This window comes from Myzus persicae, unplaced genomic scaffold, assembly GCF_001856785.1.
Source record: "Myzus persicae strain clone G006 unplaced genomic scaffold, MPER_G0061.0, whole genome shotgun sequence".
NCBI lineage: Eukaryota > Metazoa > Arthropoda > Insecta > Hemiptera > Aphididae > Myzus > Myzus persicae.
Window position 1 is genome coordinate 580,638 of NW_019100680.1, and position 72,089 is coordinate 652,726.

Here is a 72,089-nt window from a genome sequence, read left to right on the forward strand (position 1 = left end):
TTTTTCTTCAATTGTAAATTGCTTTCGTTTACTCATATTGCAAAGATTGAACACTCAAACACAATTTACGGTTTATCGCACGACAAATACGATCAAGTACACAAATATTGGAACACTGACGATAAATTTACAAAACAACGATAAATTAGCTTTATCGGTTGTTATAAGACTTTCGATAAAATAAATAAAGTCATTATAGATAAAACCTTTTTCCAATAAAATCAAAAATAACCGTCATAACATCCGTATAGTCATTATACAGACGTCATTATAACCGATACAAATTAGTACATACAATATAGGAGTTTTGCCGGGACCTTCAATCTAAGGTCATTACACCCGGTATGTCACTACAACTGGTGTCATTATAAACGGTTTCTACTGTTCTATAGATAGATACGATATTGAGAAATTAGAGGAAGTTAATATACAGAAAGATTTTAGCAGAAGAATCTGTGAAACTCTTAAATTACAACATATAACAAATACAAACGATGTGAATGATGTGTGGATCAAAATTAGAAATGCTGTGCAGCAAACTGCAAAAATAACAATAGGAATAAAGAAAAAGAGGAAGAAACCCTGGTTTAACAAAATATGTGAAGACGCAGTACAGAGGAGAAAGATAGCCCGAGAGGAATGGCTGAAAGACACTTACAATGAAGAGAGGACTGCAGATTTCAGTAGACGAAGGAAAGAAGCTCACAACATAATAAGATGCGAAAAAAGGAAATATATCCAAAATATTATGAAAGATGCAGAACAGGACTTTAGACTAAATAGAACCCGGGATATGTTTAAGAGGGTAAAGGACATAAAAGAAGATTTTAAAAAGAAAGAACTTTTTCTCAAGGATGATGATGGAATGCTGATAACGGCAGAAAAAGAAATAGCTGAAAAATGGAGAGAGTATTTCTACAAACTATTAAATTGTGAAGAACCAACCGAGAAGTTCCCCTTTAATATTGAGAACATAAATACACAAGAATGTACATATCCTACATTGCAGGAAATAAAAGGACAAGTGCATAGATTAAAAAACCACAAATCCCCAGGGGAGGATTGTGTTCAAGCGGAACTCTTAAAAAAGGGAGGTGAAGATGTTATACAGTGGATTTGGCAAGTGATTACTATTGTTTGGACAGCAGAGAAACTCCCAGAGGATTGGAAGGTGGCGGTAGTATGCCCAATTCACAAAAAAGGAGACAATCTAGATTGCAACAACTACCGCGGAGTATCCTTGCTCAATGTAGCGTATAAAATATTCTCGAATTGTGTTTTAGACAGAATAAAAGAAAAAGCAGATCAAATAATAGGACACTATCAAGGAGGGTTTAGAGCTGACAGGTCCACGACGGACCAGATGTTCATAATTAGACAATTATAACAAAAATCTTGGGAGTTTAATAAAGAGGTTCATACACTTTTCGTGGACTTCAAGAAAGCGTATGATAGTATTCATAGAGAGAGTTTACTGAATATTATGAAAGAATTTCATTTTCCACAAAAGCTAGTCAATTTAGTATCAATAAGTGTTATGGAGACCTTGATAAGGGCTCAGGTAGGAAATTCAATAACTGAACCGGCTGCAGTGAACTCGGGGCTAAGACAGGGCTATTCACTATCGCCGATTCTGTTCAATGTAGTATTGGAAAAGGTAATTAGAGAAATGAAAATTGGGCCTAACGAGGGTATTAGACTACAAGACACGTCGATAGGCATACTTGCTTATGCTGATGATATAGTATTGATGGAAGAGTTTTAGGATAAGTTGAAGAGTTTATTCAGTAGGTTGCATAATGCAGCGTCAAAAGTAGGACTATGTGTAAATGAAGGAAAAACGGAATATATGTTTTTGAGTAGAAGGGAACTACCTTTCTGTCAATTCATAAGAGTGGATAACTACGAATTTAAAAGGGTAGAATAGTTCAAATATCTAGGTTCTATTTTGACCGAAAAAAATAATGTAGCAAACGAGGTAGCAGCAAGAATTCAAGCTGGGAATAGATGCTATTATGAACTGACTAAGGTACTAAGCTCACGAACAGTATCGCGAAGAATGAAGAAACGATTATATACGTCCTTAATACGACCGGTTGTATTGTATGGATCGGAAACATGGCCAATTAGAAAAATGGACGGGCATAGGCTCATGGTCTTTGAAAGAAAAGTTTTGCGGAAAATATATGGCCCGGTCAAAGACGAAATAACTGGGGAGTGGAGACGAAGAAAGAACATAGAGCTGGAAATACTGTATGGTAGCGCGGACATATTAGAGGTCATCAGAAGCAGAAGACTACGGTGGGCTGGCCACGCTTGGAGGAGCCAAAATCCACTTTTACATTCAGTGATTGAACAAAACCCTGTAGGTAAAAGGCCTCTGGGAAGACCAAGAATGCGATGGGAAGATGTTGTAAAGAAGGACGTTGAGCAGTTGGGAGGTTGTTCCAATTGGAGAAATCTAGCATTGGATAGAGAAGGATGGAAGCTTGGTTGTGAGACGGGATGGTTTTAAAGGCCCAATAAACCCCCCCAAAAAAAACTCTAGTTACTAGATAACTTATTTGGCAGCAAAGAAAATACTAATGGTATATAGTGACCGTTTTTTAAGCCATGTATCGTGAATAGCTGATAAAAATATTTGGAACAAAATTCTAAAGTTCCTGTTCACGCTCACAAGCTGTTAGCTATGATCAGCTGTAGATATCATTATTATTCGGCTGTTATTATGTAAATTTATTTAAGTATTTTTGGTAACTATATTTATTATCTATGGAGCAGTCATTGTATCAATGCCACCAAATTTACAATGATTTCTTGTTCTTATATAATTGTGTGCACGGCACTGAATATCGTTTCTAAGTTCATATTATCATTTTGTATTCGGTATGGTCTGTTGTACCATTTTTCTCCTCTTTCTTTTTCTTTCGGTGCTCTCGAAGCAACAAGTTGTGTTCTTCTTATTGGTCAGGCTAGTGATGTTATTCGGTCAATTCACACCACAGGTGAAAATTACTTACAAGCATACAATACATTAATGAACCGGTATGACAATAAAAGTGTAATCATTCAATCTCACAGCAGATCACTACTCGACACACCTAAAGTCCTCATAGCATCGGCAACAAATCTAGAAAGGTTACAACATCACGTCATGTCCAATGTTAATGCGCTCAGAGCATTAGGACAACCCATAGGGTCTTGGGACGCATGGTTGGTCACACTTATTTGCAGTCGCTTAGATAGTGCCACAGTGGGGGAGTGGCAACTCCAATATAATAAAAAAGAACTACCATCATTTTGTGAAGTTGAGGCATTTTTACTTAATCGCATTGCAGCATATCAGGCAAGAGAGATGAATGTTGCATCTACCATAGAAAAGAAAACTGTTGTAAAAGCGCATTATCATAATTTGCAGGAAAAAAGGTCTTCCTCGTAGGACCAGCTCAAAAATCAAGTTTTACGATTAAATGGGCTTTGTGCAATGAAAGCCAAAGATTGTACCTGTGTAAACAATTTGATAAGTTATCGGTTTATGAACGCCGTGATGTTGTTATGAAAAATCATTTATGTTTCAAATGTCTAAATGGAAACCATAAAGCAAGGTTTTGTAAATTTTCAAATTGTTCAAAGTGCGGAAAAAGACACAACATTAAATTGCATTTAGAAGAGAGTGATGGATCCACCACGTCTGACCAAGACAATGTAGCCGGTACAACTGAGCAGCCACTGTGTGATGGTGAAGGGTTAGCTCAAGCAATGCACGAGTTTGGTGATTCAGTGATGTTGGCCACTGCTATTGTACTCATTAATGATGTATCAGGTACACCCAAGCGTTGCAGAGCATTACTGGATTCCGGGTCACAGATCAATTTCATCACCGACGCTTGTGCTCAATCTCTTAAACTGCCCAGAACTAACTGTCATCTACCAATTGTTGGAATTAATTTAAAGCGTTCAATGGCTCATAAATTGAAACCGGTTGTGATGTCTTCGCGGTTTGAAAATTTTAGCACTCAAATAGATTTACATGTACTTCCGTCTATTTCAAATACATTACCGGCACGGCCCTTGAAACTTGATCATTTTAAAATACCAGGAGATATACAGCTATTACTTGGTGCAGAGGTGTTTTATACTCTTTTGAGCGGTGAAAAAATTGAAATTGATAATAATTTAATGTTTCATAACACTGTGCTCGGGTGGGTTCTGACTGGCAAGGTGTCTAATAGTCAATTTCATCATATCAAAACATGTATGCATGCCTGCTTCAGTGAAAGAAGAGTTGAACCAGCATTATCTTTATTTATCACTAAATCAAATAGCCGACGGGCTGATGACCAGAAGGTGGAAAAACATTTCACTGACACTCATTACAGGGATGATTCTGGCAGATTTGTTGTGCGGCTTCCAATAAATGGTGATATTGGCATATTTGGTGATTCGAGTTATATGGCTCAACGTCGGTTTCTCAACCTCTAGAGGCGACTGTCCAGAGACAAAGGGCTTGGTATTGCATACCATAAATTCATGTCTGAATATCTAATTATGAATCATATGGAATTAGTAACGGCTCCAAATCCTAATAAATGTGCCTATTATTTTCCACATCATGCGGTAATGAAAGAATCTAGTATCACAACCAAATTAAGAGTTGTTTTTGACGGATCCGCTCCATCCAGTTCTGGATTATCTCTTAATGATATTTTATTTCGAGGTCCCAAGGTTCAGCCAGATTTGCTAGACATTCTATTGGGGTTCAGAATGCATTCTATAGTCATAACAGCTGACATAGCTAAGATGTATAGGCAAGTTCTTATACACCCTGATGATCGAGCGCTGCAAAGAATATGGTACAGAGAAACACCGGAACAGTCGTTAAAAGAATTTTAATTACGCACAGTCACTTACGGTACAAAGGCCGCATCTTTTCTTTCTACACGGTGTCTATTGCAACTGGCTAATGAAGTTGAAGATCCAAGTCTCAAACGTGTCATATCTAGCGATTTTTACGTTGATGATTTACTAACCGGTTGTAGCTCTGAAGATGCATGTTACTCACTTTATAAGAATGTCAATAAAGTCCTAGAAGCAGCTGGATTTCCGCTGCGGAAGTGGTGTTCCAACTCTAGCTCATTAATGTCTCGCATTCCCAAGGATACGGATAATGCAACATATCGGTTGTCCTTAACACATCAAGACACGGCCAATACACTCGGATTATCTTGGCAGCCCAGCACAGATACTTTTCATTTTTCCCTTGGTACTTGGAACCCGCCAGCACACATGACAAAACGCTCTCTTTTGTCCGATATCAATCGTATCTTTGATCCCATTGGACTCATTACTCCTATATTAATTAAAGGAAAGATCTTCTTGCAGCAATTATGGTTACTAAAATTGAGCTGGGATTCAATACTACCAGCAGACCTACAAGCACGTTGGATCAATTTTTATTCTAGTCTTGAGTCATTGGATAAGTTGTCAATTTCTCGGAAGGTCACAATCGATGGCGAATCTACTATTACCTAACATGGCTTTTGTGATGCTTCACAAGCAGCGTATGGCGCTTGTGTCTATATTCGAAACCAATCCCCTGATGGTTCTACCACTGTAAATTTATTGATGTCGAAATCCAGGGTGGCTCCCATGCGCACAACTACCATTCCACGACTTTAGCTGTGTGGTGCCCTTCTTTTATCAGAGCTCATCGTTGAAGTTCAAGAAGAACTGTCAACCATAAATGTTAAGTTTGGTTCGTCGGACATAGTATTGTGGACTGATTCCTCAGTGGTACTTGGATGGATTCAATCAGTGGTCCAACTGAAGTCGTTTGTAGCCAACCGGATAACACAAATTTTGGAGAATACCGAAGCTAAAATGTGGCGCCATGTTCCTACTTCTAGTAATCCAGCGGATTTGATAACTAGAGGAACCAACGCAGACACATTAGCTCTTCCCAATCACATCTGGTGGTATGGGCCAAGTTGGATAGCTAATACAGAGGCTTCATGGCCGGCTGAAATACATCCTAAAGAAGACCTTCCAGAGGTACGTCCCATTAAGTTAGCTCTTTTGACCACACATGGTGATGCAAATTGGATCATTGACCGTTGTTCCAACTGGCGGAAGTTAATGCACGTAACTGGATATGTGTTACGATTTGTATATAACTGTAAAATACCTAAGCTTAAAAAAGATGATCGTCGGTTTGGCTCTTTAAGTGTTGCTGAACTTGATGCAAGCCAGTTGTTTTGGTTACTTCGGTCTCAGATAGAAGATTTTAACTCTGAAATGAGCTCACTGATACGTGGAAATGATGTTGATCGTCGAAGTTGTTTAAAATCTCTGAATCCGTTTCTTGATGTTGATAAGGTAATACGAGTGGGAGGCAAATTGGCTTATGCTCCAATACCTGAAAATCAAAAGTGTCCAATTGTTCTGTCTTCAAAGAATCCAATTGTCAAAATGTTATTTCAATATGGACATATTCGATTGCTTCACATCGGTCCTCAAGGACTCTTGGCTCACATCCATAGGACATATTGGCCTATCAGAGGCAGAAGCTTAGCTCGTCAAACTGTCCATAAATGCACAATCTGTTTTCGATCCAAACCACTAATGCTCCAACCTGTCATGGCTCCCTTGCCTTCAGTTCGTGTTACTAGATGTCGGGCATTCGAAAAGGCTGGTGTTGATCTGTGCGGTCCTATCAATATTCGTAGCGGTTTGAGAAAGGTCACGCCATTGAAGCATTACATTGCAGTTTTTGTATGTATGGTTACGCGTGCAATTCATTTGGAGCTTGTTCGAGATTTATCTTCGGATGCGTTTATTTCTGTATTATTCCTGTTTATTGCCCGCCGAGGTTAATGCGTAAAATTATATAGTGACAATGGCACTAACTTCATAGGCGCTAAAAAGATACTCTCATCGTGGGCATCTGATATGTCTAAAGAAAGTAAATTCAATGATCAACTGTCATAATTGGGCATTGAATGGCAATTTATTCCTCCGTCAGCCCCGCATTTTGGCGGACTATGGGAGTCTGCGGTAAAATCGGCAAAGCAGCATCTTGTTAAATCTAGTAACGGTGCTCTTTTAACTTATGAGGAAACTAGTACATTGTTGTGTAGAATTGAAGCGGTCCTCAATTCTAGGCCTCTCACTGCAATCTCATCTGATCCATCTGACTTTAACGTTTTGACACCAGGGCATTTCCTGATTGGAGGTCCATTGACTTAACCACCTGAACCCAATGTGTTGGATATTCCTGAAAATCGGCTACGTAAATTTCAATTAATACAAGCTCGGTTACAACATTTTTGGAAAAGAAGGTCTTCAGAATATCTAAACACAGTTACAACGCTGAGATCGTTGGATTTCCAATAAGTCTGCAAATATATCAGTCGGTGATTTAGCAATATTGCCGCTACACTCTTAGCACACCCTCATCTGGGCGCACGTCTTGGACTTTTTACCGACGCATCTAGTCAATCTATCGGTGTATGTCTGCAGCAACTAGTCAATGACAACGGCAACCAATAGCTTTTTTTCGAAGAAGATGTCGGTAAAACAAGGTTCGTGGCCCGTTTATTACCGTGAATTGCTCGCCATCTATGAATCGGTGAAGTATTTCAGGCATATAGTCGAAGCAAACCATGTACCATTTACACCGATCATAAGCCACTCATATATGCTTTCACTCAACGTAAAGAAAAGATCCCTCCTACGCAACTCCACCAATTGACATTCATCTCCAAATTCACTGACATTCAACACGTAAAAGGTGAACAAAACATCGTCGCTGATACATGTCACGCATTGAAGCTATGTCTCTCCCGCTAGACTACCAAGCTCTTGCTGTATCTCAGGACACGGATGATGAACTGAAACACTTTATTGACAAAAGTTCATCTCTTCATTTAGAAAAGGTACTAGTGCCCGGATCTTCGGATTAAATTTATTGCGACACGTCAACGGGACGCCCACGACCACTTTTGCCTCAACGATTCTGGCGTCACGCATTTGATCAGTTACTCAACCTTAGTCACCCCGGTGCACGCGCAACAGCTCGCTTAGTTTCAGAACGATTCGTGTGGCCAGCAATGAAAAGGGATTGCTGCTCTGGGGCACGTGCCTGCGTCCCCTGCCAGCGATCGAAAATAAGCCAACACGTCTCAGCGCCACTGGGAAACTTTGAAACACCTTCACGCCGATTCAAACATGTTCATGTCGATATCATAGGACCACTACCGCCATTTCAGTCCTTTAGGTACCGCCTGACGGTAATCGACAGTTGGTTGGAGGTGTACCCACTCGAACAGATAACGGCAGATGATGTCACGAAGGGTTTCCTATATTACTGGATTTCACACTTCGGGGTACCTTAGTACGTTACAACTGAAAGTGGTACTCAGTTTGTTTCAGCCACTTTGAAAAATTTAGCAAAACGTTTTGGTTTTACACTCCACCCCACTACCAATTGGCATCCTGCTGCGAACGGATTCATCGAACGAATGCATAGGCAACTAAAGGCAGCCATCATGACCCATGCAAAGGATTCGTGGACAGAGTCACTGCCCATCGAGCTTCTCGGAATGCGTTCTTCACTTAAGAAAGACTTAAAGGCCACGTCTGCAGAACTAGTTTATGGTGAGCCCCTTAATCATCCTGGCGATTACTTTGCAGATAATCAAGAAAATAGCAGTATGAACGACCCTACTAGCTTACTCGACTGTCTTCGTATTTTAATGAATAAAATTGGTCCAGTACCTGCATCTCGCCACTCAAATTCACGATCATTTGTTTTTGTGGACTTAAAGGACTGAGCACACGTATTTCTCAGAGAGGGTGTCTGAGCAGCACTTCAACCACCATATCAAGGCCCCTCCAAAGTACTTGCTCGTAATGACAAGACTTTCACAGTTACATTAAACTATACATGGAAATTCACCTAAATTTTGTTCGTTTTTCATTGCAAAGTGTTTACATGAATGTGGTTCTAGATTTGTTTATATTCAACATATTCCATATACTTTTTGTCCATAAGAAAGCTTTATACGTACTCAAAAAGTGGTGTAAAGAAGAAAATTCTAAATTGATTTGGCAAAGAGTTATACAGTCTACTATAAATGGAAATTCACCTTAATTTTGTCGGTTTTTCAATGCAAAGTGTTCATATGAATGTAGATCTAAACTCGTCTCTATTTAACATATTGCATATTACTTTTGTCCAAGAGAAAACTTTAAATGTACTCTAAAGAATGTTATAAAGGAGAAAATTCTATATTAAATTGGCAAAAAGTTACAGTCCACTATACATGCAAATTCACATAAATTTTGTTGTTTTGGAGTTAGCTACCAAAAGGAAGACGAGTAGAGTTTTGGGAACTTAACTGCACATTAAAAACAGAGAATAAAAAATATCGAAAATGGGACAATTAGAGTGAGATAATTATTTTAGTAGAAATTTGCCTGCAATCCAGTGACACGTGATGTAATAAGAGGGCACGAAGATTCCTCTTTGTTGCTGGGAGAGGGGATGATCGAACAAAACACATGCTGCTTCTCAGGCAAGAGCTTTGGGCTTTGTTTAGTCTATTCCAATTGGAGAAAGGTGCAGAATCAAAGAGGAATTATCTGTAGTCAAGTTTAGATCGCATAATGGATTTGTAAATTAAAATAATGGTCGAGGAGTGAGAACCCCACCCTGTGCCATTAATCGCCCTAAGAAAGTAAGCTGAACGAGAGCCATATGAGATGAGTGAAGTAATGTGAGGTAGCCAACGGAATTTAGAGTCAAGAGTTATACCTAGGTAAGTAGTATTGTCGTCAAATGAATAATATTATTATCGAGGTACACCGTACACGTTAAGTGGATTATGGTATCTGCGTCTAGTAAATATTATTGATTTACATTTTTCATATTCAATTTAAAAAAATAAATCGTTGAAAATATATTTGAGTATATATGAGATCTATATATATATTTGATATATGTGAGGAAACAGAGAGAATATAATATCACAAAAAGTGGGCGGTATATGAAGGGAGAAAAGTTTAGAAACTAAGGATGGAATGTTAACGGAATTATAAGCACCACGAATATCTACAAACGTGGAGACAAAAAATTCCTTACAATTAAAGGAGTGATAAATATTACCAATAAAAGAAGAAAGGCATTCCATAGTTCCAATGCCTTTCCTAAATGCAAAAAGATTAGGTAATAATATGGAATTATATTCAAGCCTCCAATCAAGCAGATTTTTGAGAATAAGTTCAAAAGATTTACATAGCGCTGAGGAAAAAGCGATAGGATGAAATGCCTTATTGGAATTAGGTTAGGGAGTAGGAATGACTTTGTATGATTTCCAAGTAGATAGAATATGATTGGAAGACGAGATATAATTTAGCACGTTAAGTAAAAAGTCAAAAGCAAAATTAGGTAAATGTTTCAACATAGACGGAGAAATGTTATCAAGGCCTGAGGCTATTGGACGCCATGTGGAAATGGCGTGGTAATTCAGATAAGGTGAATTGATTGGTAAGAATATGATGGAAAGGAAATTGTGGGTAGAAGGAGGGGTAAACTACAGATGAAGTAGGAACGGAACAGGTAGCAACATTAGAGCAAAAATCGTGGAACTGGTCATCGTTGGTAGGCCGGTGAGATAGGGAGATGCAGTTTTTAAAACTTTTAGCTGTAGACCAGAGAATATGCTTTGAATTTGGAGTGTTTAAACTCGAACAAAATTTTTTCCAAACAACTCTTTTAGCATCTTTTTAAAATATGAGAAGTGGCTGCACAGCAATTTTGATAATTAATAAAATCAATCAATCCCAAGCGATGAAATGTCTTAAAGATTTAGATTTTCTAAGGAGGAGAGGAAGAAAAAATTTAGGATTAGTATTTTTAACAGGTATACATTGTTAAGCAGCACTATCAACGATCTTCGTGAAGATAGAATATGATTCAGTTAGACGGAGATCAGTGGGTACACATGTGATCAAGTATTGTATAAGACGGGAATAAGAAGCCTTATTTTTATAATAATATGATCAAGGTTAGGTCAATAAATTGTATCAAAGAAGATTCTTGTTTTTCAACCAGTCTAATTCATCACCAGTTTGAAAATGTACTTTTCTTTTTGTCTTGACAGGGTTAAGGTTATTGTCACTAGTTTCAGTTTCTAATCCTATTATTTTATTATTTTATTTATAATATTATAATTAATATTAAAACAATAAATATTATAGCTTATAAAATATATTTTTTTTTTTGCAAATAAGTAATATACAATCTGTACCAAATGACACAATAAGCATATAGGCTCAGAGTAAAAATATGACATGATAAAATTGAAGAAAGAAGCCACCCATTGGCGACACTTTCACAGGAGAGTTTACAAGTTAGTTAATTAAAAGATCTCGGCACCACTTACGCTTTAGGCGCCTTGGGGGATTTCCGGGTATGGTAAAAGACGCAAGGTTCTTGATTAGAGGATTATTGTGATAGTTTGTTCTGGCGTGAAATCGTTTGTAGTAGGCCTTGGCTTCTTCGTTAAGCGTTTTTAGATTTAGATCTGTGTGGAGTGAGAGATTTGATACATAAGGAGGGGCATTCGAGAGTTTCCTTATGGCGATATTTTGGAACGTTTGAATTTTATTTAGGTTCGACTTTTTTTGCGTTTCCCCATAGCTGAATCCCGTAGAGCCAGATAGGTTTGAGCAGGGATTTATAGATGAGCAGTTTGACATTTAGAGAGGAGTGTTTATTATTATGAAGCAGAGTTTTTAGCATTCTTAGTCGGTTATTTAAAGTCAGCCTTTTGGATTTGATGTGAGAGGCCCAGGTTAGTCTTTGATCGAATGTGAGGCAGAGGTACTTGACTTTTGATGAAGAGGTGATTGGGATTCCGCATAAGGTGACGCTGGGGCAGGGGGCAAGTCGGAGAGTAAAGGTTGTATGTATCGATTTGTTTGGATTAACTTTAAAGCGCCGATTTGTAAACCAGTTTTCCATCGAGTATATGTGGTTTTGTAAATTTACAGAGGCAATGAGAGGGTCAGCATTGATTGAAATTAAAACCTTATCATCCGCGTAATCGGCCACAGATGTGAAGGGTGAGTTGGGCTGGTCTGACGCGTAAATGTTGAAATGTTGTAGAGAATAGGAGAGAGAATGCCTCCTTGAGGCATACCAGCGTTTATGGCAGCTATGTCAGAGAGGGCAGAACCGGAACGAATTTGAAAATGTCTATTTGAGAGGTAAGATTTGATGATTAGGTAGTAGGTTGGAGGGAGAAAGCTTTTAAGTTTAAATAATAAGCCATCGTGCCAGACCCGATCGAAAGCCTGAGAAATGTCCAGAAATGCACATGTGCAGTATAACTTTTTTTCCAAATTGTAGGATATTGCATCAACCAGTCTGTGAAGTTGATGTGTAGTCGAGTGTAAGGTGCGAAAACCGAATTGGGTGTCAGGAAGTATATGTTTTTCGGTAATTATAGGAGAAATGCGTTTAAGGATTAACCTTTCTAAAATTTTGGCAAAAAGAGGCAGGAGGCTCATTGGTCTGAAGGAAGTTATTAGATCTGGAGGTTTATTAGGTTTAGGGAACATTATAATTGTAGAAAATTTCCAGACTAGAGGAAAATAGGAGAGTCTTAGTGTTGCGTTGAAAATGTGAGTTAAGTGGATAATGGCTCTTTTTGGAAGGCATCTAGTGACTTCAGCAGTTATCAGGTCGTAGCCAGGAGATTTTTTCAGTGAATGGTGCAGTAGAGAATATTTTACATCGTTTGGTGTGAAGGGTTTGACTGGTAGAGTAAGTGGAAGAGGGGAATCAAGAAAGGTTTCTACCGTATTCATATTATTAGCATTAAATACGTCTGGATGAGGCTGAAATGTGGCCGAAAGATGCGCTTTAAACAGTTCGGCTTTTTCTGAGTCAGAGGAAGCCAGAGATCCATCGGGTTTTTTTATTGGAAGATTCTGAGTTTTGTAATTAAGTGCTTGTTTTGTGGACCTCCAGAGAGAGCCGTCTTTGGGTGAGAGATTGATGAGATGACTTTCGAAATCCTTAGTTTTAATTTTTATTAGCTTTTTTTTGAGAGAGTTAGCTAGATGATTGTAGGCGTGTTTATGTGAGGGGAGGCGCGTGCGTTGATATAACGCTCTGGCCTTGCGTTTTTTGACTATTTTCGTTCGAATGATCTCTGGAAGAGGTTTATGTATCAGTAGATTTGTATCATAGTTTGTTGCTGACCAGGCAGCTGACTGTATAATGGTAGTTAGACTATTTACGGCTGAATCAATATCAGCTGGGGTTTTTAGTTTGGTATTTAATTTAATATCTTCGTTTACGAAGTCATGAAATTTTTTGTGGTCTGTAGTATAATTGAAAAGCTTTGGGGGGCCTTGCCAGAGTGGGGGAGTGGTATTGAGGGTTAGCATTACAGACGAGTGGTCAGAGTTTAAATTTAAGAAATTTGTAGTGGTGTAGTGAAGACAATTCGGAATTTTTGAAACAAAGATGTCCAGTATGTCTGGATTTTTCTTAGTGGAGGTTGGCCAGTATGTTGGTCCGGGAGGGGCGAGAACTTTGAAATGTTTGTAAGTAGAAAAAATGTAAAGGACTAAACCCCTAGGATTATTAGTGCGGCATCCCCATGACTGGTGCTTGGCGTTGAAATCGCCGCCTATGATAAAATTGTTTTTAAATGTGTCAAAGTATTCAGAAAATTTTGAGTTTGTAATATTGTGTTTTGGAGGTGAGTATAATGCTGCAATATGGATTGGAATATTGTTTAGGTTAAGTAAAATGGCACAGGATTGAATATAATCATGACTAAATTTAGGAAGTGGTTTAAATATTATTGACGATTTAATAAAGATAACAACACCTCCATGTGCGGTGTTGTCATTATGGTTTGTTTTAATCAGTTTGTAGCCTGGAATATAGACAGAAGTATACTTAGTGAAATGTGTTTCAGTAATTAAGGCGATGTCAATACGTTTATTGTTTAGGACAGTTTCAAGTTCGTGAACGTGGTTTTTTAGGCCATTTGCATTGAATAGGCAAATTAATAATGTTTTGTCGGTGACTGAATTATTTGTGTTGTTATTAAACATTTTAATTATTTAATAGGTTGGATAGACTAGAGATTACTTTGACAAGAATTTCCATAAGTGGATTAATAATAGTTTTAAAGTCGGCAAGAAAGCCTGTTAACATTTTATTTATGTCTGGGACATGTTCTGAACCAGCAGGGGGTAAGGTGTGATCGAAGGGAGTATTTGACGTAGCCTGAGCGTAAGTTTGTGTTTGAGTTAGTTGTTGTTTATCAGAATTGTTTTTAGATGGGTGACTTCCTTGTATATTTATAGGTTTAGGAAAGGTATTAACATGCAAAAAATTACTTGTTGAGTTGAGTCATTTTCTTCGTTGAAGATCCTTATGAATTGTACAGCCTCTGTAGTTAGCAGGATGATTGCCAGAGCAGAGGGCGCATTTTGGAGGGACGTCGCGTGTATTGGGACAGTAAGATGACAGATGATCGGCTCCGCATCGAACACATCTGGGTTGATAACCACAGTAAGCTTTGGTGTGCCCGTATTGTTGGCAGTTATAGCATTGACTTATTATTTTTGGTTTGTACGGTTCTTCGATTTTGATTTTTGTGTGGAGAAAGGAGGTCAATTGAAAAATTTCTTTTGACCTATGTGTTGGTTCGAGGTTGACAAAGAACAGAGGAAAGTGATTTTTGTTCACTCTATGTAGGACGTTGGTGACTTGTCTTACTTCAAATAGGCGTATTTGAAGTTCATCTTTGATTAGGTCTAGTAGTGTGGAGGGGTGAAGGTTACGGATAACTACTCTGAGTGGTTTGTCTTCTTTTAACTGGTACGTATGGAACTCAGCTTCTTCTGCTTTGAGGTAACGAACAAGGGCTCTGTATGCCGCAGAGGTTGAAGTTTGAATTTTTAAACTATCATTTGATGACTTGCAGATAAAGTTATCGACGCCGATTTCTTTGATTAGAGCCGAGCAAAGCCCAGGGAAATCTATTACGTTTTTAATAAAGATTGGAGGAGGGGATTTGAATACTTCATCGACTTCGTCAATTTTAGCACAATCCAGAGGATTGGCCTCATTTGGCAGTTTTTGAGAAGGTTCATCTTGAGAAAGTGATTGAAAGCGGTTGGGTGTAGCGAAGATTTTTTTATTTTTTTTTCTGATTAGGTGCAGTAGGAGATGATGGATTGGATGTTGCATTTGATGAACTTGATAGATTACGTTTGTTTGTTTGAGTTGTCCAGCCAGTATCTGATGTGTTCGTAATTGTGTCCATTTGAGGCGATTCGTTCACACTCATTTGTGCGTGATTTTGAATAGATATTGTAGTGTGTTTAGTTGAGGATTTTATGGATTTATCATTTTTATTAGTAATGATGTTTTTATTTTTAGTTAGATTTGAATTTAGCATAATTGGTAATTAAGCTAACGAGTGTAGCGAACCCGAGATAAGACAACGCGCGAACGCGTCGACGTAATCGACGATCGATGGTTTTTTTTTTTTTTATATAGGTTATTTAGATGCAAATGTTATACGTGTGCGTTAAACTGAAGTAGAACTAGATAGAAAACACAAAACACTAGTTAGTGTGAGGATAAAATAGTGTTCTGAACGAGAGAAGAGAAAAAAAAAATAAAAAAAAACACTCAGAAAAATACAACATTGTGACACTAATTGCGATAAGGGACGAGCGAAGTGCGTGAGTAGCGAACGACTTCCACCGCGGGACGAGACTTCAAAATGAATTTAAAATATATTAATATTATTAATCTAATTAATCTAGTAATTTATTACCTTCAGTTATAGCAACATCAGATAAGTTTAACAAACCACAGTTATTCAGAGTACCTATTTCATCACTATTTTTATCCAAAACATTTTCACTGCGGTTAGTTTCTAATCCTATATTATTTAATTTAGTTTAATACAAATAATATTAGAACACTAAATATTTTTGTTTATGAAATATATTAATATTATATTGATCTTGTCAATTATTACTTCAGTAATAAGAATATCTTCAGATAAATATAACAAATCACAGTTATTTAGATCACCTAATTCTTCAACACTTACGTCATTAATAGTACCATCAAATTCGTTTAACAAAACTAAAATCTAATCATCGGGCAGTAAAGACATGACTGAATACTTAATGTATTATTAAATATAATTAATATGCTAAGTACACGAATATTTTAAATAAAAACTTCACATTTAATAAGTTACCTAAAACAATATCATGGACTCTGGTTGAAAAATAAAAATTCTTAATATTTTATTATTCTATATTGTTTTGATAAAGCTGGCAAAAGCAAAACTTCGTAAGCCGACTAACGTGGTTTTACTTTTGGCGATTGAGATACGAGTTTTATATTTTGTATGTTATCATATGAAATATTTATCGTAAATTAGTTTTGGTGGTATCAAAATAAACACAAAAATACAGTGCATCCAATAAACAAAAAAAAAATATTTTTCGACTTAAGGGGACGTGATATCGAATGCGAGCCCCAAGCATAATGGAAAGCGTTTAAGTCACCACCAAGAAAGGAATTGCGCCGAACGAGACTGAAAGGGGAATCCCAGACCACAGCAGGAATATTACGATAACTTAGAATGTAACAAGACCATATAGTTTAAAACAAGGACGAGTTCGGGAGGAGCACCTCAACACCGACGATATCTATTTTAAAATTTAGAAAATTACTACGGATGGCTTCAACAATAGAGACATCACTTGGCCGAAGGGAGTTGTGAATTATAATTGCAGCACAGCCGTAACCATCTTGGCGATCTAATCTGTATCTGTCATAGTTAGGAATATTAATTGAGCGAGCCAGTAGTAGCCAGGTTTCTGAAAGAAGGGCTATAGAACATTTATTGCAGGAAAGTGCATATTGCGAGATTGGAAGACGGGCCATCAAGCTTCTAACATTCCATTGAAGAATATTAGTAGGATTGATCAAATTAATAGCACTATAGAAATTAGACATTAAAAGAGAACTAACTGTCCTTCGGGGTAGGAACGATAAGGATAGAGTGTAAGGAAGACTCAATTAAGAATTGGAGAGCGAAAGGAGAAAAAGGCGGAGAGAGTGGGAGAGTTTATAAGAGCATCTGCTAAAATATTGGATGGGAATGAACCCAAGAGAAATCACTAATTTTGTTAGCAGGTGTCTGGCCCTTCACTGGGGATTGATTTAAATAACTACCATTAAGGGAATAGCATGGCTTAGAAGAAAGAGAGAAATTCATTATGGTGGGGGATAAGGGACGAGCTTTGGATTTAGACTTTTTAAAGTTGAAAAAATAGTGGCTGTCATTGAGGATAGGGAAATCCTCAACGTAGCGAGTGGGTTTAGAATGTTTAGATACAATTAAATTAGAAACAGGAGGCTGTCTATTCGTAACATCTGAATACTTAAACGCAGAAGAATAATAATTATTTTTTTTTAAAAATGACTGCATCTTGATAGGATATATTATCGATGGCCATAATCTTCTTAATTTCCTTCTGAATTGACCACACATGACAGTTGAGATCAGTGGCCAAGTAGGGTAGATGACAATATGGATAGGAAGGGTCGGTGGTAGAGACGGTGGAGCAATCGACTATGGAGTGCTTAGCACCTCCACAATGGCTGCATCTGGAGTCACTGTGACAACATTTTTGAGTATGCCCAAACCGGAGACAGCAGTTGCACTGAACCGGAGAACGGATACTAGGAGTGACTTCAAAAATCATTTTGAAAACAGTAATGTGTTGAGGGAGGTTTATAGAAATAAATTTCAATTCAACCAAGCAAGTGGGAGTAATGATGCCATCCTTATTGACTATAAAACGTTTGAAGCTTTCAATTGGAAAGAGTGAAGACAGGCCTTCACAGAAGTCATCTTCGGAGAAATCAGTGTCAAGTTTAATTGCACCAAAGAAGTAAATGAGGTTCGGAGGAATACTGTCACTGAAACCGTGATCCTTTCAGAATGCAGACTTAAAACACAGATAACCATTTTCAATAGAGTCGAATGTAATCTTGACTTTTTTAAAACCAACTGGTTTAATGTTAGTGATGCCCGTAAAATTAGTTGAAAAAAAATGGCCTTAATTGGGTTCCATTTACCCAAATTTTTGTTCAGTATCAATACTCTTAATGAGAATAAAGATAGGACCAATATAGTCAGACGGAAAAGATTGTTGATTGTACCGTAATACGTTTTTAGTGATATTAGAGCCGGCGGGAGCAAACATGGAAACCGAGAGAATCGAATTGCTCGACCCGTTAGTGACCATAGAATCGTCAACAACCATATCTGACGGCGTAATGTTTATAGATAATGATTTATCATAATTTAAGGTTAAATTAGACGTAGTTAAAAGCGGAGTATTATTAATAATTTGTTGTAAGCTCGGAGAAGTAAGATTAGACGTAGTATTATTCGACTTATTTAACTTACGTACATTTTTCTTACTAAAGCCACCTCAAAGTCACAATCTGAACCAAGATGAGAGTTTAAGTGAGTTTTAATTTTTGAGAGAGCAGGTGATTTACCTGCTCGTAAATCGCCGTGACATAAAAGTATTTTTTGAAAAAGTTGCAGAAAATATGGCTAGAAAGAGTCACCGCATAGACTAACATAAATGCTATTGTTAATTTACATTATTATCAAATTACAATTATTTTTGAAAAAGTAAGACAATTTATTTTAAATAAATATTTGGAAGTTAAAAGCATATTATAATTTATAAAAACAATTTATGACTAAATTGTGGGGAGTGTGAAACCCTTCACAAGTTACATTTTATAACAAAAAAAAACACCCCCTCAAAAATTCTTGTCTAGCCTTGAGTATTTAAGTATTTTTTAAAAAATATCTCAATTTTATATAAGCTGATATATAGTTATAAGCTTCATATGCTTAAAATTATGTTCAAATAATTAACATAATGTATGAGGTTTATATGATAATATTAAATCCAGTTTTACACCGTCCAAGTTTTTACTTTCCAGGTTTATACGTGGACCCGATAAAATCCAGTATTTTATCATAGCATTAATGGTAATTTTAATATATTATGTAATATGTATATTGAATACTACGTAAGTTAAATAAATGTATGAAAATAAATTATAATATACAGTTTACATGTAAAAAATGGCTCTTCATATCATTGAAATCCTACTAATTTAATTGGCTATCGAACGATTGAGAACGTTATACCTTTTTGGCCGAACGATTGAGAACACTTAAAAATAACAAAGAACTTACCACTGACCATAAAAAACCCCAAAAAAGAATACGATTGAGAACGAATTTACGTGCAACGTTGCCATATCATTTAATATTTATTATTTAACAAATATTCTAGAAAAAAGTCTTACGTAATATAAATATATTTAAAATTTTTTAAAAAATGTAGTATTATAAAAATATGTAATAAATATGTAAAAAAAAAGTAAAAAATATAATACCTATGTATAAAAAATGTAATGAAAAATGAGTTAGGTAGCTATGTATTAGTTATAGCGGTATAGCGTAATCCAACATAACCTAACCTTACGTTTATGCGAGGACTAGTGCGACGAAGTCATTCTCTCGTATATCTGGTATCTAAGTTATAAATAAGATCCGATAAATGTCCGATAAATATTAAATATCAACCGCATCAATCGTTCAACCCAAAAGGTATAACGTTATTTATCGTTAGATAAACAATTATAGTGCTCAAATTATCTTTCGATAACATTTGGCAACGTTGGAAAAAAAAAGACATATCGAGCGTTCTCAATCGTGTTACCAAAAATAACGTTCTCAACCGTAACGTTCTCAATCGTATTTTACCGATTTAATTCTCATAAAAGTTGCAAGCTTGTGTACTTAACACTTAACACTTGTATTATTGTATAATTTAACTACCATTAATAAACTCTTAATAAATAATAAATTTATAATTAATTATAATATAATATACTCTCTGTGTAGTGCACACTAACACCGTCAATGAACAGTTGTGTACTTATATTGCATTGCATAATTACATAATTTGTGTACTTAATTAAATATTCAATGATAACAAATATAGTATGCCACTCAAGGTGTAACTAAATAGCTATTTATTTACCTCTAGTCCCTATATAAAAAGTAGTCTTCAAACGTATTCGATCCTGTAAGATCCAGCTTAAATATAGGTAGGTATATGATGAATAAATGTTAGTGTTTATGAATACCAAGGACAAAACAAGAAATATGGTAGTATGGTTTAATTTTTCTTTAAAAAAAAAGTGTAACAGCTTATAATATAGTAAATCCATGTTGTGCGTAAAAACGAACGTCACCGCTCTACGACCGATAACATGAAACGCGTTATACAGAACCGTTATAGCATAAACTACGATCAAATCAAATAAATTACACACAACAATTTTTACTGTTTGAAATAATAAAATTTGAATGGGATAGGTAGGTACCTACGTAGAGTTCTTCACAAATATCGTATTCGACATTTACATATACGTGAATAGTATACGACGGTCGGTCGTCCGGGTCATTTCAACGCGGTTCCGATTTCGAGTGAAAACCGCACGAGTACTTCTTTCAAAAGAAGTTTACTACGTGATTCGGGCACAAACGGTGCACGAAAAGACGAAACCGATCGGGCCAAACAGAAAAAAGCGATAAATACGTGCAACGTAAGAGAATAAGTTCCGGGAACGCCTAAACGGCAAAACTGGCGTCCCCTTAACCGAGTGACGTTGGCGTTCCGATTGCTTGTCATTTTATATATTAGGCTTAAGAAGGGGGTACTCAAAAAAATGTATTAATAAAAAGGGGTACAGTGTTTATAAAAGTTTGAGTATCCCTGCTCTACACAATGACAATCTCTAAGATAAATTAGAGCCGTAATATTATTTAATCAAAAAAAAAATTTATCATCGCATTCAAATTTTATATTAATAAATTACGTTTATAAATATTTAAGAACAATATTTACCTGCCCTAATTTGTTTTTTAATTTCATGAATTAATAGTGACAATTCGATAATAGATTAGTATTCTGTTTCATAATATGAAATTAAAAAAGTTATTTTATTCAATATTCAATTGAATATGAAAAAACACAATGTGAGGCCGTGTGCGAGAGGGGCTGGGGAAACGCACGTTGAAAAACTTATAACGATAAAAGTAGTGAAAAGTATCATTTTAAGAGCGACTTAAAACTATTTAAAAGTTACTTTTCATAAATATTAGTACTTTCTGAAATAATAAGTACTTCGAGTTTAAATTTATCACTCCGTTTACATACAATACCTTGTACCCAATAATCCCGGAGCCAACGAATAAACAATGGCAGTTGCGTCCACTCAGACACTCAGTTACGGCAAATGCAAAGCCCCAGACATGATTACGTGAAATTTAATGTAATTTGTTGGCTGTTGGCTTATATTTATTATTTTCACCTCCACTGTTCGTCACCAACGACGTCGCGCGTGCGCGTTACATCACGCAGACGTAATGTACACATACACACAAACGCTGTAGTTACCTCCGTAGTACGTCCATTTCATTAATATTCACTTATCTGCCAGATAGTAGTAGTGACTTGTAAGTGTCTGCCTGTCGTGAGTTTTTTTTTGCCTACGTCTACTCCTACTACTGAACAGTGAACACTGATACAAACATTGTGACTACAACTACTACTTGTTATTACTTCTACAGTTCTACTGCCTACTACTGCATCTAGATCTACAAATGCAACTACGACTACTACTACCACTAAAATATTCTAATAGATATCAAATATAATAGAATATATTGTACTATATTTCCACCATCGACCATCGACTACTGTGCACGCGTGTCGCGGACGAATAAAATTTAACAAGATTCTTTATAATTTAACCAACGATACCGTTTTCTGTTTCTTTTTTGCCGGCGATCGGGGTAATCGTCATTGTCGCTAAATGTCGCATATTGTTTTATCAAAATTCGCGATATCACCGCACCGTCGTCTGGCCTCCCAGTCTTCAGAATCCCATTGCCATCCGAAACACTAACGTCTTTACTCTATATTACAGACAATCTGTTGTTCTTACCTACGTCGTACTATCCGTCTGTCTTACCGATCGCGAATACTATGCTGATACAGACGTCCACGAAAGCCACAATTTACAGCCGTAGCGTCGTCCACTGTCGGCGGCGGAAACGAGCGTTATTCGCGTCGTCTTAAAGTTTTCCTACCACCGTGTAGAGTACGATATTCACCAACAAGTCTGCTTATAATCTACCAACATTATATATGTGTGCCTACCGACCGTGGACAGCAGTGATATAATATATCAAATGGTTTTTCGATATCATGGTACGCAGCCGTGGTGGTGCTGTCGCCGCAGTTGTCGAGTCTACAACACATTGCAATCTGCCGCAATCGCTCACAACAGCAGTGCCGTTGGCACCAGCACTATCAGTATCGAATCGGTGCCGTCGTCTTTATAAAAGTTGTGGTGGCAATAACCATGACACGAGATTCGGCGGCGGTCGCCGCTTTAGACGACCGCCGCCGCCGCTGTCCTATATCGGCGGCATCCAACGTAGTGGATGATGCCTCAACATTGATGACAAACAGTATTGCTATGAGCGGATCAAGTAGCAATGATGATGTTGGTGGTGGAGATGAAGGTGGTAGCCTCAAGTCCTCATCTGAAGTGTCAACAACAACTAGCTGCTGTGGTGGTAGCAGTAGTAGTAGCAGAAGTGGTAGTGATGATGATGATTCTGCCACTGTTACCAGGTTGACTACAGCAATTGATGACAGTTGTTCTACAACCATTAAGACACCACCGTCCTTACATAAACGAATGGAAGACGATAATAATGGTGATAAAGAATCTTCTAGCAGTAGTCATAGCGATGAAGCAGCCGCAACCACCACTCCAACAAATATTGGAGGACGTCTCACGTTTTATAAAGGTAACTAATTAATTAAATTTATAATTATAATATAATGTAGGCATTGTTAAATATTTGTATTACAAACTTCCTATACTCAACACTCTTTTATCAAATAATATGCCAATACTTACTGTCAATGTCACTCTTATTTGATAAAATTGATAGATATATATCCCTATATTCTTTATAATGGTCAATAAATATTCGCTTAATTTAAATTATGTTGGTATGAAAGGAAATAAATAAAGAATCTAAGGCTTTTGAACATTTACATTTTACACATAGGTAGGTATGCACACAAAGCACTTAAGTGTTTAGGTAACCAACTCTGTTATTTAATGTTACAACATAAGTAATTTACCAATTTATTGTTCATTACCTAGGAATCAGCATTAGGCATTAGAGGTAAAATTTAAAGTTAATTGAGTGTATATCAAAGTTGTATCTACTTATGCATATACTGTTTAAATTAAAATTCCATTTCAACTATTATGAAGCTAATAGCTAATAAGCCTACCTCCATAAATGTATAATATTTTGTAATATTAAATTTAAAATAGGTTCTCTATTTAAGTTGTTCTTTAGTATATTACCTACATAGTTAGTTACATACATTTATGATTAAAATTGATACACAAGATTTGTAAAATATTAGTTTTTCATTGGTATAAGTACCCATTATTCAATTTGATATCTGTAATCCAGACAATAATTGGTATCAAATTTGTTTTTTATGGCTTAACAAATTTTTCAGATATACATTCTTCTTCAAAACATTTGTACTTTATTTATTCATTAATAACTACTGATAAAATGTTGTATAATCTTAGCAATCCAGCTGTGAATTAATCTGAAAAGTTCATTAATCTGCAATTGTTTTAATGCTAAGTGGACATTAAAGTATGTAAAGAACATTTAGATATTTAAATCTAATATTTGTATTATATTGTACAATATTATTATCATTAACATTTTTATGAACTTTGATATACTATCAAATAACATCTACCTAATTTCTTTTCAATACCTAATTGAATGATATTTTATCTATTTCATGATATGGAAATATTACCTAAATATTTTACAAATTACATTACATGGATATTATAAAATATAAATTTTATAAGATACCAACTACACGTAATTAGTGTAAGTATAGATAAAAATCAATTTTATATTAGGGATAATTATTTATTGTTATAACTGTAAATAAAATTAGCGATTACCTGCGCTTGAATTACATTTACACATTTATAGAAGTCTTTTATAACTGTCAATTATTTTATTACTTATATTGTGTCTTATTCTATTATTGTTCATAATCTTTTTAAAAGAGCTAATACTTTTTTTATGAATATATATGTACCTAAAAAAAATACCATTTTAGTTTTTTCAATCATAATCTTATAGTATAAAAGGTAATTTTAGTTAAATTAACAATAATAATACATAACTCTAAGTCCTTATAAAGTTTTTATCATCTACTAACATTTTAACTAATTCACTAATGCCGTGTTCCTTATAAAATTTTTTTAATTTAATGGTTCACTAAAATCTTGATTAAGGAACCTCACTATTGATTCATTAGTCGTTTGTATGTACTACTTATGTACCTATCTTAAAGTTTTAAATTTTTAAATAAGTTAGAATATTATTAATAGATTTTTAGCCGAACTTTGATATTGGTATTTATTCTATTGCTTAAGCTTTCCTAGTTCCTAAAAAAAAATAATAATATAGGTACTGAAAAATCAGTTAAGACATGACATATTTTATTTTTGATACAAATTATTTAACAATATATTTTGAAAAAAAGTGATGTGTATACCTCATTATGTATTTTGAACAGTCTATAGAATATTGGATTGTATTTTTTGTTGTATTTTTTTTTATTTGAGGTAGGTATTAATAATAATAAATACTACTCAATTGTAATTTAAATTATAAATAAAGTACTAGGTACTGCATTTTTATTTCAAATTTATTGTTAAAGTTAAAATAAAATTTTTAATTTATTGTAGTTTTGTGTTGGTATTACTAGGTTATTTCAACCATAACTGACTGAAGTTTATCAAAAACCTTAAAACAAAAGTTTCTGTTTTATGAACTATTCGAAAAATCAATCAACGTAAAACTATAGTAAACTTGCATTACCTTTTGTATTATTATGATTTATCAAACATCAAATTCTAAACCTAAATAGTATGTCAATATATTACAAAATGTAACTAAGTGAATCAAAATTTGTTCTTAAAAATTATATCTGATACAAAATAATACTCTTAAATAAATGTAACATGCATATTAAATATTTCGAATACATAAATGTAGTAAAATAAATTAAATCTTTACCCATGTTTGAGATAATTATATATGTTGAAAATTAATGATAATATTTAATTAAAATACAATTATTATCATATTCTAAAAATAATTTTATTCTGATAAATTGCGTTTATAAATATTTTATTATATTAAATAGACATTTAAATTTTATACATTTTATGAATTAGTTGTAAAAATATTTATCAAAATAAATTGAGATAATTAAATAAGACTATTAGATGATTAACATTAGTTATATATACAAGTCTTAAATTCAGCTTTTTAAAAGAGGGATTTGTAATTTGCACCAAAATGAGTATCTATGAACCTATTAGATTTTTTTTCGAGATTTGACATACTCGAATGAGTTTAATAACTTTTTGGGATTTCTAACTACCTGTCGCGGCCTTATCTGATAATAAAGTTTGATGTCTGATCCGTCATAATCACGTTATTACACAGTATATGTGCCATAACACAGCATGCAATTATTAATTTTTTACAAAAAATAATGAATTTATTATTCTTAATATTATTTATATTGGGTTTTTTATAATATATTATTATTGTTATAAGATTATTTAAAGTCAATACCAAAGTTACCGTGTGAATAGGTTAAATAAGAAACTAAAATATAATATTCTGTGTTATGACTTATTAGTTATTGCTATTAGCTTCTCATATTTCATTTACACAATACCCTATACAATATCTTATACTTTACTATCACATTTTTATGTATATTTTGGATCAATTTTGTTGCAAACTATACTTATATTTCACCTGCTCCCTAAACATTTTAATTCGCAATTATTTTTATAACATTTTTTTTGTGCTTAGGATAAATATTTTCATAGTAGCTGATTATAATTTATTTATATTATATTTAATAATCGATATATTATGGTCTAAAAATATTTGTACAGGTCTACTTAAAAATATTCTGCATTATTTTGTTGAGATCCAAAAGTTCAATAAAAGAATCCATTTCAATGTTAACATGAATTATTTCTAGGTTTTGATGTATGTTAAATGAACTTATTTTGATAAGTTTCATATAAAAATGGACGAAAATTAGCTTCTACTATTGCAATATGTCAATATATATATATAATATAAACTTGTTGGTTATGTTTACAGATGGCAAGTTTATATTCCAACTAGCAGCTCATCACCAACAAAACCCATGCAACAATCCGTCTGCTTTAACATCCCCATGCCGCTGGGTTCCAGTTCCGACAGTGATACAGCAGCATAAAAATAATGTAAAATGCATAGGTGAATGGTCTCAACATCAGCAAAATAAAACAATATGGCCTTACTCGGTTACCAATAATGCCTCTGAAAGTAATTCGCCTCAACCGGTACAGCAATTACAACCACCAACAGTAAGAATTGGTGAACGGAAGCAACAGAATTTTCAACATAGGACGACGCCCCCGCCACTTTCTCTCATTACCGGTGCTGTTAATACAGCTACACATACTGGCGGAGTAGTAGTTGCAACAACGACAAATATCGTACGCAGACCTTCTAGAAAGTGTTCAACTACTGTAACAGCAGAAAATATAACCAATTTTCATCATCAACGCTGTCAACCACTTACACAATTACGAGGTTTACCAAGGCGCTCACAGCAACACCAACATCAGGCATTCATGATGGTTGCCACTGAGGCAATTAAGGTTCAGAGGCGTTTATTGTCATTGCCAAAAAAGCAACGTCTCTGGTGTCAACGAAAGAGAAAATCGATGACTAGAAACTCCTTGTTACAAGAACTTAAGCCCCCACAAATAAATTTAGAATGCTTTGTACGGAACCTGTGGTGTCGGCGGCATACAACGGAATTATTATTACGCAGGCAACTCTCCATCAACAATAGTGGAGACAATGTTGCTGCTACTATTTCCGCTGTTGTTGATGTTACCCCCACTGTGATTTCTCGTCATGTTGCTGTCTCTACGGCAAGCGTTGTCGATTCCACGTGTCCCAATACAGGAGGTAGCAAGCGGCGATCGATGGTTTCTCCATCACCCTCCGCCGCTATCCTAATTCCAATCACTGCCACTTCAATGAACCTTGGTAATAAGAGTGGCAATAGTAGCCCTCACAAAAAATATAAATCGGGACACCAGCAGCAGCAGGAACAGATACTACAACCACAACGACGGGTGGTAGTTGATAAAATTGTGAAAAAAGCTATTCCACAACCTCCGCCGCAGGTGATTTCCACCAACGACCACAGCATAACTGCGATATTGTCTGGTGGTGCGGCGGGAGCAAAACGCTCTGGTAGCAGTGGTGCTGTTTCAATGGTAATGGATCCAGAAAATGGCATTGTTACCACAACTACTACTACTACAAGCGCAGTGTTGTCACCACATAAAAACCTTCATACTCCGTCTCCTGCACCGCTATCCTTATTGCGTACTTTGCTCAAGAGTCCTAGCAGTGAAAGTAGTTCGCCACCCATTGCTGCTAGTACAAATGGTGTAGGATACAGACATCATACAAATGGTAGCAGAAAAAGATCATCGGTTGAATCAACAGCTGTTTCATCATTGCCATCTATTAACACTGCTGCTATTAAAGTTGAAAATGGTCTCGGAACTTCGCCCAGTGCAATACCATCCGTTGGTGCTAATGCAGCAGATAATGCTTCTACCGTTCTAACTGCCCTCCATCAACTTCCAACTATTCACCACCCTGCTGCTGGGCAGTTGGCCGCAGCTGGTTACTTTAATGTGTTGTACCATCGAGCCGCAATGGCTGCTGCTGCTATGGCGTATCAAACTCATGCACAACTGCCTCAGCCGTTGCCTAAATCTCAACCACCATCTTTGTTATCTTCACAATTTCCCACCACCAGTGGTGCAAGTACCACTTGGCAACGTCATCTGGCCCAGCGGCCTCCTCTTCTACATCCACCAGAAGCGATTGTTGGAAGTGGAGTCACGAACACCGCTATCTCTTCGTCTATATCGACGGTCGTGGCACCTTACTCTTCACCTTTGATAGCTGCCACTGTCAATGGCAGTAGTTTATTGCCACCTGCTACTCCATCGCCGCCACCTCCTTTAATGTTGCATCCTCATTCTGCTCACCGTCACCATTTATTGTTACACCATCAGCAGCAGTATCAACCTGCACCCACGGTACAACAACAACCATCGTCGTTCCATCAACACAACCATCGACAACAGAGTAGTAGCCTCAAAAAAAGAAGTGGAGTGGCAATTGGTGTTACTGAATATGGCGTTTGCATAGAAGAAAATAACTCGGGAGTTGTAGCTACCTTAGACGAAGAGTCATCCTCTTCCGCCGGTAAGTGTACTAACAACTACAATTACTTGTATGGAAACTTTGCCAACGTTTGCGTTACAATATAATTATTTATCGTCATAATATTAGTGACGTCAGTGCAGTTATTATTCTGTTCATTAAATTACCATCTTGGACCCACTTACATTAAATTAGTTGATTGTTTGTTCATTTTTTCATCCTCGAGCAAATGTTAACTTTGCAAGTATCTGTCTCAGGTTTTCACCCACACAAATACTACCGCCTGGTTACTGGTATCAGTGTATGTAAAATGGCTATCATTAATTAATAAAAACTCTAGCTACCAAACTTGTAAACGATAGTCTATTGCGTTTCTAACTCAAATTCCCTGGTGTTTGTCCATACTGTCTCAACTGCGCATTATTGCTCTTATTCTTTCAACCCCATTTTGATTTTTTTAGTTTATACTGTAAATATACTTTTTATAAATATGAAATAAATTCTTTTGTCACAATATAACAAATAATTCCACTCCTCATGTGCTAAAATAATTATCAATATGTTCGAGGAATAAGAACCTTAAACATTGGAGGTCGCTTTTCCTTTCTTTTTTCTCTTATTATGTAACGTGGCTTTACCGATTTTTAATAATTCCGAACTTGGGCTAATAAACCGGTGCACACGAATTGCGTACCAAAACAGGTAGACGAACCTTTTTGAACGAATTGCGTCCCGGACGCAATTCGTGTTACCTTTTAATTTAACATTTTTTTTAAGCTTTCCAGTGGTTTCCAAATTTATTTTTGATTTTGATATTTTTAAATTTAAAAAAAATAATAATAATAATAATTAAATAGGTATCATTAACATAATAATGTTAAGTGAAAACTTGTTTTTAGTGGTTTGTACTTTTGGGCCGGAGCTATACATGGCGTATTAGCCGTGTTTAGTCTAGAAAAACAACGAGTACCTAGAAAAGCAATAAGACAAAGAATATTATTTTTAGAAAATAAAATTAAACAATTAAACAATAATGAGATTACAATTAAAGACTATGTTAATACATTAGCCAATAAATATAAATACAGAAAATGATATTATTATATTTTTACAATTATTAAATTTACATTTTTTTATAAATAGGTATGTGATTGATTATGACATTATATTTTTACAATTCAATTTTAATTTTTTTTTATAAATAAGTATATTATTATGACTTATAATTTATATTATTATGATATTATAATATTTTTACAATTATTAAATTTAAATTTTTTTTATTTAACTTGACATATCTTTATTATGGCGATATCACTTTAAGAACCCCTTACAATAATTAACCGTAGATGAAAAGGTAACACGAATTGCGTCCGGGACGCAATTCGTTCAAAAAGGTTCGTTTACCTGTTTTGGTACGCAATTCGTGTGTACCCTAATAAACTGCCTTATTTTCCCAGTTAATAGAAATCTAATGATTTTACTCTCACATTGGACAGTTAAAAGTAAGTCTTCTTCCACCATTCGAATTGTGGGTCATATTTTACAATTTCACGCTTGTATCTCTTAATTCATCTAGTCTTCTGTACTCAATTTTAAATAAGAGTGCACCAGGTAGCGAACAAAAACCCGTGAAATTCACACATGTATACTTCACTCCAGACTGTTTCTTCCACTTGCTTAGCTCTATATTATTTTTAAAATCAAATATCAAACGATATGTCTACGAATTCCATCATTCTTAACATTCTATTTTCAGCATCTTGATGTCGATACCAACTTTATTCCGACGGTCCCTAACTATTCCTTAGCTACATGATTTCCTCCTTTTCATGGTTTCTTTCAAAATTTGTTTTTGAGAAACGTAGTATTCTGGGGAAAGGATGATAATGACCACTAGAGGTTGGGCGAGAGGGACGTTTAGAGGACGCTACACAAACATTTGCTGTCGTCTTACAAGCGCATAACATACCAAATTATACGCTGGGCAGATCACATTTACCTCCGTTAGTTAAAAAATTAGAGTGAATTGTAAATAAATATGTTATCTCGTAGGCTTTTTATTTAATTTTAATTTTAAGCTAATCATGAGTAATATATAAGTGTAATAATAATATATAATATACGATAGTATAAAATATAGAAAAATTGTAAATTGATTGTAATTCTTAAAATGTTCACAACTTGCTTTAAAATAAAAATATAATAAAGCCTATGAGATGCCCTAGATAATAATCTTACATTTAAATTGTACAAGAGGTCAATTCACTCGTGATAAACGTGATTTACTGAGCAAAAAATTTGTTATGTTACACATTTGCAAGGCGGAGACCACAAAGCTATGTCTAGCAGCCTCTTAACAATTGTGATAAGATGAAAACCTTAGCTATAAGTAATTTTATGGCCGTTTATTTTTGTCTCTTTAAAATTAACTTTTCATCATCATTATTCATTATATTATATTTAAAAATGTAATCTCTACAGTTTAGATTAAATAAATAAATACTTTAGTAAAAATATAACAGTTCAATTTTCAAGATACATTGCCAATATTGCAGTTTGAAGTAGTTTAGGCAGCTACATAATTATTTATTATTCCAAATGTAATTATAAAATATTTGAATTCTCTGAAACATACCACAAACATCTTAAATCAACTAAAATTATTTAAAATTTATAAATGTTTACAAAATTCTATAATTCTAAAAAGTTAAAACACATTAAAAATATTATATTTTGAACTGATAAAAATTAATTCCCATGCGTGTTAGTAATATATATTATTATAATTAAATAGACATTTAAAATTTTCATTTTACTCTCTTAGATTGTGTGCCGCTCAACCTATCCAAGGATTCTATAGCTGAAAATGTCAGTGGTACTAGTCCAACGGCAAGAGTCAGGTGACACTCGAGCAGAAATTACTACAATAGACTAGCTATTAGCATTAGACTGTTTGGCCATTTCTTAAAGGCTAACTGAGTATACTATTTTATTATTGTGTCAAATACTATATGTACTGAATATGCGAAAATGTATGTATGAATATAAAAAAATAATATTATATTTTGTAAATACATATTCATGCGTACATACATACATACATACATACATATATTATATTATGTAAAATGATAATATATATATATATATATAATCGTTTATTCATATGTCGCGTCTTATTGTTTTATTATTTTGTAAATAGACATAAAACAAAAAGAAAAATCGCATGTGCGTGTAGTCATAAGAAAATTATTTGTTACAATAAAAAAAACAATCAATTATACAACAGTTGTTTTTTTTTCAATTGCAACTATTCATTAAGCTAAAAACTAAGGCTGTTAGACTACTAATATTGTTTGTAAAAATATCACCTTAAAAGCTATAATATTTTTCATTATTTTTATTACAATATAAAGTCGATATCGAAGTAATAATCATATTATGTATTTTAATTATAATATAAATACTCAGTGTAGCCAAAAAAATAAAAATAAAAATCACCTAATTATTTAAAAATGTTACAAGTTTATGTCATCAATAATAATAAAGTTCGATAATCATAGTTTGTGTAATAATAAAATAATAATAATAGTACAAAAAAAAAATAATAAAAATAATTTTAGCATATTATTTAGGTTCAACCTACAGTAAGGATTCGGATTAAAATTAATATGATTATAAATTGTTAATGTATAAAAATAAAATAGTACGATGATGAAAAAAAAATTGAAATTCTAAATTATCGTTCAGACAGTGTTTGCCACCAATAGCATCTAAGTCCACACAAAATGATGGTACTTAGTGATGACTACTACCTCCGCCACTGGTACGTGATGACATTGAAAGTGCTCCACTAATGCATGGTGTAACTATAGGTGCCGCTGACTGATTTGACATGGTAGACGGTGGTCTATTGTTACCACCAGCGCTACCACCAGTGGACATGTCAAATGGTGCAGCCGGCCCTATAGATGATGAATTCCCAGATGTATTACCGGTTGATGGAGCTGGGGATCCTGTGGTCACCGCTGTTCCTATTGGTGTTGCTAACGATGACGCAGCGGCAGACGGCATTGCGAATGATATACCGAGAAGTGCAGCGATCGGCTGCCAAGGCTTGCGTGCTGACCGCCTTAGTTCCTTACCTGTCATCCTGGCTTTCCGCAGCGATCTACACATAATAAAAAAACTTGTTATTAGGTTTTTAAAAAATAGAATGGGAATGATAAATAGTGAATAAACAACCATCTAAATATGAAAAATTAAGCTAACGGTTTTTACAATACCGCACAACCTGTGCCATGATCAGAGGCTATAATAGTTATCATACCTAGACAATGTGGTGCATCTATAATACAGGTCATCCGGAGCATCTGTCCATGATATAACATGCTTCCTACCGGTCCGAGCCATTGATGGTGTCCTATAATGATTATGCTGCTGATGCTGTTGTTGCGACTGGTGGTGGCCTGCTGAGCCACTGGATTTACCACCACTTCCAGAGGCAGTCAATTGTAAGGGTCCTCCACTTGAAGTACCACCTCGCTGTTGTTGCTGCTGTTGCTGATGTGCCACGATTGATGCCAGCATTCCATCTACGGCACCTCCACCAGCTCCACTAGCCCCTTGTGATGTTGATGAAGGCTGTTGGTGTTGCTGGCTGTGGTGGTGGTGACCAGTGGATTGCTGTTGTTGTTGCTGCTGTTGCTGCTGTTGTGAGTGATGTTGCTGCCGATGCATACGTTTTGACGGCGGCCCAGCTTGTGGTTGTGGTTGCTGTTGTATAGATGCTGCACAAAAAAAAACATGCATAATTACATTAAAATGTGTACAAATAATCCCCCTCCTACACTCCTACTTTATAACACGCTCATATAATAAAAAATTATCTCTCTTTAGAAATAACACAAATGAATCACATTTTATTAGATATATATTATATTAAAAAAGGCCTTAAAGGCTCAAAAACATTTCTTCCATTAAATTAAATAAAAATGATAATAGTGGTGACTGGTGGTATTCAAATACAGATCAACACTCAAACTAAGAACTCTGGATTTCATGTTTACATAGTCAGAAGAATCCAAGTTGAAAAGTAAATCAGTGGCTCTCAACCAGTGTGCTGTAGATATGCCCCAAAATCATGGATATTATATAGCAGGGATGACAAACCTTTTGAACACTGCATGCCCAAAATTAGTAATAACCTTTTTTTTTTTAGAGCGTGCCATGAAAAAAATATTAAAAATATTATAATTTGTTATACTATAATTTGATTGTATAATTAATGTATTAGTATAAAGAGGTTAGTTTATAGGTTATTATATGTCCTATAATATTCGCGGAAGCTATGCGAAAGCAGTTCCCGTGGTGTCGTCGATTTCTAAATTTTCGGGTGCCATGGATTTGCCATCCCTGTTATAAAGGAATTTGTATACATAATATTACAGCATTGAGAGTGCCTTGGGATTTTAACACAAGGGTGCCTTGAATTAAAATAAATATTGAGAACCGCAAGTTTAGATCACTACAATTTACTTATTTTGGATAATATATTTAAGTTTATAACAGATGAAAACTAAGAAATCAAATCCAACGGAAATCACAAAAACAATACATCGAATTCACTACTATTTTTATCGCTGCATAAGGCAATTAGTTCACTAAACTCAAGACACTCACCACTATCCGTTTCGTATAGCCGCCTCTTGTTACTCGACAATGAAGAACCTTGTTGTAGTTGTTGTTGTTGTTGTTGTTGTTGTTGTTGTTGTTGTTGTTGTTGATGTTGTTGCTGCTGCTGCTGTTGTTGCTGCTGCTGTTGGTAGAGAGCAGCAGCCGCAGCTGCCACATCAAACCCCGTGGCCGATTGATCATTAGACGAACCAGATGCCCCCGTAGAATTACCACTACTGACTGAACCCGGGGGCCCTAAAGCTCCTAGTATTGCGGCTGCTGCAGCCGGATTCAATCCAACAGCTGCAGCAGCAGCTGCTGCTGCTGCAGCTGCTGCAGACGGATTGTTCATTGCAGAAGCAGCAGCTGCGGCAGCCGCAGCAGCTTCCTGCTTATTAGGCACTCGTTCGTATAGCAAACTGCCATCTACAAATACGCATCCAAACATATTATTAAAATGGTATTATAATGACGTACATTGTTTTATTTATTCTTTGAAATAACTACATTTCAAACTACACAAAAAACTATGTACTGTACTTCTGTGGTTGTTGTTATATAACACATATTATGCTAATTTTTACTTGTTTTGACAATATTAAACAGATATTACCCAATTTAGGAGGTCAAAGAAATCATAAGACTTCAATATGAATTTTTATAGGTATGATAATTATAATAGCTGTCAATAATATTAATTTATTTAGTTAAATTTGAGGAATTTCATACTTAACCATAATCAGTTGAAAGGTATATAATAAGTATACTTAATGTATAAGGCATTAACAATGATGTTGAGATTATTTTATTAAGTGCATTGTTTTAAAATTTTAATGTTATTAAATATATATAACAATATAATACATGAAGAATAATTGTATATTATCTTGTTTGTTTCTTGAGAACCTTTAAACATCTGTATTAAGACTCTATTCAAAATAAGAAATGTACCTGACGACTTGTGTGATCTGAAGCTTTGCCTAGTGTGTCAGTGTTGGTGGGAGAATCATTTGACCGCCACCAACGATAACCAGTTACCGACCATTACTTTTTTTATTCTGAATAGAGTATACAACAATACATCACGGGAGTGGAAAAGATAATAAAATGATTGAACAAAAAAAATATTCTAAGATTGCCTAAAATAATGATCTTTTTAAATTTAAACAGCTGATGAATAGTGTTAGTTAATATAAGTTTGCTAACCTCACTTTTAGTTAAGTCAATGATTTAATAGGAACTATTGTTCATATAGTTCATACATTTATTCAAACAGTTATTCCAAAGACACTTGAAATATAGATAAAGATATACAACATAATACTATACATTTTCAAACTATTTAGGTGATTGAATATTTTTCTTTGTTGTATGTATACAATTTGTAAATAAGTTAATTCACTAGTAATAAAAATTGATTTAAAAATAAAATATATCCTAGTGCACATAGGAGTATTCTCTAAATATGATTACTGCTTTTCACACTTGTGTAAATATTAAGATTGTATAAACTCTTATGTCATTAATTTTGTGCAAATATAATATGGAAGATTCGGGAAGAAAAACTGATAGAAATTAGTTAAATTAACTTTAATTCAACTGATTGATAACTCTTTAGATGATAAGATTATAAAGAACACAAGATCCTAAACATTACTAGAATCATCTAGATAAGTTACATTTGAAGGAAAACAATTATAACAATAAATTGTGTATTTTTTATTTTTATTATTGTTATTTTTATTCTTATTATTTTAGTTATTTACATTATAAGGAGGAAAACAGTTAATGTTTTTGATTATTTACCTGTTGTAAATAAACTTGTTTTAAAACGATTCTTGGTTGCTCCTTCACTTTCTTTTTATTACAATAACTTTTTAAACAATTTCCAATATTTAATAAGTGTTATCTGATTGGATTTTAATAAATTTAAATTTAAAAATTTAAACAGTATTTTTATCTTCAAAATCCCACATAATACATGTTACATTTATCTTTATTTATGTCAACCAAGATATTATGAACTTCGGGTGAACTTCAATTAATACTGACCTGGTGCTTTTGGTGGTTTGGGGAAGGCGACGCGTCCACCCGTTGATGATCTTGAAGAATGTTTTCCATGCTTTGATGAAGACGAAACATGATGATGAGATGACTGATGCTGGTGCTGCTGGGACGGCAGAGACAGCCAATCTGGCACAGCTATATCAGCAGCGGTTGCTGAATTCATTCCCCCGCGACCTCTCCTAGCTGCTATTAATGCATTGGCTACTCGAGTAACTCCAGGTCGGCGGGCATGTGCCTTAACAGCAGCAGCCCTCAAGTAAGCTCTTAGTTCATGAACTGGAGCATGTTGCATTGACAGCATACCTAAAAAGTATCATATTCCAAATTACGCATACATAAACCGATATATCCCAGTATATTTAGTAAGGAAAAATATTGCAAATGTATTGTAAAATAGACTATGAGATTGATATACTCCTAGTATTGGATTAAAATTAAAAATGTTAAACTAAGTTTGTTTTTAAAAACATCAGGTAAATTCTCAATATCCATTGATCTCTACAAACTTCTATCAAAACACTGGGTCTAGCACTCAAGTATATAAATTAAGTATATAATTAATTACAGTTAAAAAAAAAAGTAATACCAAACTAGAATTAATAGAGATAAATGTCCACACCTTGTCTTCCCACTTTAGTCTAGATAACTGTATGTATCAAATTTAAAATAAAACAACTAGGTACATGAAATTTAAATAAATAAGTTATTATGCCAATTCCTATTGACCTTTAAATTTTCCCAGGCATTAAGCCCGTTCCAGACCAAGGAACATGTTTTAGATAATGTCATCGAAAAATACTATGTTACAACTTATGACGGAAATTCAAAAACATTGTCAACAACAAATTTTTCTTTGATCTGGACAGGGCTTTAAAATCACTCTACACCATTGATATACCTAAGTTATATTAGAGACATTAATGAAATTTAACAAAATGCTATTAGTATCTTACAATATACTCACATTCATGTTTGTAAGAGTGTGCTGTTTGTGGAACACAGATGAATGGTCTACGAGCTACATTCCTAGGACGGGCTAAGCATCCAGGCTGAACCATAGCTGAAGCTATTGGCGATAATGCCGATGCTGTTTGTGTTCCACTAGACGAAGCTTTTTTCTGGTGATGCTGTTGCTGTAACAGAGCAGCGGCAGCTTGTTGCGCAGACCGGCGCCTACTTGCTTTTGCCAATGATGTGCATCTCAAATAAAAAGCTGTTCTTGTCTTCATAACCGGCCGCCCAGTGGCAGTAGCTACTCCTCCTGTTGCAATTACTGCAGTTGTTGTTATGCCTCCAGCACTTGTGGATAGGTTGTTGGGCTGCTGTTGTGGTGAAGAAGACGACGATGCAATGAGATTAATTACTTGGTTGGCAGAGCTACTTCCCATTGAGTGTTGGATCGAATTACTACTGTTCAAGTTTAAAGGTCCTCCAGAATTGTGGTGAAGTCCTGCACCAGAAACGGCCTGCTGCTGCTGTGGCGGCTGCGGGGATAATTTTCCACTTCCACCACCATCAATACCAGCACTACCAGAAGACCTACTGCTACCACCAATTGACGTGATGATGGCACTAGGACTACTGCTGCTGTTGGAATTTATCCCGATGCCATGGGCTGTACTATAATGCCGTAACAGCTGAGACTTACTCTTGAATGGAGCTGCTTGGCACCCAATAATAGTGCACCTATGAGCAGTTGTTGTTGATCCAGACGAGTTAATATGTGGTTGATGTAGTAATAGACCACCACCACCTGGTGATGACGCTGCCGATTGATGTTGCTGTTGTTGTTGTTGCTGTAGATGTTGTTGTTGTTGTTGTTGTTGTTGTTGTTGTTGTTGTTGCTGCTGCTGCTGCTGCTGTTGATGGTGAAGCTGTTGATGGTGGTGGTGCTGCGACTGATGGTGATAACTGCTATGGTGACTACTTCCACTACCACCCAAGTGCATAAGGTGATGGTGGTGATGGGGTGGAGTCGACATGGTTGGTCCATGGGACGAAGATCTACCACCACCAACGGATACATTCAAGTTCATTGCTGCTGCCAGGGAACTGGATGACGCATTTGAATGTGGTCGATCTGTTTACAAACATTTGGTATCGAAATATAATTTAATATTTGTTAAAATTTTATTAAAAAGAGATGTTTATAATTTATTTTATTGACTTATTGATAACTTAAGACAAAAACATCCTCAATTTAGAAAACAAAAAGTAAAAAATATAATTACAGAACTTTCACAGAAGAGAATAAACATAAATGGTAAAGTCAGGACAAAAACAACTCAAAGATAAAATGCAAGTAAAAATTTAACTGATTTATTTTATATCAAAAATTAAAATGGGGCCTCTGAAGTAGTTTTCATATCGAGTAAGCGATTCACCGAAAAATGGAAAAATTAACAAAAGCAGTGTACCTAAATATTTTGAATAAGAAAATTCAGCATCACTCATTTTGACCTCGACTATGCGGGGGCCATCACTGAGCTGCATATCAAGCCTGAGAATTATAAATTAATAATTTTTTTATATTAATAATATACACCTTTACATCTTGTAATGACAACCACGTGAAAGATTTAATTTAAAATGTACCTGGCGTAATACATGTATATTATATGTTACAGTAAATCTAAGCTTAAGTTGTTATTCACTTATTACTCAATATTACAGTATACTACCATAAATAATTGCGTATTCATAATAACTAAATATTGAATTTTAATAACTTATAAAAATAGAAATAATTTTGGTAGTATCTCACATCAAAATTTACCGTAACATAATATATAGAATGAGTCAAGTATTTATACTTATTGAGTACTTTTCAGAGATTTGACTCAAAAGAAGTACTAAGCATAAAACTTTAGATATGTCGTTATTACTACCTTCGTCTCCAGACACGCTTTCTCCTCTTGCTGCTGCAATAACTTTTTTATCGGAAGTAGCAGTTCTAGGACCTCCATATTTTTTCCAATGTGTCCAGCACTCGTGACATAATGAAGACAATCCTCCATTTTGTTGATGATAGGATATTGATGTGGTTCCGGTTGTGGCTCCTATGTTGTTAGGATACCATTGTTGCGAGGATACAACTATTTTCATAGTTATTAAGTTACACAATGATTATTTATTTTGTAATTATTGAATGTATTAGTATATATACAAAAATATATTCTATATAAATGCGTTCTTACCATCACATAGATCACACAATCCAGGTTGTAATGGTCCTTCCCCTGTAATAGATAATCCACTGCTACCATTTTTGGGGGAATACAGTTCCACAGCTGCTGAGTTACCATTTACGAGTTGCTGCTGCTGTGAAGATTTTATTGTTACACCTGATGTTATAGACTGCTGCTTTCCACCACTAGTTCCATTACTAAACGGGAGAAAAAATTGAGAATCATGAAACCATTGTTGTATATATCAGTTAAATACTCAAAGTTGGGGGGAGGCTAGCTGAAGCTCTCCAAGACTATTTTTTACATTGGATTATACATTATCATAGTATACTTTTTGTCACAAATACAAAACAATATTGTAATGTTTTTTTTTCTAATTTCATCATTACGTTAGACAGAGATTAATAGTTATACATGTTAACAATTATGGAAATCGCAGATTGATTAAATTGATAAAAAATTATTTTTAGATTTTTATACTGGCAGTAAGGTTAGTTAGTGTACACGGTCACCCCTGATTGACAACAAGAATAAAAAATCATTATTATTTTTGTTGACTGTCAATTTCATGGAAGTTAAATTACTGGTAATGGTGTAAAGGAAAAATAGGACAATTTTTAAGTCCTGCTGAACAAACATTTTGAGTGGATGCTTAATATGCACTAATATGATGTGTCAAAGGTATGATGTCAAGAAATAACTCAACAAGCAACAATGAAATACGATGATATCCACCATATTTGTAGATAGTACCACTTACAGCTGTGCAATCCACTAATATTTAAGGTTTTAACAACTTACTCTACCCTAAGACATAGTAAACAATCTAAATTACGACAAATACTCACTAAGAAGGTATGTACACTTGTTTCAACTTTGATTCTTGCTCTACGGCCTTAACACGCTTCTGCTGCACGTACCTGTCAGTGGTCTTCCACATGTAATAGTACTCGACTATGTTTTTGTGTGTTTTCCATGGTAGCTGTAATACCATGTTCATATAAATTGATTAATATTGATACTCCTCCCAATATTAAGTACTACAGTAAATATAAGCAATAACTACTAGAATTGAAATAGAGGCAATAAAAGTATGATATACTAACAAAATCATGACGTATGTCACCAAAGTCCTTTCCATACTTCTCCAACGCTTCCTCAAACAAATTCGCTTCAGACGCTGACCATTCTTCCATTTCATCACGGCACAATACAGGTCCTGTACTAGGCACTAGAGAACAGGTGGCAGTGCCCAGATCATAACCATGCCTATGCAGTGTGTCCATTGCATGAAACTGTTGTTTGAATAACAAAATACACGTATTAATAGGCAATACAACACTAACGTAATAGTTAATAGAACACTAGTCAAGTTAAAACAAACATAATATTATACAATATAATTAATTACTAGGGTTTGGGACTTGTTGCATTATAATATTCTTTAATAATTAGTAGAATGTTCAAAGTAAGATTTAAATTTATTTTGAGAAATAACAAACTTGTACGCTCTTCCACATTTCATTTAAGTAAATACATTTTGATAGTTTACAGTACTAATTTTTACCGAGTCGACCAATATATATATATATATATATAATATATATATAATAGGAGTATAGAAAAGTATTATTTTTTTTTTTTTTTGTAAGCTTTGTGAAATAAAGATAGGCAATATTTGTTTACTAAACATTAACAATAAAATTATAAATTTTAAGAAATTGTTAAAAGATTTTTTTATGACAAAAAGAAAAGATTTGTTCCACATTTTAATTATTTTAAGTACATATGTGTTTGAATAAATCCAACAATTGAAGAGAAATAATTAACAAATTATATTAGTTATCATTAAGCAATTTTGACATGTTACAAAAAACTCACCAATGTGATGTCCCGTGACGCAGCAGCCGCTGACATATGTAGAGAAGGCTGTTTCACTGAACTAGTGCAATCTAAGGCCCGAGCAAATGTGCCCAGCGATCGAGAAACGACCAAAAACTGATCTATTTGTCTATCGGTCAAACGATTCCACTGCGGCCTACATGTCCATATCAAAGTCTCAAGATCAGAATCGCTTTCCACTGTCACTGCTGTTACGGTTCCTATTGCTGTCACAGTAGTCACTGCAGTAGAGGATTTTGCATCAACATTTTTATCATCATCATCGTCGTCGTCTCGACTACATTCTGTTACCATTGGCTCTTCTCCATCACCATCAGTAGTGTGTTCTTCTTTTACTATTTCTCCTTTTATCGATGTTGCTGACGAATCTTTTGAATTTACATCACTACTACCACGGTTAAAGAGCGCTTTTGGCGGTACTTCAGCCTGATATTTATGGCCAACACGGATTTCTCCCTTGTCGGCCAACAACGTCTTCTGGACGGGATCAAATACCAGACAATAAAAGAACGTATCCTGTTAGGAGTAAAATTGATTGATTTATTTAAGAAGGTAATATACAAAATTGTTAAATATGATTGAAAGCTATGGAATTATTTGTAAAAAGGGTTGAAACCATAAAGACAGTCATTAGTCATGAATAATATTAAACCCTCAAACTTTGTAAAACAATTAATATTCTACTATGTCACACACATCGTTTTTATTTTATTTTTTTTTAAACCAGCTATGCCAGGTTGCATGAAAAAATTATTAATTTAATAGCCCAATAAAATTAAAATGGACCAATCATGGGCATCTAAACCATGTTTGAGGGATCATTAGCTTAACTTATTATTATCATTAACTTGATTCGTTAAATGTTTAGTGATTGTTCATGCAACCCAGAACTAGTGAATGGTAAGTGTTGTTTTAAAAATTGAGGTGAAATTCTATATTGCGTTAAGATTTACGTCGGCTTAAAACAAAAACTTATTAACAGTAAAATGGCAATTGTTGGTAAAAGACGTTTTAAATAATTTAATTGTATGATAAAAACCATTAGTGAGTACTGAAAAAGTTAAATATACACATGTTTTCATGGTGATTTCGACGTTTAGTGCCTCTACATAAATAATAGTTTAAATTTATACACTAGATAGCGCTATGAAAAAATCGAAATTCCGCTGTTCATTAGTTTTTGCTTTAAGCCGACATTTAATACTAACTAATTAAATATTATAACATAATTCAAAGTGAACAGTGTTTATTTCATTTTACAATTTAATATAATTGGTACAGAAGTTTTGAACAATTTAAATATCAGAAATCTATGATTGAAAATAGTACTTAATACTACTGAGAATGTAAACATGATTTGTTTCAACTTTAATCACTGTTATATTATAATAATATTTGAGTATATTAAAAATATTCTTTTACCACTAACCTATATCCAAATCAATATGGATACCTCACCACTTTTAGTACAACATACCTACAACCTTAAAAATGTATAATTGATGTACTCATATCATCAAAATGTACTCGAATATAATAGTTTAAAAGTTTTAATATAAACATTAATATTTAGTTTATATCATTTTAATGATATCCAAGCCGATGACACATTCCTAAGAGTTTTTTGTTTTCTGTACTTACCTCTCTTTCTAAGTAACTGTCCAATGACTCAGTCTCGTTGTATAATGTTACTGTACACTTTCCACGGATATGCGTTGCCGCCAATGTTTCTACTTGCCTGCTTAAAAACAATTCCCGTTGTTTAAGCTGTTCCCCACGCCACCAGTCTTGTTGTGGTTGTGTACCTTGTGTTGTCTTATCTTCATCTTTTCCAATATCTGAAGCTATTACACACAATAATTAATGTTCATACACAGTATTTTAATCCCTGAAATGCACAACAATATAAAATATATTTACATTTATCGTTGGTTTCGACATCATCACCGTCTACTCGAGCATCTCCACTTTTGACAACAGCGGTTACAGCAGAATTAGTTTCTGTATCTTCTGACATCTCAACATCTGGCTGTTGTTGCTGTTCCTCTTTCACAGTTTCATTAATTTCAGATGTTTCTATTTTACTGGCAGTTTGTTCTTCGTTCTGCAGCTCATTTTTTATCATTGGTAGGGCCCCACCAGCACTAGTGTCTTGTTCTTTTTTATCCGTATTAGCATCTTTATCAGTGACTGGAGAAGATTTGATTGTAGATGACTGCTTACCACCACCTTTAGTAGTGCTACTTCCACCAGGAGATAATGATAAAGTCAAAGATAGTTGCTGCTGCTGCTGGTGTTGTTGGTGTTTATCAGCCAGCGCAACAAGTTGAGCTGGCAGGTCGCGTCGTCTATAGAAACACATTACTTTGGCTTCAACATTACCACCAGCAGTCTTATTGAGCTCTTCGATTCTACGTATTTGGAACGGCTGCTGCTGGTGATGCATAGATTGTTGCTGCTGCTGCTGCTGTTGCTGCTGTTGAGCCTCAAAGTATACATAATCTACAAAAAATAAGTGTTTGTAAACAACAGAACATACACACAAACACCTATATGGTTTATACCGCCATACACTTACAACACCCGTAATTTGCTCACAAATTGGTACCTATCACTTTTGTATATGGCATCTAAATATAATATATTACTAAAGTATCCTAAGGTAAATAATTTCATAAATAATCGAGATAGAAAACAACTAAGACTGGATGCGAGAACATCACACATCGCCATAATCCATGGAGACGATGTGTTTACGCAAATATTACGACACTCACCTCCAACGCGGTACATGTTGCTGCCACCAGCACTCGTGTTGTTGCTATTGCTGTTATTACTGCCACTGTTGATGGCCGCCATGAGAGTGGCGTAGTTGTGACACGAAACGTATTCGACTACTCGTTGACACACGAAATCACTTTTCGTCCAGAACGGGAATTCGAAGTCGGACTGGTGTTACTGTTTGCTAAGTCAATTGAAAGTATGTACTGGCTGCACTAAGCCGCAGACGCCGCTTAGGGCATCTTACTGTCGTGTATTGCGAACCGACAACGCCGACGCCGCCGGCCGGTATTATGTTTAGGCGGTATTGACGTGCGAATACCGCTGATCGAGCGGGGTCAATTTACGCTGTTATGTCGGACAACAAAAACACAAACAATTCACGATTGTAAATAAACAAACAGCGACGACCAAACAAACACGTACGTACGACGTCGGTGTTGTTATTCTTTTCACACACACACAAACACACACAAACATACACACACACACACACACACACACACAAACACTCACACACACACAAGCAAGACGCACACACACGCACGCGCACACCAACGAACGCGCACACACACAAACACGCACACGAACGCACAAACGCACAGCACAACACGCTGCTGTTTTGCGGTTTACGACTCGCGGACGCGACGGCGGCGCGGCGTAGCGTTTTTTGTTATAATTTATTATATTGTCGTAATCGTCGTGTAATCACTGTTAGCGCAGGAGCGTCACCTCCACCACCGGCGTGGAGGCTGGCGAAGCCCTGCCCCAACGGACTACGGTGCCTAATAACTATGAATGAACATAATATAATAATAGTGGAACCGCTCGCCGGGGTAATGATAGGTTAGGAGACTTAGTTCCACAAAATTCCATTCGGCATTTGCTATTTACAATAAATGATTTCAATGTGTTATGTAAGTAGTTAAAAAGTGTAGGTTAGAGTGAACTAGTTCACTTAAGTGCTCACGACTTGTATAAGGTGACACTAATTATTTTCAAAAATTGTAATATTTTTGAAAATACTTTTTTTTACAAAATGTAGTTATCTAAAAAATTGCAATTTTTAATCGTAGTAATTTCTTAAGTTTTACTTTTTTGCATGGTGGACATTTTTATTTCTTTTTTCCGAAGCATGTTTCAAGTTGTGTCAAATTTAAAACAAACTTCAAAGTTATATTAAATTACTTTGTTAATTTATAATATATATATATAATACACATAATATATGGTGGCCACCTCCTACCATATGAAAAATGTTTGATTGAGAGAATCAGATTGAAAAAATGTTATTTTAGAATTAATAGCAGTAGTACAGATAGGTATAATATTTAATAATAATATATTCTCTTAAGGTGTATTTAGTATAGATTTAAGTTTTTAGAGCATCAAAATCCTCATTTTATTCATAAATAAATAAGTCGTATAACTGTATAAGGACATTACAAATTGATTACTCCAACTCCAGTTAAACAAACACCTATATTATAATTTGAAGAACAAACCATAAATAATATCATACTAAGAGTCAATACAATGATAATATATGATAATATGCGTTTATTTTTTATTTTACAATATACCAACTACTGAACTACCTAGGTACCTGCGTAATAAGTTTTTAGGTAATAATAAAACTAAAATGTAAATTATTATTTTTGGTTGTTTTCTAATCAAATAGCAACTGATTATTAGCTTAGTCTTTAGTAGTTTATTTCGAAAATTATTGTTGGCTATTAAAACTGGTAAACGAAAACTTGCTTTGTCGTACGTGTGTAAGACGGAGAAATACGATCCGGGTGTAACGTCTTTTTAGATGTAAATTCAAATGTTTCCAAAAAATGTATCATTGTTTTTTGAACTAATGTAATTTATAAATTAGGATTGTTATTTGCCAGTTATTATCAAGATGTCTCTATTTATATTTTATATTTATATTTATTCAGTATTAATAAGATTCCGAAATAATTTCATATTTCATTTTCTCACAATTTATATAATATTCAAAGATTGATAAGTTAAAAAATTAAATATGCTCAAACCTCTGGAATATTTTCAAAATGCAAAAATATATTTTCTTGAAAATCTGTCCTCATTTTTTACTCTTATAAAATAACATAATATGTTTTATATGATATTATGTAAGAAACCTAAACAATCGAGACCCATGAAAGTTTAATTGGTAGGTAATATTGTATTTTTCATTCTCAAGTCACGACCTATGACCCATCTAGATTTTGACAGATAGGGGCGCTCTTGAACAGTTGACACAAATACATACCTACGTACAAAATAATGTGGACTATTATGGAGGTAGGGGTATATGCTATAAATAGCTATTATTTTATTTACTGTGCACTTTACATATTATAATATTATATTTATTTTAAGCATCGCCCTTTTATAATAATATTATGTGTACTATTAGGAAATCAGTATGAAATATTGTGGTTATAACAATAGCGCCGCCAAGTAAGGGCTTCTTAGTTATTAGTATATTATATCGTATAGGTATAATATTATTATTTTATAAAACCAAACAATTAATAACATTTTAAATGAATCATTTTTTTTCAGTGAATGTTGTTTTTATATCATTACAATTACATTTTTTTAAGTAGGTATAAAAAATTATTGATTTATGTTGTCAAAATGATTTGACCCTAGATTAAAACAATTATTTTATTTGACTTAAAAGATAATTTTACATCACTCCTAGCTGAGGAACTATATATATATACGATTATTATACACAATTAATCATTATTCATTAGTGTTATAAAATGTAATATAACCTATTTATAATCAATGATTACATATATGTATATTATATACATATATAATTTTATCTAAATACTCGCATCGACACATCGTACATTTTACATTAATTATAGTCTACTGCAGCAGTGTACAGTGAACATATAATATACGTTTATGCTGCTACAACAATCTTAATAGCTTAATAGATATTTTAAAATTAAAAGTTAGTCTTAGTCCCTAGACCATTAAATAAATATAAATAGAGACATCTTGATTATAACTGGCAAATAACAATCCTAATTTATAAATTATATTAGTTCAAAAAACAATGATAAATTATCTGGAAACATTTGAATTTACAATTTACATCTTAAAAGACGTCATACCCGGATCGTATTGTCTCCGTCTTACACACGTACGACAAATAAGCAAGTTTTCGATTACCAGTTTTAATAGCCAACAATAATTTTCGAAATAAACTACTAAAGACTAAGCTAATTATCAGTTGCTATTTGATTAGAAAACAACCAAAAATAATAATTTACATTTTAGTTTTATTATTAGGTACCTAACAACTTATTACGTAGGTACCTACCTAGGTAGTTGGTATATTATAAAATAAAAAATAAACGCATATAACTAGCTAATTTCTAGAGGAGTGACATACATATGAATTGTAGGTAATAATTAATAATTGGCTGAAGTAATTTTATAATGTAATTATTTGTAACAAAAGTGGTTTCATGTTTGAAAAAGTAAGTGTTTTACGAATATACAATATATTTTATTATCTTAGGCAATATATTATGAGTAAACAGTCATTAAAATATTCATATTTCATATCACGATAATTTGGTCGAAAGATAATAATAATCTAGAATTATATAAATTAATTCTGGGCCTAATTTACTAATTTCAACAATCTTATCTTAAGTGTATTTAATTATATATAGGTACATTATACTAATAATTTATGCATGATACAATCGATGAATAAATATGCTGATAGTTTACTAATTCGTACACTCTCTCTCTCTCTCTCTCTCTCACACACACACACACACACACACAAATTCAAATACAATTTAAATATGTAGTGATAAAACTATGAATACACTATGGCCACTGGCCACTGTCCCTTCTTATAAATCAGTGGCCCAAGCTTATTGGCCCATACGTAAGTTCTGGTGCCACCACTGTGTAACGCGCCACTGATCGATAGTAGTCAGTAGTCATACTCTAGTAGCGTATTGTAAAGTGACTAGGTAGTAGGTACATCCCTTTGATGTTCGTAAAAATACTGATGTACATGTATGTCCCCAAGCGAGCGAGAATGATTCAGTATAGCCATGTAAACTCTTGAGCATTACAATAATTTAAATTCATAAGATGTTAAACTTTTTGTTTGCGTTGTACAAGTCAGTTAGCGTTCTATGTTATGAATTATGATTAGAAGAGTTCTACTCATTTAGTCTTTTTTTGAGCTTTAGTTCTTGGCTCGTTATTTTCAAGTCTATCCAATCTCAATTCCCAATCTCTCATTCAATTAATTTTGTAAATGCTGTCATCACCTTCAGATATCGACAGTTCATTTTTCTTTATGTGTGTGGGTTTGAGTCGTTGGATCCTTTTTGATTTTCGTTCGAAGAACAAGCCATCTGTGCAAAAACAACATCTTGAGTGACTGGTTTCGAAGGATTTTGTTAAATTCTTTGTAGATACTGCTGAAGTTTGGAACAAATTAATCTGGACTACTTTTCAATTTAGTTAAAGCTATAACGAATTTTGATTTTTTTTATACATTTACATATTTTAACCAGTTAAGAATGATGGTGAAATCACATAACCTAACCTAACTCGTTAGGGCAATGTTCGAAAATCGAAATATATTATAATTATTTATAAATCTACAAAAAGTCTAGCACATTTCTGTTTTACCAAACACCCTTTTCTTTGACTTTTTTATTCTAATTCAGATAATTCGTCCTTATTGTTTCAGTGTGTTATATTTTGCAGTGGATTTGAATCGACGTCCATATTTTTATATACCGTGCAATTCGATCAATTTGAGTGTAAGCCATCACTTAGAATACATTTGTGTAATATTTTATAAGTTAGCTATTTTAAAATCTTCAAAACAAATTTGAATTACATTTTCAAATTGTTTATTTTCAGTTTCAAGAATTAAAATAAAATGTACAAGTACAATTACTCCTCTTTTGTTACTTGCAAACTTTGCCCAATTAAATTATTGCATTTTTAAAAATTATTATTTATATTTCATTTAGGTATTATATTTATTAAAAACATTTAAAATTAATTATTTTAAACATTAAGTAATTTTGTATGCTTCGAATAGATACCTATTTGTATTATAACTTATAATACTTGTTTTAAACATTACTTATAATTTTTTTATTTTTTTAAAAGCAATTATTATTATTTCTACTGTTTCAAGTAGACAATGGTCAAAAATATACACCAATAATTTATTATACTTATGAACATTTTTGGAAATTTATTCTGTATTTAATTAAATTTAGACAGTAAGGAAAATAATGATTTAATAATAAATAATATTAAACATAGGTATATTACTATATTTAATATAGAAAACTTTATAAACAATAGGCGTAAGATGTCCTATGCCAAAAACAGTCGGACGGAAAATGTCCGGAGATTCGTCGTTTATGGCCGCCGGCCAGTGTTGTGAATCGTACTAATATTTAAATTAAACCTCTACAATCCGGTACACGGGTTTTAAACCGGTAAGTGGCGACACTAGTTTTTCATGTATTACCGCCGTAATGTGTGTGTCGCCAAAAAATATTTATTTATACTATACGTGTTTAAAGTGTAAATATATCGATGTTGTCTATACAACCATGACATGGTAAACGACATTTTATACCGGAACGATTTGATTCGATGAAACAAAAATTATTGTAATGTTACCAAAAATATCATTATACCTCCATCACACGCACACCGGTCGGGTGTCGCCGGCAGATCCGTCACCGACGACGTGTTCCGGTGCGTCACGGAGCGTATCGGTAAACGGTACCGTTGGCCAGCGTCTGTTGCGGCGTAGCGTCACCTCCAAGCCGGTACAGCGATGACGTAGCACATACATACGTGCTGTCGGTGACTGTAGCCGCCGTTATCGCGTCGGTCGGCCAGCTTCGGTAGATGGGCGGCGTCCCGGGGACCGGGGTGTGCGGTTACGTGCATGACACTCGAAAGAGAGCCGTCGTGTCCGTCGGCCATATTTGTTCAAGCGTCGTCGTCATCGGCGCCCCTCCGCCACCGCCAGTCACCTACACCACCACCTCCCCGCCTGCCCTTCAGCTTCGTTATTGTGTGACGTGTGTGTCGGGACCGTCTGCCGCCGTGTCTGTGTATCATCGACGTTTTATCAAACGGGAGAAATAAAGAGAGACAAAAAATACACACATACACCCGCCCATTGCGCCATACTGCCATAGTCACCGTCGTCGCTGTAACAATTGCGTCTTTACACAGTGCACACGACATCGCACTTATTGTGTTTCCGCATCCCGACGACCCGTTTTCACGGCGCATATCACACACACACGACGCTTGTGACCGTTCTCGTTCCGTTTCGGCTCAAAACGTAGGTATTATTATAAGCACTTAATCAAGTACACGGCAATAAATATTTCAATATACATTCCGCAGCAGTCGGTTTGTTATCACTCGTCGTCGTTGTCGTATCTACGCGAACGCCCCTAAAGCTACTGCCACAAGAAATCGTCGTCGTAGTCGTCGTCATCTTTGAAAAACTTGCCAACAAAACTCGAAAACATGAGTCCAGATTAGTAAGTATCTCGCGTTAAACACAATCTCTGGGATGTGATTTTGTCTGTACACTATGTTCTGCCACACGACCCCCTTCAATGTCGTGTTCGACATCGTGATCATGTTGTTGCTGATGATGTGTCCATTTGTGTTTTTAGCGATTACTTGTTCAAGCTGCTGCTGATTGGTGATTCGGGCGTTGGCAAGTCATGCTTACTCTTGCGATTTGCTGACGACACATACACCGATTCGTACATTAGCACCATTGGCGTGGATTTCGTAAGTTCAATTATATCTAGCACACACAATGGCTGGCAACCAGAGCCTACTTGTTTGTGGCATGTACATATTTACACTTTTTGATATGCCACTGAACTGTTAAGCCTATTCTCTATGTAATGTATGCCGAAGTCTTGAAATATTAACTTACCAGAAATTATGTATACTGTGTAACAATATTCCACTATTTTGTCATACCTAGTTTACTTACAATTGATAGCTAATAATTACTTTTTTATGACAATAATATATATATACTTGTATATGCACAGAAAATCCGCACCATCAAACTGGACAATAAGACTGTGAAGCTTCAGATTGTGAGTATTATTTTTAGTATATTATATAAATATTCTTTTTAATCATAACTGTGAATTGAATTATCTATTACGATTCAGTAAATCAAGATTGATAAAACAATGACTTTAAATGATCTAAGTACCACATTATACTAAAAACGTAACAACCTTGAATTTTTTTTTTTTATTATTATTTAAATATTATATCAGTATGTGTCATATGTAATAATAATAATAATAGGTCAATGATAATTTATTATAAAAAAAACTTTATATTTCTTTAATAATAATACCTGGCAATTTACCTATCATAAGGTATTTATAAGTTTCTGTAACATACCTAAGTAATTTATATATTTTACATTCTTATATGATTAAATGATTAACAGCTGTGCATATTGTATTACAACTTATTGTTTAAAATATTATTTACAATACCATATTTTTCAGTATAAATGTTCATTTTAATTTTGTAACAGTTGATAAAAATAAAATAGTTGTACAAAGGTAAATATCAATACTAGTATAATACAATGAAAAAACACTCGATTAACCGAACTGCATTAATTGTTGGTTGAGTACACATAGCTTTAGTCCGTTTTTCTTTTCGTGTCCAGTTAATAGCTTTAGTAGTTCACACCGAAGAACAATTGTAGGTACTAAAAAATAGGCAACTATTCTATTTTTTCATTGTAGTTTATAAGTTTTACCATTGGTATTTTTACATGTTTCAAACTATTTTATTTCACAATCTTTTATGCAAAAAAAAGCTTTAAGAGTCTTATTCACATTTTTAATCATTTTTATTTGATAATATCATAAAAATGCTTCAACTACTTTTAGACTTTAGTAGGGTATTTTACTAAACAAAAATATCCCACTTTTGAACACTGCATACACACATTGTTTTACTGATATAATATAAGCCCCGCAATAACATAGTTGCTCAAATTGTAATTGAATTAAAAATGCTAATATGTCTTTGTATAATAAAATATACAAAACTTTAATTAGTAATTATTAATATATTTATTATATATTTAGTTATTTTGTTGTTATAAGACAAACTATTAGTAATATATAATTGATTTTTTTATATCTAGTGGGACACTGCTGGGCAAGAACGTTTCCGTACAATCACCTCATCGTATTATCGTGGAGCACATGGCATCATTGTTGTGTACGATTGCACAGATATGGAGACATTCACTAATCTGAAACAGTGGCTAGAAGAAATAGCTAGGTATGCATGTGATAATGTCAACAAACTACTTGTGGGCAACAAATGTGATTTGCATGACAAGCGTGCTGTGGATGAAGCAACTGCCAAAGTTAGTATAGATGTTAATTACAGTTCTACCATATAATAGTCATAATATATAATTAAATACTAGCTAACTTTTGTTGATGAATACAAAAGCTTACAAATAACAAGACTACTAATGAGTGTACAAAAATAACATAAGGTATTCATGAATGTTTTTATATGCTCAAACAGGAATATGCTGACCATCTAAAAATCCCGTTCCTGGAAACGTCTGCTAAACAGGCAACTAATGTGGAATTGGCTTTTTTAACTATGGCTGCTGAGATCAAGAACCGTATTGGGCCATTAGATGGCCAAGGACCAGGAGGTGCGGCTGATGGGGTCGGAAAAGTAACAATTGATTCTAAATCATCAGACACATCTGGTGGGTCGGGTGGTTGCTGTTAATGATAACATGACGGTGTCATCGTAAGCATTGCAGCACGCTTGTGGACAACTTACTATCGTTGCTGATGATGAAGAACCGAGCCACAGACGAAGATAGATGATATATATATTTACAACTTCTAATTAAAACAAAATTTAAGCTGGGGAAATACATTTTTGAATCCACAATACATTTTTTTTTTAAATATAATAGGAGAAGTGTGCCATTGGCATGCTAACCGCCAGTTCACCCCTACCCACTACTGTCTTAAATTATTATTTTTTTCAACGCGTTTATTTTGTGTACATATACATATTATATATTTTATTATTATTATTATTACCTTTAATTATTAATTATTTCATCATAGCAGCAACAGTCGTGGTTTGTTCTTTATTATTATTATTATTATTATTATTATTTTTATTCCGTTTCTTTATATTATTATAATAATCATTAATGTTATTCGCATACAACCTTCTCCAGCATACCAAAAACATTCCTATTACCTCCGTGCTCAACCAGATGAAAAAAAAACTAGAAAATAATTCGACAACAACCTATTGTCATCTTGTCGATGAATCTCCTTTATCCCATACACAACACACTTTCACGCTGTTATTAATCAATTACATAGATTTGTATGCGAACCCTCCCTCCGCACTTTTGCACATTGTGGTGTAAATCTCAATTTTCTAGAATTTATTAAAATCACTCTGCGAAACAAAACTTTTTTTTAAATATTTTAATACTACATATTATCTGCCTGCCAGCTAACAGTTAATTAACATATATTATCTGTAAACATATGTATGTACTTTTATATATTATTATTATTATTATTATATATAGTTTTTTCTCATGATTTTTTTCTTTTTTTTTGTTACACAATTAATAAATATATATTTATATTTATATAATACAATACAATAATACAATAATATAAGAAATAGAAATAAATAAATAAAAATGACCTTTGTTACTTTACTTTCATGTATGTAGCCAACCTTAATTGAATAATAACTATAAAATGATTGTAAGGTAAAATACTTAAATGTCAAATCAAGTAACACAAGAAACCTTTTTTTATTTCTTATGGATGTTTCATTATTACATATGTATTTGCTAATTTAAATTTATATTTTATTGCTATGTCATATTCTTTCAAAGTTTCAAATACTTGAAATATTTTTAATATTATGTGTACATGGATAGTTTGAATATGGGATGATATAACTTATAATAATACATTTCTAAATCCAACCAGTAATCAGATATCTAATAAATAATATTATTATAGTACAATAATTAAACTTAAAGAACAATGTCCATATTAGTAAAATGTAATCTTGACGATCTAAATAATAAGTAATTATAGGGTTAAAACAAACAGCAGGAAACATAGTCAGTGTTTTTATAACAATTTATCTTAATAAAATTGTGTTCAATATTGTGCAGTTATAAAGTTGTGTGCTGCTATAGCATTAAATATTACAGTTTACAATATTTAATCCAACAAATCAACGATCACATTAATTTATTGTACTAATGTGTGATTTTGTTTTCATAATAAAATGTTAGGTAATACTATTAGTTCATATATTTTGACTATTATTTAGAAATTAACTTAATACTGAAACAACAAATATTAGTATAGTTGACAGACAATTAAAATTACAGGTAATGAAAATGTTTAAATAGTCATAATAACCAATCATAATGACAAGCCTGGATGTAAACAAATTAAAAAGTTAAGTCTTAAGTAAATTTCAACTATTCCAACTTAATTTTTAACTTGGCTGATTTTTATTCATATTAACTTAATTAATAACAAGTCAATTAAATAATAAATATAATACAATTATTATTGATGATATTGCATATTGCATAAACATTTACTAAAATAGGAGTTTAAGAACGTTATTAAATTAAATTCTTGTTCCGTTAACCAGATTTGTTCAATAAAAATAACTTAATTAAATATAAATATACCATACAGCACATTCACACTACCACATACAGACATACTTTAGGAATAATTACATTAATGATGAATAATATTGCATGTTTATAAAAATAAATACTAATATAATATAGGTACAAATGTACAATTCTCAAGAACATTTTATAAAATATTTTCATAATATGGTATAAAATTACATAAATAAGTTATTAGTTATAAGTTTTTTAAATAAAAAGTTAAAACACGGTTTGGGATGTCTAAAACATTTAAATTAATCATTGAGTCAAAGATGGTTTTATTTAAAACAAATGATTTAAACAACATAAATAAAACAGAACGATATAATGTATATGCATATAACTTAGCGCCAACTGATGTTTTATTAATTTTTTTGTAACAATAAATTAATATTCATAGTTTAATAAACAAATTTATAAAATATATAATTATAATAACTTATACTACAGAATTATAAAATGTATTGTGTAGTCATAACAGCTAACAAGTTATAATGTAAGGCATAATAATATAATATAATCACATTGGATACTGAGTAAGGAAATTGTCTGCTTTAGGATGTATACTATATGAAAGCCCCGATTAAGGGGAGGGGCATATCCCCAAGGCTCACGTATGTGAAGAGCCCATTGTCTTCTTGGCTTAAAATAATATTGATTTTTTAATTTGAACTAACAGTTGTTGTAGGCGCCCCTTACCCGCCGATCATGTTTACTACTATAGACAAGATAAGTGGAGACACATGGACATGACATCGACATTTTAAGGAAGTGATGTACTTATGATATTTGAATGGATGACTGAATGAACCATTATTAATATCTTTCCTAACATTTAAATTGTTATAATTGGCAGAGCCGGGCTGATCAATAGCGGTGCTCCTGGCGAAATAAAAATTTCAAATTTGCGCCCCCCTCTCTAAAAAAAAAAAACTAAATGTTAACTTATTTACCTATAAGCATAATTAATGTTTCCCTTAAAGCTTAAGAGTTAATTTTATTATTTTAATCATTGAAATAACAACATTTTAAGAATATTTCAAATTCAAAATAAAAATAACGAAGTTAATTAATGTATATGTTACCTACTTTGGTGTGACTTTAATAACAAATTCATGAAAACAGTACCACATAAACAAGAATTATATAAAAAATGAAAATAAATTAAATAATTATACAAAGAATACTTCAAATTAAATAGAATTTAGTACATTATATTTCTTAAACAAATTTAACTTTTCTGGCTTTATTGGAAGCAAATTCTTCGATGATTGAAGTGTAGTCTAGTCTATCTTAGATACAATTGTTTGTTCAATTGAAAGTATAAGTACACTTGATAGATGGTAGAACAGAAATAATTTTTTATAAGGTTTCATTTCCTAACAGTAACAACAGTAACTTTTCTGGTAGGAAAGTGAATCTAGTTTATGCATTCGGGAGATCAAATTTCCAATAGTTTTCAAAAGCGACAGGAAAAACAAACAAAACATTTAGGAAAACAGAAATTTTTTCTCTAAAGCAGTTTTCGATAAATCGATTTTGGTTTTTAGTGTAACTCTAGAAAAAAACACAGTAGATACATGACATTTTCACTGAATATTTGTGTTAGTGTTTTTTATACACCATACAATTCAAAATATTGAAAAATGTTCAATTATTATTTGATTTGCTTAAACTAATGTCGATAAAATATTTTTCGCTGAGTCAAAAAACTCTAAATGTAATACAAGGTCCCTTATAATAGTCGTTGTTAAAGGAAATAAAAAAAAATTGAGCATAAATCCACAATAATTTTTTATGAGCGTTTAAAATTGCCAAAATGGAACCTACATGTTAACAATCTATTAGGGAAACTATGCTTTATAACTTATAATATGTTCAAACTAAAAAAAATAGTCCCAAAGAAAACAATGAGATTAGTTTACTTTGCTCTATACCACTCCAGTTTTCAATACGGTTTATTAGTATGGGGTGGCCTTCGAAACAATATTTTAAATCACCTAATAATAAATCAGAATAACATTGTTAAAATTCGCCTAAATAAGCTGTCATTACAAGGATCAACAATTGATAATTATAAGGAATTAGAGGTCTTGCCAGTAAAACAATAATATAAAAAAATAGCAATTATGTTCATTATTAAACAACTTGATATTGAGCAGTTACATAATGATAATGACAATAGTCACTTAGGAGAAATTAGAAAATATGATTTTCCAGTTAAATATACCAATAAATCTTTTGGTCAGACATTTATATGCCTCTGGACTTTAAAAGAAATATTATTACATGCAAAAAAATTAATGTAAAAGGATTATTATATAAATATATGTTTTTAGAATTGAATAATAATGTGTATTAGTTTTATTCTCTATTGTAAATTATTGCTAAAATATATGTTATTTATATACATAACAGTATATTATTTTGATTGTCAAAATGCTGTATCAACTAAATGTATTATTAATATATTTTTAAACTTTGTATCACTTTGTTTTTTCTTTACTTTATTGTATTTTTGAAAGTGATCGTATCATGAATCAATGTACGTAATATTATAAGAAATTACCTGATTAATTTATTAATTGTTTTATTTTGTCGGTAAATGTAGTAATTCTCTACCTTCAATACAAGCTATTAGCTTACAGGAGGTAGGTAATCAAAACTGTACCTATTTGTTAAACTTGTTTAAATTTGTAATAATTCATTTTGATTTTTAAATTAAAAAAAAAATAACTAAAAAATAAAGATCAATTGACAATTTAGTCTCATATATTTTTACTTTTAAGCTAAGTTTTATTCCTACACCTTAATCAATGCAAAATTGTGTTAATCCTATTAATATTAATACTGTTAAATAGGTATAGAATAACTAATAAGTTACAGATTATCAGGTGACTATAAAATAATTTTAACCCCCAAAATAGTATGTCATTCTTTATCATTAATTATCAACCACAATTTTAAAAATCTTATATCATTGATTTATAAAAAATTATTTTTCCTTTTTTTTATAAGTACAAAGTCTACAATAATTGAAAATAATAAATGACATATTTTGTTTTAAACTTAATTGAAACGTTAAAAACAGTTGAAAAAATTATTTAAAAAAAAACATATTTTAAGTATGAAAATCATGTTATATTTTTAAATAATTTTTTAAAACATTATTTACCAATCCTGGTTAAAACCGATTGGGTTATGCTAATATCAGTATATTCATTAACAACTACATTGCCAATAATATTAATGATTTTTTTTATTTCAACCCATATTAATGGCTTTAATAATATATAATATATGAAAAAAATGAATAATTTAACTCAAGTTAATAAGTTAATTGTAAATTTCCATATAATTTTTAACTTAATTGAGCGAATGATTTTTGAAATGCTTTTATGGCTTGCATAATAGCATGTTTGTTATAAGTAAGAAATAAAATTTTACGATAAACAATTAAAATTGATAAACCCATCTGTTTTTCTTCTGCGTTTTTTTTTTGCAGCAATTTAATGTATAATGCACAAAGCTGGGCATTAACGAGTTAAAATGTTAAAGTTAAGTTACTTTAAACTAAGTCGCTTAACAAGTTTGTTTTTACCAAGAAACTGATAAATAACAGAGTTAATTTAGCAGTTAAAGTTTTAGAGAAAAATCAAATATTATTTATGTTATTACTTATTTTATTCTGTATTCTAAATATGTTTTAAATTGTAAACTATCACAATTCACAAGTATTTTGCACTATTTCTGTATTTGAGATTTCAATAGGTGTTAAAATAACGAAATAACTAATCAGTACAATTATTTACCTGTAAAATGTATGAATTGATTTACTAGTAAATAATTTATAAGTAACAAAAAATCATTAAAATAATTTATTTGTATTGTTGATTTTTTAATTGATCAATTGAAGTATGTAAGTACAACTATATTGAATACAATGACATACATTTTTTTAAATAGTGAGACCTCTTATATTATTTTATTTATTAAGCTTTAATGATAAAGTATGATAATTAATTTTACATGAAAAAAAGTAATTTATTTTCAACTAAGTAAAGTTACTTTTTTTCAGATCGACTTACAATTTTTATCGAGTTATAGGAAAAGAAAAGTAACTCTTAATTTTAAACTTCACGTCAATTTGTCTTTATTAACTTGACTTAATGCTTTTAAAAAAATTAGTGAACTTGGCCAGCCTTGATAATGCGTATAACATGAATATTGAATTTAATATAAAGACTATTTAAAATTTGGTACAGTAGAAAAACGTTTGTATTCAATCCTCTTACATTACGTTGGGTAATGCAACATTTACGATTTGTGATAGTTGATGACAAGGCATAAGAAATAAATTTTAAAAAAAATAATAAAAAATTATTTATTAGAAACTTTTATCACATCAACGTCCTAGTTGATTAACTTATGTTTACAATTTAATAAGATTCAATACACAGTAACCACACAAAATAATAAAGTATTAGTTCAAAATACTCAAAATAAAAAAAATAATAATAATAGTAAAAAAGAAACACTACTTATAGGTAGGTACACTTATATAAAAAAATCAATAAACTAGATTTTTCAACAATAAAAGTAATTGTAATGGATAAACAACAGGAACTACTTAGTCTGCGCATCAAAGAAAAGAAAAATATAATTTCTGCGCGAATTTTTTAAATGTTGTCACACAAAACGTAACAATGTGTAAGCAATATTATAATTCAATAACTTTAACAAACATAACACGAAAACTAAAACTGGTTAGTTCGCCAACAAATAGCACCGACCTTGGTAATTTTTCTGTTTTAAAATGTTTTTTTTTTCACTCATTGTCACTTGCTCGGCCGAATAGCCATGGCAATTTAATTTTCCTGAGTGATGACAGTATGGCAGTTTGATCAGCTGCATCTCCTCTGTCAACGTTACTTGTACCGATGTTCCGATAAACTATGTCTGACAACCCAGTCTGGCGCGATTGCATTAGTGGTGGCCGGTGCCGGGCGTCACAACACCAACGCCAAACAGACAGAGCATTCACAGTGGCCGGATTTACTGTTCCTGCCATGTTTGACAGATAGTGTCGCAGATCCTCTTCGTCTGCAGACCACCCATCGCCATTTTTGATCAGCTCCGACACCATCAAACACAAAGATTGGACATCAGCTACGGTGGCGCTACCATCCGGTATTAGCTTGGTAGCCGCACCAAACCCACCTAGTTTGTAGATGACGCGGTCACCATCCAAGACTGAGTAGATATTCTGGAGGCTGACACGATTGTGCGCGTACATCTTGCCGTCATGTAAATAATGTAGCGCACACGAAATGTGTTCCAACACCATACGGCAGTCGGCAATGTTGTTCATGCGCAGTGATGACAGGCTTGCCTGGCACTGTTCTGTTTGCATGAAATGATAACGCGTGTCCATCCAGTTGCAGAAATAAGAGACAATGTGCGGGTGTGGACCAACAGTCGCCAATACTTTAGCTGTCTCGATTGATTTATCACCTGCCAGACCAGCAGCAGCCACATGCACGGTGTAAATGATGCCCTCAAACACTGACAGACATTCAAACTGGTTACAGACGGATGACAACGACGTCAGTACTTCACCACCTTCTCTTATCATGTCAGTCGTCTGCATATCTGTGCCAGCTAACTTATAGAAGCCATATTGTCCAAGTGATCCACCACAGTCATTACAGGGATTGTGATTGTTTACTACAAAACCGCGAGCTGACAGAGAGTTGATGATAGTCTGACAAGCATCGTCTCCCGAAGTCTTCTGAAAAAAAAAGATATTTTACTAAAAAAATACCCACAAGAAAATCACACTGTCACAAATTAACTAATTATTTATAGACTTATGGCAATTTAAGTTACAACAGAAACAATTAATTTTATAAATGTAGTATATTGTACTATATTTTTAAAAAAAAAAACAAATAAAACCATTTAATATCAATTCCTCTTTAAAAAGACGGTACTGTTTGTAAGCTAATTATTTTATTATTTCTAACCTTTTCTTCCAAGACATCAGTTGGTTGAGAGTTGACGATCAAATGTTGACTAACAGGCTTATTTATGTTGACTTTTTCTTCATCATCGAATAGCAAACGTCTAGAAACGTAAATGCGTTTCATTTGTCCTATTGTTTCTGTGACATAAAAAAATAATTCATTATCATTATATTAAATATTAATTAGTAGTATATATTAGTTATTATATAATAATATACACTTATTAGTAGTTATTGCACATTACTTTCTAGCTATCAATGAAAACACTGAAATCTAATGCTAATAATGTGAAATGTGTAGATTTGTGTGAATTAACCTTATGGCTATAGCCTTTAAGACTACCAATAACTAGGTGACAATTCTTAGAAACCATAAGTATCATTCATACAATACGCTTGATAAAATAATTGCAATTATATTAGATTGTTTTATTTATTTGAGTTTTATGATAAAATAAATATTTACTCTATATTCTTAAATCATGCTAAATTATGTCAAATAATTTCCAGTCAAAGAGGTAGTACTAATAATAAACCCTAAAAATATATGAAATTACAATTTTAAGCTTTAAATTAGGTATTAAAAAAAAAAGTAAGTTAAAAAACAATTGTATTTACACATGAATGTTTTGAAAATGGTAGTTAATTGACAATAGATAGCTCAGATAAAAATTATCTGCCTGCACTTTTTCCTTGTACAATTATCATCTAGGTTCGAACACGAAATTCTATCACAATACATCAATGAAGTTTGTCCACATCTATTTACACCGGACACAATAAGAAGATCTATTTACTAATTTCAATAGCACAATGGTGGTTGACTGCTTAGAAGATTATGATACACAGATTGATTTCTCATTCACTGCATCATTTGTGTTACCAATTTCCTACTTTCAATGATGTCCTCTTTTCAAATAATATATTATTTAATATAAAAGTAGGATTTTTTGTAAGAAACCTAATATTTTGCAACTACATGCAATGGTTTTACTCCACTCAAAGTACAAGAAACTATGGCAGTAAAAAATACATTTATTATAAACTGAATACAGCAAGATAAAATACAAAATTAAATCAAAGTAAATCACTTTCAAAAATCAAATTAAATCACTCATCACTAACACACCAAATTAAGTAATCTTGTAATAAAATGATTATATTTATAGAAAATGAGTTAACTTATCAACTTCATAACACCCGAAGATTGGAACAATCAGCTGACTCCCCTCTACCCGATATTTTTATATTCCAACGCAATAGTCCAAACAAATAATTTTATTCCAAATTTCATAATAGGTATCTTCAAAGTTATATTTCATAAGGCCAATTACAAATAGAAAATGGAATATTAAGAGAGTGCCTTGGTCAACAGTAATGTTGGTTTCAAGTGCAATTTCAATCAAGGAAATACCTATGTGAATGTTATGAATTTTTTAATAAACTAATGAAATCAACAACACGAGCAATTATACTACCAAGATGTCATACAATATTCATGTAAGAGCTATTCTCGATAATCTCAAAGTGAGAGCATTATATAAATATAAAGATATTGCCGTTTTCGACTATGACAATCTGGTAGGTACATACTTTTCGATAAGGATAAGTCTTCCGATGTCGGAGACATAGACAAAATCGGCGAAGGCGGAGTGGCTGGTCGATCGGACTTTTGAGGGGCTGCGGGTTGTTGGATGCCTAGTGCACAGGACACAGCAGAGTCCGCAGCCATCAACTGGCCGCCGGGTACGTAGAATTTGTCCACGTCTGTGTCGTCTCCGCCATTGTCTTCTTTCCTCTTAATGCGCTTCACGTACTTATCCATTACGGGTGTTCACGGGCCAGATGAATCATGGACTACAGCCGCACATCGTCGGCGACGGATCGCTGTTCCTTATTAAATAATTCGAATCGTTTAGGCGAACAACCGTTATTTCTTATTATCGTTGTTAAGATTTAATAGATATTATTTAGTGTTAATATTGTTGTTTAGTGTGGTGTTATTGACGACTTATCACGCACGTGTACTAGGCATCATGATTAAATTTTTCAAAATGTTTAAATATTTTTTTATTCTGACAAATTTATAAAAATATTACTAATCAAACGAGTTTTTTTAAAATTGTTCTTTCTTTTTTATTTTATAATTACTTTTAAATTTTTTATCTAAAAATCAGATTTTTTTATCCGTTTTGGTTATGAATCGTTGTTGCCCGTTGCTGGAAGTGGCAACATGGCGCAACACGACTACATTTGGCAGACGTCTTATCACAACGGTTGTCGTGCACGACATTATGACAAACGTCTGTTGGTCTCCCACTTCCATTCTCATTTATTCGTATCGCAATTCACAAATAAGAAGCATGGGATTCTCGACTAGGTTATATGTATATGTTATATGTATATAAAAATATAAAATTATATTGAAGTACATAGTTGGTATAATATATGATACGCATTACGGAATTCAATCGTATGCCCAGACTTTAAAAAAAATATATTATTTCATTAGTTAATTGTTAGGGTTACCATATAAACCTGGAGCGCGGACACATCACAACTGTTTTATAATTAAATATTAACTACCTTATGAATAATTATTAATTTATTAAATAACCACGTTATTACTAATGAGAGGATTTGTAGGTTTTTACTTATTATATGTATTCATTACCTATTTAAGGGGCATCAAAACGAGGTTGAAAATGTGGACAAGATTTTCTTGGAAAAAAATTATTTTGTATAAATATTAAATATCTATAAAAGAGTATTTTGGAAATTATAGAATATTCAGTCTTTAAAAATTATAAAAACCGTTCAAGAACATTGTTATTAAATTGGAAATTGTTTGGTTGTATAATCTGCTTAATTCATTCAAATTTGACTCAATTTTAATAACTATTCGAAGAAAATGTGTGCAACAAAAATTTTAAAGTTAGAGCATACTATTATTATGAAGTGTGGAATATTAATGTATGGTGAGTAAATTAAAATATTATACATTTATAGAGTTAAATGTAAACTATAAACATGTACTATTATACATGATACTAAATTTCTTATTACGACAAAAGCCCAGATTTTTAAAATTTTTGACGAACAAAACAGCATAGGTTTTTTACAAGTTTGGCGTATTTTATAAGAGGACGCGACGGGCATTAGTTGGTTCCGTCTTACAACTTAAAGTGCCTAACTCGGCAAATTACGCTGAGCAGATCATGTTTAGTTTCGTCAGTTTAAAAATTAGAGTGAATACTTACTATGAAACTTGATGATAAGAACATTATTTGTATTTATAAGTGCCAGTGGGTTTCTAAGATACTTCAATTTTTTAGCAAGTTTTGCTTAGGTATATGTTTAACTATAATGTAGCATATATTAAGAATGCCTCGTTCCTCCCAACCATTCCGTGTGGTACTACGCCACCTCCACCACTCCACTTCTACCACAGATATCATAAACTGTCTAAACGAACTAGGACATAAAGTAACCAGCATCACAAATATAACACACAGTGCGAATAAATTGCCACTTCCACTATTCAACATCAGCTTAGCTCGTAACACCAATAACCGTGAAATATTCAAAATCACCAAATTATTAAACTCAATTATAAAATTCGAATACACAAAGAGACGACTTGGCCCTCCCCAATGTCATCATTGCCAAAAGTATGGACATACACGCAACTACTGCCGCCACAAACCGCGATGCGTTAAATGTGGAGCTGAACACTTCACTGATAATTGCACAAAACAACTGGAGGAACCAGCAAAATGTGCTAAATGTGGCGGAAACCACACTGCCAATTATAAAGGTTGCTAAACCTTCAAAAAAATATTAAGCCGCATCAACTCCAAAACCAAAACAACAAAAAGAGATAATCAACACACACAAACTCAAGCTGTACCACGTGTACCCCACAGAAGTGGGCATGATACGCTACGCTCAAACCCAAGAGAAAAACTCACATATGCCGAAGCCACAGCAAATACACCACCATCCGATCAACTTCTCCAAATCGTCACAAATCTCATTAACGAGCTAAAATTAATCCAAAACCCCCTCCTAGCTGCTTTAACACCCCTAATAAATAAATTTCCTCTCCTCATCACTCCCACTCCTTAATTAACACACTATCTTCCGATCATCCATACCATATTCCAATTAAATTCTAAATTCTAAATTGTATTAATTGAAATAACAAACTTGTAATAACATGCAATATGTTGAAACATTTTAATTATAATAAATAAAAAAAAAAAAAATGCTTATAACTCACTTAAAACCGAACTACCGTAAAAACCATACACGCAAACAGATAATGTTCTTACCATCAAGTTTCATAATAGGTCAATTTATTCTATTTTTTGAATTAACGAAGCTAAACGTGATTCGCTGAGCAAAAATTTGGTAGATATGTTAACCTTAAGATGGAAACAACAAAATAATGTGTGTGAAGCGTCCTCTAAAGGTATTTTAATTGGATCATTGGATGATTTCTGAAAAGAATATTATGAGCATACAAATAGTGTTGAATTAGAAATTTGCATCTTTAGAATCATATTTTAAACTTTTATGAGAACCTACAAATCCGCTCTTCAGTAATAGCTTATAGGTAACTAGTCACTACCTACCTAATAATTACATTACTTTATTTGTCGGTAAACTTGGTAATAAATAATACCGGGTCTTCACAGAGCGAGAAAACAAGACAAAATATAAACTCAACTTTTTCCAACATGGACTTATCGTTATAGACATAATCTAAATTGTTTCTATAAACAGAAACACAACGATAACAAGAATCTGCGTGGTCGCGTGGACCTGGCTTTGTAATCCGGCTATATTTTCGTTATAATAACCATACAATTACTATCGTGAACGATAAGACGGGTGACGCCCGCGGTGTCACACATGCGGATATTCATAGCGGACGTTCCGCAATATCGAAACGGGGGGCTGCATACATCGGGAAAGTAAAAGCCGGGAATACATTTAACAGGAACAATAATATATAGGTAAGTATAACCAGGAAAATTATTACACAGGAAACTGATATTCGGGAAAGATATTTTGGCGAAAATATTATTCAGGAAAATAAATTTCAGGAAATTATTCAATGGAAGGATATTACGTGGGAAAAAAAAGTTCAGGAAATATTTTTTTGGGAAAATATTTCTTAAGAAAGTACTGAACTGGAATGTTATTACATAGGAAAATAATTTTCAGGAAAGTATTTAACTGGAAAGATATAACACAAAAAAATTTAATTCAGGACAGTTTTTAACTGGAAATGTATTACACAGAAAATTAAAATTAAGGAAAATATTTCACTGGAAAGATATTACATAGGAAACTGAAATTTGGGAATTTTTTCCCAGGATTGTTCAAACATTAGGAGTAACATATAGGCAACTCTTGAGCCATGTGATAATCTTCCTTGCCCGCCGCTTGTCCTACCTATCTACTTCTCTATATTATATATTTATGTAAAACATAATTGGGCCAGTACTGGTGTGGTCTATGCCTCTATATGTTTCTAAAATAGTATGCGATCTACCTGGTAAATTTTTATATAAAACATATTATTATAATTACAACAATATTATATTAATATTTTACTTTCTGTATGGCTATGGCTGGTATATCGATATTTTATTATAAATTATAATATAACTATACTACTTTCTTACACCCTTAATGCAATTATCTAGGTATCATACCTATGATATCAGGTAAACCAAATCTGATCAAACATATATACACTAATCCACATCATTATATTTAATTTTGATTTAACTTGTTGCCATTTTCAACGGTTTTGCAATTTTTGCGATGATTGTAGATTATTGTTGACGTGATTTTCATGTGATAAATTACTAATTATTAATTCGTTTTGCATTTTTAAAATTATATTTATCAAGTTATCCGTAAAACTCACAAGTTTAGAAAAATGAAATTGCCAATTACATAATAGTTAAAAGATATTTGTGAAATTGAAAATATTTTTATGATTATTCCAAGTCCCAATGGGAATATAGCTAAAGGTTAATTTAAATATGTACTATAGAAAAAAAAATGAAGGATATACAACTACGAAACTTACTCTGAGGTTATGGCTGTAAATCAAAATGTTAGTTTAGATATAACGCCAAAATGTTTAAATTATTTTAAATATGCAATGATATTAAATTGTTTTAATTAGTGTAGACGTTGAACGTACTTTTTCATTATATTAAGTATTAAAATATTTTAAGTGACAGGTAATACATTTTACAGCTACACAATTTAGGAATAATGTAAAATAAATGCCTAATTTTACATAATAATAATTCAGTAAAATAATATATTTGAATTTTTAAATACTTTTTTAAATTTTTTATTTATTTAATACTATTTTAGAACTACGTAATTTGTTAATGTCCATCATGTTATCGAAGTAAGTAATTAACAATTATTATATATTTTATATGATTTTATTATGTAACTTTAACATATTTTTAACGCGATTAAATCCGATCAATAGTTATAAAATAATGACATAATTTAGGTATTATACAATTGCATATTAAGGATTGTAGTGATTGTATGAATGATTGTTGTCAGTGCATATTTAAAATAATTTAAACATTTTGGCGTTATATCTAAATCAACATTTTGATTCATCCAAAATTCCAAACCTACAGACTAAAATAAAAGTGGACCAGGCGCCCCTTCAATCACTACTATAATATAGGTCCACTACTACTATAATTTAAATGTTATATGATTGTGATATAATGATATTATATTGATATACGTTGTCGGGCTGTCGTATACTTTAAACGCATAAACATTAGAATATCATAGGCATTGGGCAGTCCTACGCGGGTGCAAGCTCTGTGCTGCACCTGACATTTAAATTTTCAACCGCCACATTTTTAAATAAATTAAAAATTATAAGTAGGTAAATTGAATGCAATTTATAGAATATAATATTATATATGTGTGTGTGTGTGAGCCATGAGTGTGTTATAGGTATAGGAATGTATGTGTATTCTGTATTAAATGTGTACTTAATTAAATGTGCTGAGCCAGTCAAATCCTGGGACCACCTATATAGAATATTGTATATTAGGTTAGATTAGGTAAAAGGTATAGAAAATTATGCTATTCATTTTCGATATTTTTAAATTTTTTTTACATTAAATTATTATGAAAATCATTGTATTCAATATTTATATTTGAAAACGGTAGGTACTAGGTACCCTAACCAGTAAGCTATGTTTTCGTTCAATAAATAAACGGACGGTAGTCGCCGTTCTGTAAAGGACAATTATCCCAGAGAATACTGAGAATTGATAAAATATACAGTTTGGCATTTTTATAACAGTGTAACCTAATACGTATAATAGTAAATAGGGAGACCAGCAAAAGTTTGAATGACAATACACGATAATACGATATTATTAACATTGAAGAATAATGTGCTATATATTTAGTTTCAAAGTAAAATTAATTTGAATATTAATCCTCGCAATTCGCAAGCCAAAAATGTATTATTAATTCTTTAATATCTCTAGATATAAATAGAATGAGCTAGGAATATCTTATTGAAAATTAATAAAAAAAAAAAAAAAATAGTTTCAATGTCGGGTTTTTCTGATCACTATTGTCCTGGTCGTTAACCGGGCGGCGGGCGATCACCATTCGCAGTCGTTGTCATTGTTATGTTATGTACCACCAGTACCTAATAAAAACCTATTATTTATTATTATTATTATTATTATCTATCAATTATCAACTTTTGAACAAAACCGAAAATAAATATGGTAAATTACCAAAATAGAAATATGACTATTATGTATTATGGAAATTTTAGGAATTAGTTTATACCGATTACCAATGACAGTCTATGTACCATTTTCATTGTTCATAGTTCATTAATATTGTTCACCATATTATTATGTCTATACTGCTTCGGCACTTCGTGACGATCTTATGACGCTCGAGGCAGTCAACTTGTTAAAGCTTCTTCACGGTTTGATGGCATGTATAATAGTTATAATAGTTGACATCTTCTATAGACTATAGTATTGTGTCAATTATAAATACGAGTTTTCAATTCATTTATTTTATAAATTTACTGTCGTAAATAAATTGAGTTTTGTGATATTTCCTTATTAATATTATTCAAAAGTTTAACTACACAAGTTTATACAATGAATCCAGAATTTTCCTACAAATACAATGGTGGAGAAAAAAAGGGTATTCGGTAAGTGTACATTATTATGTTTAGCTTTTAATACCTTCGTTTTACTAATTACATATTGTAATAACTTGTATTAACTTGTACATAACAATAAATGTTTTATATTTATTTAATAGTTTACCTATTTAATAGTTTTTTTAATAGCTTAAAATAATAATAATGTATTCATGAGATATTTGTTTAACTAAAGAGGCTAATAATGACAAATAAAAATAATTTTTTATTATATTATTTAATCTACATAATTTTGAATTTGTCAGTATTTTTAGTTTTAATTAGGTACCATGGCCTACATATTATACAAAATATTTTTGTATTTATATTTTCAGATATTTGGTATGTCGTGAACGGTATTGTAAAGGAACAGCCAAAAGACTTGCTAATGGCATTATTGTTAACCAAATACCACATACCCATGAGCCTAATAATCTTGAAACCGAACGGCTGGAATCAAAAAAAGAGTTTAGGTCAAAATTGATTCAAAGAGCAGTTGAAGAAACTACAAAACTTCGAATCATCTACGATGAAGAATGTTTAAGGTATTATAATATTTTATGTTTAGAACTAAACAGTGGTGTATTGTTAAATACATTTATGGGTATACGCATCTAAAAGTAGTTGAATACCTAAAGAATGTTCTAGCTCCTTTAATACATATCTTATAATACTATTTAATAATCTAATAATAATAATAACGCCTATAATACTATTTGATAATCTTTTATTACAAATGCTTACTCTTCACGTGTATGGTGTATATGTATCAACGTAAATAACTTTTAACTGGCACACTTTTGAATTAATTGTTAATTTATTTTTTATAGTTTTTAAATTTATTTACCTTATTCAACAAATATTTCTAAATATTTCAGAATTCTGTTTACAATAATTCTTATGAATAATATTTGTATTAGGTATAATTCATAAACCAAACATAATGTATGATTTATTGTCGTTTCAGATATGCTAGAGCTGCTGTACATTATTGTTGGCCAACAGCTGAAACCTCTATGCGTAAAGCTCGTAAAAAAATTATTCCCCCATTACCACCTACACTGGATGCATTAAAAGAGTACCTTGAACAACATTTGGATAGATATAAATGTTGTGGTCATTCATTCTATCAAGATTATACTATTGACAATCAAGGAAAGTATACAGTGATATTTGGTTGTATTGATCTTATCCGTAAAGTGGTTAATCAAGGCGGTGAAGAAGTGCATGCTGATGCAACTTTTAAGGTTGTACCATCTCGACCAAATTGCAGACAGTTATTTATAATGCATATCATCATTCAAAACCATGTGAGTTTTATCATAATTTAGTTACTGATATCTTTATATTAAAAAAACACTAAAAGTTGTAAAATCTTGAAATTCAAAAATTCAATAAGACCAAAATAACTTACCTACCCAAAATATTAACATTTTAAGAATACTAAAATTGTATCATTTTTATTTAACAGTCTATACCAGTGATATATGTATTGATGGAATCAAAAACTGAGACAGCATACACTCAGGTTTTGATGAAGTGTAAAGTTCTATTTCCAGAAATTAAGCCAATATGTATAATGACTGACTTTGAAATTGCATTACAGAATGCTTTCAAAATTGTATATCCAGATGCAATTCAACATGCATGTTTTTTTCACTATGTCCAGGTATTTGTTTGTTAATTTTTATTTAAAATTAATTGGCACTTAACATTTTATTTAGTCCAATTAATCAATTAGTTATCACCCATATGATTAACTTAAATATTTTGTATGTTTAATAGTGTTTGGTCAAAAATATTAGGAGTCAAGGATTAATACCCTATGTTACAAACAACGAAATGGCTCAAATATGCATTAAAATGACAGCTGCTTTAGCTTTATTACCATCTAACAAAATAGAAGAAGGTTTCCAAATAATTCGACGATACAGCAGGGACAACAATATAAATCTGACTTCCTTTTTTACTTATTTCTCTAAGTAAGTTGAAAAATATTTACAAATTAAATACCTACTTTGGTGACCGTTATGTAGTAATTAATATTACTCATAGTCTGTATAGGCATTACTAAAATTCCAAACAAATTAATAGTAGTTAGTATATTAACAACTATTTTTGAATTAATTTATTATAAACAAATTAAGAAAAAATTATTTTTGTTTTCTAATAATAATAATAAATTATTCAACACAGGTAGAATACAAAAAAAAAAAAAAAAAACAAGTAATTATATGAACTGAGCTGATTACCCCTCTCTTTAAGCATGCTTGTGGTGAGAGGGAGAGACTTCAGGTATTAGTTATACAAATAATATAATATTAACAAGATTTTTTAAAATTTATGAAAGTTAAAAATTATTACAAGAGTAAACTAAAAATAAATAAATTAAAACAGAAGAGTCATAATTAATTGTTTTATACCTAGTGGTTGGATAAGCCGATCCCCATAAAACTATACCGTAGGATAAGACAGACTGCACCAAAGCAAAATAAAAACTAAGCAAAGAAAATAGATCTAGAATAACATTTAATTCTTTAAATAATATAAAGAAAAGCTTTCTTTATTTTTTTGTAGTTAAATTGATTTGTGTTTTCTATTTTATATCCTCATCAAAGTAAATACCTAGATATTTAACATTGTTTACACAAGTTAATTTAAAACAATTCAATTTCTATTCAATAAATTACATGAACAAAGTTATTGATACTTCACCAGTTTATATTTT

General features: G+C 32.7%; 9 protein-coding genes and 1 pseudogene across 11 annotated transcripts in view; 7 read left to right on the top strand and 3 right to left on the bottom strand.

The window, feature by feature from the left end:
• LOC111040837 (tigger transposable element-derived protein 4-like) overlaps positions 1-36 on the bottom strand; it is a 1,468-nt gene extending 1,432 nt beyond the window's left edge. The window contains exon 1 of the mRNA XM_022324897.1: positions 1-36. This exon is cut by the window's left edge and continues 6 nt beyond it. Coding sequence (XP_022180589.1) covers positions 1-36 — 36 coding nt within the window.
• A 4,512-nt stretch (positions 37-4,548) lies between these two features.
• Positions 4,549-5,532, top strand: LOC111040844. Its single transcript, XM_022324906.1, has 2 exons — positions 4,549-4,812; positions 4,921-5,532. The coding sequence occupies exons 1-2, from the start codon at positions 4,549-4,551 to the stop codon at positions 5,530-5,532; spliced, it is 876 nt and encodes a 291-aa protein (XP_022180598.1).
• Position 5,533: 1 nt separating this feature from the next.
• LOC111040855 lies at positions 5,534-6,873 on the top strand. The gene is made up of 2 exons (XM_022324919.1): positions 5,534-5,561; positions 5,705-6,873. The coding sequence occupies exons 1-2, from the start codon at positions 5,534-5,536 to the stop codon at positions 6,871-6,873; spliced, it is 1,197 nt and encodes a 398-aa protein (XP_022180611.1).
• Positions 6,874-6,987: 114 nt separating this feature from the next.
• LOC111040863 lies at positions 6,988-7,392 on the top strand (annotated as a pseudogene).
• A 422-nt stretch (positions 7,393-7,814) lies between these two features.
• LOC111040872 lies at positions 7,815-8,831 on the top strand. Its single transcript, XM_022324938.1, has 2 exons — positions 7,815-7,934; positions 8,394-8,831. The coding sequence occupies exons 1-2, from the start codon at positions 7,815-7,817 to the stop codon at positions 8,829-8,831; spliced, it is 558 nt and encodes a 185-aa protein (XP_022180630.1).
• Positions 8,832-21,654: 12,823 nt separating this feature from the next.
• On the top strand, positions 21,655-31,561 carry LOC111040718. The gene is made up of 3 exons (XM_022324727.1): positions 21,655-23,051; positions 26,499-28,682; positions 31,468-31,561. Exons 1-3 carry the CDS (start codon positions 22,598-22,600, stop codon positions 31,545-31,547), a joined length of 2,718 nt encoding a protein of 905 aa, XP_022180419.1. The 5' UTR covers positions 21,655-22,597; the 3' UTR covers positions 31,548-31,561.
• A 791-nt stretch (positions 31,562-32,352) lies between these two features.
• LOC111040648 (mediator of RNA polymerase II transcription subunit 1) lies at positions 32,353-44,763 on the bottom strand. The gene is made up of 13 exons (XM_022324628.1): positions 44,254-44,763; positions 43,397-43,978; positions 43,118-43,320; positions 41,456-41,992; positions 40,681-40,869; positions 40,423-40,556; positions 39,584-39,771; positions 39,275-39,481; positions 37,351-38,466; positions 36,372-36,689; positions 34,326-34,745; positions 32,974-33,433; positions 32,353-32,814 (listed from the first exon to the last, which is right to left on the bottom strand). Exons 1-13 carry the CDS (start codon positions 44,333-44,335, stop codon positions 32,442-32,444), a joined length of 4,809 nt encoding a protein of 1,602 aa, XP_022180320.1. The 5' UTR covers positions 44,336-44,763; the 3' UTR covers positions 32,353-32,441.
• Positions 44,764-50,309: 5,546 nt separating this feature from the next.
• LOC111040789 (ras-related protein ORAB-1) lies at positions 50,310-53,842 on the top strand. Of its 2 annotated transcripts, none has more exons than XM_022324812.1 (6): positions 50,310-50,655; positions 50,717-50,856; positions 50,995-51,115; positions 51,388-51,435; positions 52,518-52,745; positions 52,913-53,842. In XM_022324812.1, exons 2-6 carry the CDS (start codon positions 50,843-50,845, stop codon positions 53,126-53,128), a joined length of 627 nt encoding a protein of 208 aa, XP_022180504.1. In that variant the 5' UTR covers positions 50,310-50,655; positions 50,717-50,842; the 3' UTR covers positions 53,129-53,842. The 2 variants fall into 2 exon arrangements, with proteins under 2 accessions (XP_022180504.1, XP_022180497.1); XM_022324805.1 differs by having other exon boundaries at positions 50,310-50,651.
• Positions 53,843-59,876: 6,034 nt separating this feature from the next.
• On the bottom strand, positions 59,877-63,249 carry LOC111040889. 2 transcript variants are annotated; one of them, XM_022324961.1, is made up of 3 exons: positions 62,707-63,249; positions 61,115-61,251; positions 59,877-60,876 (listed from the first exon to the last, which is right to left on the bottom strand). In XM_022324961.1, exons 1-3 carry the CDS (start codon positions 62,936-62,938, stop codon positions 59,917-59,919), a joined length of 1,329 nt encoding a protein of 442 aa, XP_022180653.1. In that variant the 5' UTR covers positions 62,939-63,249; the 3' UTR covers positions 59,877-59,916. The 2 variants fall into 2 exon arrangements, with proteins under 2 accessions (XP_022180653.1, XP_022180649.1); XM_022324957.1 differs by having other exon boundaries at positions 59,877-60,879; positions 62,707-63,246.
• A 5,662-nt stretch (positions 63,250-68,911) lies between these two features.
• LOC111040800 overlaps positions 68,912-72,089 on the top strand; it is a 3,425-nt gene continuing 247 nt past the window's right edge. Inside the window, exons 1-5 of the mRNA XM_022324826.1 lie at positions 68,912-69,370; positions 69,697-69,906; positions 70,329-70,671; positions 70,833-71,030; positions 71,147-71,343. Of these exons, the coding sequence (XP_022180518.1) occupies positions 69,318-69,370; positions 69,697-69,906; positions 70,329-70,671; positions 70,833-71,030; positions 71,147-71,343 (1,001 nt within the window). The 5' untranslated portion in view covers positions 68,912-69,317. The remainder of the gene's footprint in view (positions 69,371-69,696; positions 69,907-70,328; positions 70,672-70,832; positions 71,031-71,146; positions 71,344-72,089) is intronic.

Bases quoted from the DNA above. Each gene is read 5' to 3' on its own strand.
- LOC111040844 (XM_022324906.1), top strand. From the start codon at position 4,549: ATGAATCATATGGAATTAGTAACGGCTCCAAATCCTAATAAATGTGCC. The intron at 4,813-4,920 runs GTTCTTATACAC...TACGGTACAAAG, and splicing joins TAGCTAAGATGTATAGGCAA to GCCGCATCTTTTCTTTCTAC.
- LOC111040855 (XM_022324919.1), top strand. From the start codon at position 5,534: ATGGCTTTTGTGATGCTTCACAAGCAGC. The intron at 5,562-5,704 runs GTATGGCGCTTG...TTCTTTTATCAG, and splicing joins TGTGATGCTTCACAAGCAGC to AGCTCATCGTTGAAGTTCAA.
- LOC111040872 (XM_022324938.1), top strand. From the start codon at position 7,815: ATGTCACGCATTGAAGCTATGTCTCTCCCGCTAGACTACCAAGCTCTT. The intron at 7,935-8,393 runs GTACTAGTGCCC...GGGGTACCTTAG, and splicing joins CATCTCTTCATTTAGAAAAG to TACGTTACAACTGAAAGTGG.
- LOC111040718 (XM_022324727.1), top strand. From the start codon at position 22,598: ATGACACGAGATTCGGCGGCGGTCGCCGCTTTAGACGACCGCCGCCGC. The intron at 23,052-26,498 runs GTAACTAATTAA...TTATGTTTACAG, and splicing joins ACGTCTCACGTTTTATAAAG to ATGGCAAGTTTATATTCCAA. The intron at 28,683-31,467 runs GTAAGTGTACTA...TTACTCTCTTAG, and splicing joins AGAGTCATCCTCTTCCGCCG to ATTGTGTGCCGCTCAACCTA.
- LOC111040648 (XM_022324628.1), bottom strand. From the start codon at position 44,335: ATGGCGGCCATCAACAGTGGCAGTAATAACAGCAATAGCAACAACACG. The intron at 43,321-43,396 runs GTAAATATATTT...TGTGTGTAATAG, and splicing joins TGTCGAAACCAACGATAAAT to CTTCAGATATTGGAAAAGAT. The intron at 32,815-32,973 runs GTATGATAACTA...TATTATGTGTAG, and splicing joins AGATGCACCACATTGTCTAG to ATCGCTGCGGAAAGCCAGGA.
- LOC111040789 (XM_022324812.1), top strand. The intron at 51,436-52,517 runs GTGAGTATTATT...TTTTATATCTAG, and splicing joins AGACTGTGAAGCTTCAGATT to TGGGACACTGCTGGGCAAGA. The intron at 52,746-52,912 runs GTTAGTATAGAT...ATGCTCAAACAG, and splicing joins TGGATGAAGCAACTGCCAAA to GAATATGCTGACCATCTAAA.
- LOC111040889 (XM_022324957.1), bottom strand. From the start codon at position 62,938: ATGGATAAGTACGTGAAGCGCATTAAGAGGAAAGAAGACAATGGCGGA. The intron at 61,252-62,706 runs GTATGTACCTAC...TTTATGTCACAG, and splicing joins AGACTTATCCTTATCGAAAA to AAACAATAGGACAAATGAAA. The intron at 60,880-61,114 runs GTTAGAAATAAT...TTTTTTTTTCAG, and splicing joins CTGATGTCTTGGAAGAAAAG to AAGACTTCGGGAGACGATGC.